At 33.2% G+C, this 66,099-nt stretch overlaps 16 protein-coding genes and 2 long non-coding RNA genes across 20 annotated transcripts; 5 read left to right on the plus strand and 13 right to left on the minus strand.

Moving 5' to 3' along the window:
* Positions 1-743: 743 nt before the first annotated feature.
* Positions 744-2,184, minus strand: LOC17893959 (putative beta-glucosidase 5). The gene is made up of 5 exons (XM_023785616.1): positions 2,042-2,184; positions 1,462-1,492; positions 1,291-1,378; positions 1,122-1,212; positions 744-1,041 (listed from the first exon to the last, which is right to left on the minus strand). Exons 1-5 carry the CDS (start codon positions 2,182-2,184, stop codon positions 816-818), a joined length of 579 nt encoding a protein of 192 aa, XP_023641384.1. The 3' UTR covers positions 744-815.
* A 4,510-nt stretch (positions 2,185-6,694) lies between these two features.
* LOC17893347 (beta-glucosidase 3) lies at positions 6,695-9,388 on the minus strand. Its single transcript, XM_006297417.2, has 12 exons — positions 9,220-9,388; positions 9,014-9,133; positions 8,861-8,936; positions 8,716-8,787; positions 8,540-8,627; positions 8,194-8,452; positions 7,994-8,109; positions 7,684-7,895; positions 7,560-7,585; positions 7,395-7,482; positions 7,216-7,306; positions 6,695-7,135 (listed from the first exon to the last, which is right to left on the minus strand). Exons 1-12 carry the CDS (start codon positions 9,349-9,351, stop codon positions 6,916-6,918), a joined length of 1,500 nt encoding a protein of 499 aa, XP_006297479.1. The 5' UTR covers positions 9,352-9,388; the 3' UTR covers positions 6,695-6,915.
* A 3,182-nt stretch (positions 9,389-12,570) lies between these two features.
* Positions 12,571-14,834, plus strand: LOC17893144 (RPM1-interacting protein 4). The gene is made up of 4 exons (XM_023785991.1): positions 12,571-12,791; positions 13,281-13,688; positions 14,257-14,439; positions 14,542-14,834. The coding sequence occupies exons 1-4, from the start codon at positions 12,786-12,788 to the stop codon at positions 14,569-14,571; spliced, it is 627 nt and encodes a 208-aa protein (XP_023641759.1). The 5' UTR covers positions 12,571-12,785; the 3' UTR covers positions 14,572-14,834.
* Positions 14,835-19,053: 4,219 nt separating this feature from the next.
* On the plus strand, positions 19,054-21,412 carry LOC17893483 (cell division control protein 45 homolog). The gene has a single exon (XM_006296630.2). The coding sequence runs from the start codon at positions 19,433-19,435 to the stop codon at positions 21,239-21,241; it is 1,809 nt and encodes a 602-aa protein (XP_006296692.1). The 5' UTR covers positions 19,054-19,432; the 3' UTR covers positions 21,242-21,412.
* A 167-nt stretch (positions 21,413-21,579) lies between these two features.
* Positions 21,580-23,725, minus strand: LOC17892624 (oleoyl-acyl carrier protein thioesterase 1, chloroplastic). The gene is made up of 7 exons (XM_006297922.2): positions 23,262-23,725; positions 22,984-23,117; positions 22,785-22,898; positions 22,472-22,567; positions 22,297-22,384; positions 22,146-22,214; positions 21,580-22,059 (listed from the first exon to the last, which is right to left on the minus strand). The coding sequence occupies exons 1-7, from the start codon at positions 23,601-23,603 to the stop codon at positions 21,811-21,813; spliced, it is 1,092 nt and encodes a 363-aa protein (XP_006297984.1). The 5' UTR covers positions 23,604-23,725; the 3' UTR covers positions 21,580-21,810.
* Positions 23,726-25,673: 1,948 nt separating this feature from the next.
* On the minus strand, positions 25,674-27,468 carry LOC17892060. The gene is made up of 4 exons (XM_006298565.2): positions 27,310-27,468; positions 26,685-26,792; positions 26,447-26,551; positions 25,674-26,144 (listed from the first exon to the last, which is right to left on the minus strand). Exons 1-4 carry the CDS (start codon positions 27,428-27,430, stop codon positions 25,903-25,905), a joined length of 576 nt encoding a protein of 191 aa, XP_006298627.1. The 5' UTR covers positions 27,431-27,468; the 3' UTR covers positions 25,674-25,902.
* Positions 27,469-29,280: 1,812 nt separating this feature from the next.
* On the plus strand, positions 29,281-30,754 carry LOC17892117. Its single transcript, XM_006297752.2, has one exon. It carries the CDS (start codon positions 29,370-29,372, stop codon positions 30,588-30,590), a length of 1,221 nt encoding a protein of 406 aa, XP_006297814.1. The 5' UTR covers positions 29,281-29,369; the 3' UTR covers positions 30,591-30,754.
* Positions 30,755-31,610: 856 nt separating this feature from the next.
* LOC17890693 (galacturonosyltransferase 8) lies at positions 31,611-33,753 on the plus strand. The gene is made up of 3 exons (XM_006297286.2): positions 31,611-31,843; positions 31,945-33,189; positions 33,274-33,753. The coding sequence occupies exons 1-3, from the start codon at positions 31,679-31,681 to the stop codon at positions 33,547-33,549; spliced, it is 1,686 nt and encodes a 561-aa protein (XP_006297348.1). The 5' UTR covers positions 31,611-31,678; the 3' UTR covers positions 33,550-33,753.
* A 63-nt stretch (positions 33,754-33,816) lies between these two features.
* Positions 33,817-36,833, minus strand: LOC17893743 (putative G3BP-like protein). Of its 3 annotated transcripts, none has more exons than XM_023787050.1 (10): positions 36,648-36,833; positions 36,262-36,334; positions 36,027-36,164; positions 35,575-35,863; positions 35,200-35,456; positions 34,907-35,084; positions 34,693-34,814; positions 34,549-34,608; positions 34,398-34,461; positions 33,817-34,321 (listed from the first exon to the last, which is right to left on the minus strand). In XM_023787050.1, exons 2-10 carry the CDS (start codon positions 36,313-36,315, stop codon positions 34,017-34,019), a joined length of 1,467 nt encoding a protein of 488 aa, XP_023642818.1. In that variant the 5' UTR covers positions 36,316-36,334; positions 36,648-36,833; the 3' UTR covers positions 33,817-34,016. The 3 variants fall into 3 exon arrangements, with proteins under 3 accessions (XP_023642818.1, XP_023642816.1, XP_023642817.1); XM_023787048.1 differs by having other exon boundaries at positions 35,200-35,462; XM_023787049.1 differs by having other exon boundaries at positions 35,200-35,462; positions 36,262-36,332; positions 36,645-36,833.
* A 1,085-nt stretch (positions 36,834-37,918) lies between these two features.
* On the minus strand, positions 37,919-39,787 carry LOC17891104 (ER lumen protein-retaining receptor). The gene is made up of 6 exons (XM_006298190.2): positions 39,400-39,787; positions 39,048-39,247; positions 38,825-38,965; positions 38,390-38,470; positions 38,176-38,303; positions 37,919-38,068 (listed from the first exon to the last, which is right to left on the minus strand). The coding sequence occupies exons 1-6, from the start codon at positions 39,626-39,628 to the stop codon at positions 38,029-38,031; spliced, it is 819 nt and encodes a 272-aa protein (XP_006298252.2). The 5' UTR covers positions 39,629-39,787; the 3' UTR covers positions 37,919-38,028.
* A 957-nt stretch (positions 39,788-40,744) lies between these two features.
* LOC17893643 (protein RALF-like 25) lies at positions 40,745-41,339 on the minus strand. The gene has a single exon (XM_006300015.2). The coding sequence runs from the start codon at positions 41,289-41,291 to the stop codon at positions 41,064-41,066; it is 228 nt and encodes a 75-aa protein (XP_006300077.1). The 5' UTR covers positions 41,292-41,339; the 3' UTR covers positions 40,745-41,063.
* A 1,663-nt stretch (positions 41,340-43,002) lies between these two features.
* LOC17893119 (cytochrome P450 82G1) lies at positions 43,003-44,736 on the minus strand. Its single transcript, XM_006297384.2, has 3 exons — positions 43,813-44,736; positions 43,494-43,713; positions 43,003-43,406 (listed from the first exon to the last, which is right to left on the minus strand). The coding sequence occupies exons 1-3, from the start codon at positions 44,734-44,736 to the stop codon at positions 43,003-43,005; spliced, it is 1,548 nt and encodes a 515-aa protein (XP_006297446.1).
* A 4,283-nt stretch (positions 44,737-49,019) lies between these two features.
* On the minus strand, positions 49,020-49,523 carry LOC111831724. Its single transcript, XR_002834871.1, has 3 exons — positions 49,405-49,523; positions 49,170-49,266; positions 49,020-49,065 (listed from the first exon to the last, which is right to left on the minus strand). It is a non-coding gene; the product is annotated as an uncharacterized LOC111831724 (long non-coding RNA).
* A 1,238-nt stretch (positions 49,524-50,761) lies between these two features.
* On the minus strand, positions 50,762-51,322 carry LOC17892743 (putative defensin-like protein 234). Its single transcript, XM_006300043.2, has 2 exons — positions 51,166-51,322; positions 50,762-51,016 (listed from the first exon to the last, which is right to left on the minus strand). The coding sequence occupies exons 1-2, from the start codon at positions 51,230-51,232 to the stop codon at positions 50,862-50,864; spliced, it is 222 nt and encodes a 73-aa protein (XP_006300105.1). The 5' UTR covers positions 51,233-51,322; the 3' UTR covers positions 50,762-50,861.
* Positions 51,323-51,654: 332 nt separating this feature from the next.
* LOC111828543 (VIN3-like protein 2) lies at positions 51,655-52,828 on the minus strand. Its single transcript, XM_023785617.1, has 2 exons — positions 52,713-52,828; positions 51,655-52,307 (listed from the first exon to the last, which is right to left on the minus strand). The coding sequence occupies exons 1-2, from the start codon at positions 52,826-52,828 to the stop codon at positions 51,833-51,835; spliced, it is 591 nt and encodes a 196-aa protein (XP_023641385.1). The 3' UTR covers positions 51,655-51,832.
* Positions 52,829-52,998: 170 nt separating this feature from the next.
* On the minus strand, positions 52,999-53,849 carry LOC17893356. Its single transcript, XR_002834826.1, has 3 exons — positions 53,779-53,849; positions 53,562-53,681; positions 52,999-53,222 (listed from the first exon to the last, which is right to left on the minus strand). It is a non-coding gene; the product is annotated as an uncharacterized LOC17893356 (long non-coding RNA).
* A 3,907-nt stretch (positions 53,850-57,756) lies between these two features.
* LOC17892476 (B3 domain-containing protein At5g24050) lies at positions 57,757-58,746 on the minus strand. Its single transcript, XM_006300023.1, has one exon. It carries the CDS (start codon positions 58,744-58,746, stop codon positions 57,757-57,759), a length of 990 nt encoding a protein of 329 aa, XP_006300085.1.
* A 2,340-nt stretch (positions 58,747-61,086) lies between these two features.
* Positions 61,087-62,148, plus strand: LOC17893336 (vacuolar iron transporter homolog 2.1). Its single transcript, XM_006298455.2, has 2 exons — positions 61,087-61,484; positions 61,698-62,148. The coding sequence occupies exons 1-2, from the start codon at positions 61,128-61,130 to the stop codon at positions 61,998-62,000; spliced, it is 660 nt and encodes a 219-aa protein (XP_006298517.1). The 5' UTR covers positions 61,087-61,127; the 3' UTR covers positions 62,001-62,148.
* The last annotated feature ends 3,951 nt before the right edge of the window (positions 62,149-66,099 follow it).

The following is a 66,099-nucleotide window of genomic DNA, read 5'->3' on the forward strand; positions in this document are numbered from 1 at the left end:
GGCATCTAACAAACAAACTAAGAATTTACTTAAAAGCTTTGCACTGCGTCAGAAGATGTCCGACAATAGAAGTACCATGGCGCAACGCAGCGGTAATCCTCGACAGGAGATAAAGGTAATCCCCGTGTCTCAGCTGAGTAGGGAGGGACGACACAGGGCTAGAGCACAGTGGAGTATACAAGATTCTGAACTCACCCACCTCGTCCTCTGCATCACACCAAGCTACAACAGGCCTGACCCTGGCCCTGACCACCATCTCAACACGCTATTCACAGCTCGTTACTCTTTCGTTCATTACCAGTACCAAGATGGCTGTTATGACGAGCGAACTGCCATACGTCTCTATAGGGAATTCTTCAGAGATTACGACCCTGCACTCCTTGTCTTGTCCAAGGTTACGCCTGTATATCTTGAGGTGCGTCGGAGGACTGAGGCTCGTCAGAACTACAACGTTCGAAGAAGTGCTAGGGAGTTGTGGAGACAAAACTCATGTTGAGACAAGACATGGTGAAAAATATTAAGAGGACAATGCATTTTTCACTTTCTTAAAACGATTGGTTTAAAGTTTAAACTCATTTGCTTCAGTTGTGTTTATATGAGAATAATGTTTTATGTTTTATGTTTTATGTGTAAATAAGTTCTGTTCAAGTAAAAGAAAATTCAAGAAAAGAAGAATATTGAGGTTTCTATTATTTATTGGAATGCTTTTGTATTTTGCAACAAAAGCAATAACAGTGGAATGATTTAAAGAAGTCGAACAATGCTACTAATTCCCAGGGGTTGAGCAAGAGAACCAAACCGGGTCAATTTCTTAATTACTGAGAAGAGACAGCAAGACAAGAAGATACGGAGAGGTTCTTGTGCACTTTTGTCGTCCCTTTGAGAAAAGCAGAGTACCAAAAAGCAGAGGTTTTGGGAGATCTTTTACGTTCCGGGTCACTAAAATTCACGTAGTATAATCCATACGTGTACTTGAAATTGAGAAACTCGAACAAGTCCATGAATGACCACTGGAAGTAGCCTCTTGTATCTGAGCCATTCCTGCACAACATTGTGTCACCGTTTAGTATTTGTGTTTATGACTTATGAGGCAAATATTGTTGAACAAACATATTACACACCTCACTGATTTAAGCACGGAACCGATATAAGCATGAAGGTATTCAACTCTTCCCATGTCGTTAAGCGATGAATTGTGGTTGGTAGGCCGACCTGATTGTGGTATTTAAAAAAAGAAACTCTCAAGATTCATAATGTTTTGAAGCTAAGTAAAGAAAAAGAGATAAAGACCGTTTTCAAGAATGTAGATGGGAGGATTTCCATAGTTATGCTTTATGTATTCCAACACTCCTTCAAGACCCCAAGGAAGCACATCAAACTGTGGATATATGACAATAATCAAATATTTTTTAGGGTGTAAGAGAACGGGGTTCTTTAACTAGCAGTCTTTCGGAAACATACCGCGACCACTGTAGTGTTCCCAATGGCTGTCCTAGGAAAAAAATAACAAGATTCAAGTCAGGTATGGTAGATTAGATAATACAAAAGATCTCAAGAAGAAGAAAAGCATACGGATTAGTGCTGCATTCATGTCATAATTATAATTCTATACGGTTGCTCACACCGGTGCTGGGAAATGTCTCTCCATACAGCAAATTGTTTGGTCAAACACCAAATTATAACAAGCTTCGGGTATTTGGGTGTACATGCTTTCCGTGGATTCGACCTTACACATCACACAAATTGGAGAGTCGCTCACTGCCATGTGTGTTTCTTGGTTACTCCTTAACACAGAGTGCTTACTTGTGTCTCGATAGAATTACGGGTCGGATATATGTCTCACGACATGTCCAATTTGTGGAGTCGAGCTCAATCTTTGAAATGAATGCTCAATCTTATTCAGTGGTAGGCTTTACAATATATATAGAGGTTACATAAGGATTAGGTATATACTAATTACAATTACATCCTTAATACATTTCTCCCTTACACATATTAACATCACTGAAAATGTCGAAAATGCTATATGAAATGAAGTTACAGCTCCCAAACCTGAAAAGCAGAAAAGGCTGATCCAAAAACGAAACCTTCGGGGAAATCATTCTTGCTGTAATCATTGCTACATCTCACGGAGAAAGCCCAACGCAGTAGTACAATGGTTATCACTAACAAAAACTGTCTCATCTCTTATCCAAGTGTGTTCCAAAGTACGTCACTTGCGAGGGACTGAGACACACGTGTGTGTTTTTGTTTTCTTAATGTCGGCAGAGTTGAAATATTTTCATTTGAAAAAATGTTTTAATTTTTCAATCTTTGATTATAGGTCTTATAAAACGGTTCTTTAGCAAAAAAAAAAAAACAAAAAAAGTTTTAATAAAAATAAATTCTCCAAAATACCACTTTTTTATTTTCTTAAGCATTAACAATTTGAATTTTAAAAATGTGAAATCTATCTTCTTAGGTTTGTGTTAACTTTATAGTATAGTTTTTAAGATTTAAAGTTTAGTGTTTAAGATTTAGGGCATATTTTTCAACGTTGAAATTTTAATTTTTGTTTCGTCATATTTTTGGCAAAAAATATATTTTAGTAATGTATTCGAAAAGATAAAACTAATAATGATCTTTTAGTAATATTTTTGGAAAACATTTATTTAAAAAAAAGTTACGAAAATTCCCGAAATAAAAGCAAAAAATTTGATACAAAGTTGTTCATACATTTTTAATAATGTCTTTGTCATTCAATCCAATAGCGATCCATTAGATAGGAACAGATTTGATAGACTCGATAAGAGCATGTCCAATGGTAGTATGCTATCACAATTTTTTAGTAATTGTTTACTAATAAATTGTATAATTTTTGAGGATAACTAAAATTATCCACCTCCAATGGTAAAACTCTTAATTTGGAGTTCTTAAAAAAAAATTTGAAAACTAAAATTTTATAAAACATAAAAAATATTAATTTGTAACACACATAATATAAATATAACTAAAACATAATAAAACACATAATACAAATCATATTTTAGTTGTTGCCAAAGTTTTGCTAAATATTCTTAACCAGATCAGAAAAGAGATGAAACTGTTTTGTTGCCTGAGAGAACGAGAGAGATGGAGAGTTTTTTTGTTTTGGTCGGAAGAGAACTTTGGTTGGAAAAGAAATATAATTTCAAAAACTAGAGGAGAACCCGTGCTTGCGCACGGTTGAATATTTTTTTTTGTTATAAAAATTAAAATATGTAATGTATAAAATATGTATTGTATAAATATTTGGTGGTTTTTGTATATTTTTATCTCTATAATTAATAGATAAGTGTGTATTAATTTTACTATGTATATTTTTTGGCTTTTATATAAGCACGCATATATTGTAATATAAGTATATATATATATATATTTAACCGTATGTGTAATATCGAAAAATATATAGAGCACTGTAGTGTGGTCAACCTTTGTAAATTGAAAATATTTGTTTAAATATAGTTTGAAGGTTTGTTTAAATGACTAATACTTGTGTCTGTTAAAGTAGAGATTAGATTTTTTCCGAAATTTTTTGTTATTGGGAATAATTTATGATAAACTAATTTTTCAATATTCAAAATGAATGGAAAACGAAAATGTATAGAGTAGACGGTTTTATTGAGTATTTATTTTGCTGATATGTAATTCTGTTGGTGGGTATTCAACTGCAATGAAAGTAAAAAAAAATTATATGAGAAAATGTCATATAAAAAACACCAATTAGTAAAGTTTATACATTAAAAATAAACTATTATAAACTATATGAACGTTATATAAATAAAATAAAAGGAAAATAAAAGACATACTTCTTCATCCGCAAGAATCAATTCTATTGATTCACCGGACTTAGCTGAAAACATTCTCCAACTATGAAGAATTTTGACTTCAATACGCCATGAGTTTTTGTAAGGTTTCAAATCTTTGAGTGGTGTGAATGAGAGGGGAAGAGCCATAGACATTTTTGCCGAGTAGGGTTTTTTAGGTTGGGAGAAAAATATGATTGAAAAGTAATCGTAGAAACAAATTTATAGAGTTGTAAATTATTAGTTTTTTAAATGGAAATTACTTGCATTATGGTAATTTTAATTATTTTGAGAGTATAATTAGCAGAATATACTCTAGAAGCAATATTCATTCGAGGATGATTGTGGTTAGAATATCTAATCATTTTTTTGAAATTAACGATTGTGATTTGTTTTGTAGAAACTAAGGGCTAAGATCAATTCTCCAATATTTTAGGTAATATTTGATGACTATAGTTACCTAACTTGATGGGATGATGATAAATTATAATTTGTAATTTAGGTAAGATGTTATTAGATTTCAAATATAAAAATTTCCGAATAAACAACGCAAATTGAAGTTATTGAACGCAATTTGAGGACATTGAGCTTGCGGATCAAGCTATTTAATTAATGCTAAGAATGAACGAATGAGATTAAAACTTGTGAATTAACGGATGTGATTTCATGTTAATTGTTCATTGTTTTTCTCATTCGTATAAACAATATACGAATGAGATTAAAAGTTGTTAATTAAGGGATGTGATTTCATGTTAATTGTATCTTATTTTTCTGATTCGTATAACAAATGAGATTAAAACTTGTGAATTAACGGATGTGATTTAATGTTAATTGTATCTTATTTTTCTCATTCGTATAAACAATGAACGAATGAGATTAAAACTTGTAAATTAACGGATGGGATTTCATGTTAATTGTATCTTATGCTAATTGTCGTATAAACAATGAACGAATGAGATTAAAGCATAATAATTAACGGATGTGATTAAACATATTAAACCCGAGTAATAGATCCGAATGATTAGTTAGATCCGCGTGTTATTCATTTCTGTGATAAACGGATGTGATTAAAAATTTTAAACCCGATTAACATATCCGATTATTTAGTTAGATCCGCGTGTTTACCCATTTAGAATTGATAAAAATTTCATTTTGAAACTATAGTGTAAATTCATTGTGTACTTCAGCTTTAATAGTATAGATGATTAGTTAGATCCGCGTGTTATTCATTTCTGTGATAAACGGATGTGATTAAAAATTTTAAACCCGATTAACATATCCGATTATTTAGTTAGATCCGCGTGTTTACCCATTTAGAATTGATAAAAATTTCATTTTGAAACTATAGTGTATTTTTATTGTGTACTTCAGCTTTAATAGTATAGATACATATTTTCAGATACCACTTTAAAAATATTCCTTTTTCAAACTTTATCAAAAAAACCATTGAAAATGTTGAAATTTATCCAAATATGTGTGTGACCTTATAAGTATACACAAAAAATTATATATATTTTTTAAATAACGTAAAATTAATTTATAAGAACCTTTTAAAAACTTTAAAAACCCTTTTAAAAACATTTTTAAAACTTGTATAAAAGATTTAAAACACTTTAAAACATTATAAAATAGTTGTATCGAATCACTAGTATTTATTATAGAGAAGTATTTTATAAACCATATAAAACTTTATAATTTTTCATATTTAAATGATTTTTGTTTTTTTTCTTAAACTCTCTTGTACCGACACGTGTCTCTAAGAAACTATCTCAAAACTTCTTAATTAAGAGATGTCTCTTAGCTTAATATTGAATTTTGATTTATTTTTTGCCTTTTTATTTCTAAGATATTGGTTAAAAAACCTGCATTGTACATGGTCGCTCGTAGTGTTTCAGATTCTTAGTATGGAACATGGAACCTCGCGAACGGTGTTGCTTATTGAATTAATGCATAGAATTGAATATTTTAGTTTTATTAATACAGTGTGCACACATACCACGTACGAAGATTCTCTTCTCTTTTGGTGTAAAGAAGCAGCGTTAACTTAAGCTAACATAGAAGTCGTCTTCAAAGGCTTTACAATGATGATCTTCTCGCATGTGCAGGGAGAGTTGAAGAAGCTCTTGACATGATGAATTCGACCCAACTTCACAATGCTTTGCCTATTTTGGTTTGCTTTTCTTTCGGGTTAATTGTGTAGTTCGCTCGAGACGTTTCATCCAAAGGGTAAGTGTACTTTGATGATATAAGTAGTCAAATCAGAAATTTTTTCATATGCACTATTTATATAGTTTTTTAAAACTAATGTTCTACGTCCTTTCTCAACATGTGGATCCATACTTATTTGACAGTCGGTTCGCTATGTTTAAGAGTTTTTAAAGATTTGTTGATCACCCTAGAAATCGCCATGTGATCTTTCCATGTCATTTATCCTTATTCACATGGTTCTCACAATCACTTCTCGAAAGCCACCCATCATGAAATTGTTCTAGCATAAGCACGCTTAACTGTGAAGTTTTCTCAGGACGTCAGACCGAAAAGATAAGTTTACCTTGGTGACATAAGTAGTCAGATCAATTTTTAAACATTTTCGCATATATATTTTCTAAAATTGAGGTATTATGATTTACTCCCTACTAACATATCGTAACGGTCCTCGTTGCGCACCAACACCGTCATCTCTGATGGTGTGACCCCTTTTGACTCCACACTCGTCTGAGTTTGGCTCTGATACGATTTTTAAAATTATGAACATAACTTTTTTTATGGGTCTCACGTCCTCTCTAGACATGTGGGCCATCTTTATCTGACGATTGGTTTGCTATGTCTAGGAGGCTTTAAAGTCTTGTTACCGGTTTGAAAATCAAAAATTGACCCAGAGATAAATGAAAGATATATTAGACTTTTGTAAATTGAAAGTGCGTCCAAACTCTTTTTTCAAACTCATCTAGAATATCCAGTTTTTTTGGATGAGTTTTATTTTACATCCTATTATTGCACCTAGATGCATTTCTTAATTTGAAAAACAAACAAACAAGAGTTGATAACTGCATCTAGGTATTGGATCTAGACCATAAAACAAACAGCCCCCTTACTGAGAAGAAAACTCAAGAGAAGAAGATACCGACTTGGGCACTTTGGTCGTCCCTTTGAGAAAGGCAGAGTACCAAAAAGCAGAGGTTTTGGGAGATCTTTTACGTTCCGGGTCACTAAAATTCACATAGTATAATCCAAACGTGTACTTGAAATTGATAAACTCGAACAAGTCCATGAATGACCATTGGAAGTAGCCTCTTGTATCTGAGCCATTCCTGCACAACATTGTGTCACAGTTTAGTATTTGTGTTTATGACTTATGAGGCAAATATTGTTGAACAAGCATATTACACACCTCACTGATTTGAGCACGGAACCGATATAAGCGTGAAGGAATTCAACTCTTCCTATGTCGTTAATCGATGAATTGTGGCTGGTAGGCCGACCTGATTGTGGTATTTAAAAAAGAAACTCTCAAGATTCATTATGTTGTGAATGTAAGTAAAGAACAAAGAGATTGAAAGAGATAAAGACCGTTTTCAAGAATGTAGACGGGAGGATTTCCATAGTTCTGCTTTATGTATTCCAACACTCCTTCAAGACCCCAAGGAAGCACATCAAACTGTGGATATATATGACAAGAATCAAAGATTAACGAGTGTTTTACGGTGTTCGAATGGCAACTTTTGGGGAACATACCGCGACCATTGTAGAATTCCCAAAGGCTGTCCTAGAAAATAAATAAAGAGTCAAGTCTGCTAAATTCAAAGAAAAGAAAAAAAAAACCCATACAAAAGATCTCAATATAAGAAGAAAAGCATACGGATTAGTGCAGCATTCATGTCTGAATTAAAATCTCCTTGGTAAGAACTAGATAAGTGTTTGATGTACATTGTTGTGTAATGTATGACTCCAAAGAAATCAGATGAGTCTTTAACAAGATCTGATTCGTCTTTCGAAAATCTTGGCAATCTCTTTCCCACGATTTTCCTCATTATATCAGGATAGTCTCCAAACACAAGTGGGTGCAGAACCCTGGAATTCAGAAATGAATAAAGTTCTTGCCCTCTTTAGCAAAGCAGCCAAAGAAGAATTTTAGTAACACAAAATTTTTTTAAAAAAATCCAACAAACCAGCCTAAAAAGAAATCTTTGGCTCTTTGAGTTGCGATCTTGTCTTCTTGAGAGCTAGTAAAAGGAACCATCCAGTACGCATAACAGGTTATACCTACAGATCCATTCTGCTTATACTACAAAAACATCACACAAGAGACAACGAGAGAGAGAGAGGTAAGTCAAGCATTCAAGAAGAGATCATGAATTTTAAGCTTTACCTTATACTTTTGCTTATACAATCTCGCGGTAGATGCATGTGCAAGCAACATGTTATGGAGTACAATATAAGGCTCAGTTGAAGAGTTTCCTCTGGAGCAGTTGCCTGTTCCAAAGGGAGGAGAACAATGCATAGGAGGTATAACTCCCAAGTCATAACCTCCCCATGCTAGCATATTGGGTTCATTAATCGTAGACCAGTGTTTCACTTCATTCCCAAACTCTCTAAAGCAAACCTCTGCAAAAGCCGTGAAGTCATCGCTGCAACAGAAGATGATAATATAAGACAACACACCCTTTGACTTAGAGAGCACACATCGCTGCAAGGAAAATATTGGCTAGCTATACATGATTTTGCGGTCAATCCATCCTCCATATTCATCTTCAAGAGCCTGAGGGAGATCATTGTGAAACAACGTAACATGCGGTTCGATTCCTGTACTCTCCAAACAGAGAACCCTTTACAAACTCAAATTCATGTTCTTCCAAAACAGAGGATTTATATATATACAATCACGTCTCACCATATCTTGTGAGTTCATCTAAGAGGTTTTTGTAAAACCGTAAGCCCTTTGGATTCACAAGACCTCTTCCACCTGAAGAAAAAAAACAAACTCAGAGAAAGGTAACAAAACTTGGCAAGAAACACAAACACACACACACACACACTTGGTATAAGTCGCGGCCACGAAATGGAGAGTCGAAAAGCATCTAAACCCATCTCATACATTAGCCTTACGTCCTCCTGAAACAAAAATATCAAATATTTTGAGTTTTGAGCTACCAAACAAACACACACAAGAACATATCACTGTGACCAACCTTATACTTATGATACCCATCACAGTCTCCATCTTCAATACGTCCATGTCCATTCTCAGAGTGAAGATATGTGTCCCAAATGCTAGGTGACCTTCCATCTTCATCAACAGCTCCTTCCCACTTTTCAAAGATCCAAAAAACAAAACATATTAACATCACTGAAAATGTCGAAAATGCTATATGAAATGAAGTTACAGCTCCCAAACCTGAAAAGCAGAAAAGGCTGATCCAAAAACGAAACCTTCGGGGAAATCATTCTTGCTGTAATCATTGCTACATCTCACGGAGAAAGCCCAACGCAGTAGTACAATGGTTATCACTAACAAAAACTGTCTCATCTCTTCTCCTTAATTCCTCCAAAGGGTGTTTCAAAATCTAAGTAAAGTAAACTACGTGACGGAGTGCACGGTTTATTATATGTATTTTTGCGTTTGTAAATGATAGGCAAAATAATTAATGTGAGAGTTGTTGTGTGATGGACAAGATCATCGTGAAAATCATGTTTCTCTGGTGTAGTGTTGTGTGGGTGTGTTTTTTTTTTTCTTTCAACATCCAAATATTATATTTTAAGTTTTTTTTTTCTTTACAAAGATATTATTTTTAACAGTAAATCAATTATAAAACTCATAATGGTATTCATATTAATGGTGTTTAAAAGAATTTTGATTATTAATCATAAATGTATTACATGCTAGAGAAAACCATTTAACAAAATAAAGAAAATTAATTGAAAATGACCATGCTTTCTAAACGAAAACATTACATGCAACATTTGAACTTTGTTAAGTCCCCTCTTCGTGTAAATATGTATGTATACCAATTGGTAGAAGTTTATGATATAAAAGAAATAAATTCTTTTGACTTATGTGTATCCGTAGAATCAATTTGGAAAACCATTAGAAACTAGATTTTAACCAATTTCATTCTTTAAAACATGTAAAAATGTATCAATTTCTTAAGTATAAATTATTAATTATATATCGATCACGTAATTAACTTAATTGTTAAATGAGTCTAAAAACAGAGCTCGAACTTTCCAAAAATCGAGCTGAACCGACGACTCATTTTGATATCTTTAGGTCCATCGACCAACCATCAGAGTCTATATCTCCCGGTAGGTGCTTACGGCTTACCAGGTTGGTATACTGATATATAGTGTGAGTAAAAACCCTTAAACCCTAGAAAAATATGTTCCATTTCTATCTCTACCTCTCTCATGGGGTCTTGTCAACTTGACGTAGACCCAAAAATTTCATTATAATCAATACCGATATAAAGATCCAAAATTGGAATTGTGTTGCCTAGAGCATTACACGATTACATGCGTGGTCCCAATCTCTTAGAGGAAATCACTGTGGAGGATAGGGAGATGCACGTTAATTTGTCAAATCTGAAAGGGACTTGAGACTTTTTAAAGAGTGCGAGTTTGGTCAAGAACATAGCAATTAAATCTAAGAGCATGGGCATCCGTTATTAGTCCCTCACTCTAGTTTTTTTTTTTTTTTTTTTAATTTTTAGATTTTTTTTTCAAAAAAAAAAGAAACCAATTGCGGGCCGCCACATGTCAGTGGGGCCCGCGAATTGGGAAAGAAGAAGCAAAGGACCGTCGCGTTTTCGTTAACGTCCTTCCTTATTTCTCTTTTTTTGATTTATTTTTAAGTAAAAATAGGAGAGGGACGCTGGTAATATACTCCAATGCAAGTGCCCTAAGGGCCCATCACATTGAACTGAAACTTAAGATCAAATATGGTCTGCTATGTAAAGACCAAAACACACGATCTCTTAGTTGTCTTTTAAGTATCTCTATCCTACAACACTACAAATATGATCACTAGTTCATTACACTTAAACTGAAGCTGACTTAGCTATTTAACATCTCTCCTTTGGTTTTTGATAACTTTCTACTCTTCCTTTATCGAAATTAAAATATTCCCATTAACCATGTGAAACACTTGTGTGGACTTAGAGTCAACGTGTGTGCAACTACAAGTATGGGAAGCATTGAATCATATTATCGTTACGGCAACTACATAGGTATATACTTTTCACTTTTCAAATATTGTGTCTGATAATAGTATAAAACAATCTTTAGGTGATCTAGTGAACAACTTGTATTGATTGGTTAAATAATAGGTGGTTGAAGAAGATGCCACGAGTATTGTACTCACGAGACTAATAAGAAGAAAGAGGTACGTAAATTCTCAAAAGGGCCTTTCGGTGTAATGAGACTTATAAGAAGAAGGCAGCATTGACTTTGCTAAACACAAAAAGTCGCCTCCATTTTTTCTCTTTTTTTTTTTAAATTATCATTTTAATCTGCTTTTCTAATTAATCTTCATATTGTTGTTTACTATCATATAGGTATCATATTGTATATGATAAGAGTTGGTATGATAAAAAAATAATAATAATAAATTGAATGGTGAGTGGTGACCATAATAAAAATAGTTTTTTTTTGGGCAATTCTCATTAATTCTTTTTATTGTAACAGTTATGAAATAATATCTCAAGACTCAAAGTGGATTAAATCAAATTTTCCTATAAATTTCATTAATGAAAAGAGATATATACATTTAAAAAAAAATACAAATACAAAATAGAGTAGTAGTTTAGTCAACCACCCTTCATTAATCACATTTCTCATTTTCTATTTTCACACTGTGAAATTTTTCTTCTTCATGTATCTATTGTAGAACACTTTATGTTTCTCTTATTATTATTATTTTGCTACTCAATTTCAGTTTTTCTTTCTTAAATTTATTAGTGTAAACATACACACACACACACTCACACACATATATATATATATATATATATACACATAAATGGTGATATATATAAAATACCAGTTCTCATAAATATCACTAAAATAAGTTTTTTTTTTTCAAAAATACTATTTTTAATTATTTTCCAAAACTACCACTAAAAATACCATAAAACTAAAACTAAACTCTCAACTTTCAAAGCTAAAACTAAACTCCCAACCTTCAAACAAAACCTTAAATCCTAATCACTAAACCATATAACCTCTTAAAAACTATATCCTCAATCAAAATACTCAAACTCAAAAAAATAAATCTATACTCTTAAAAAATAATTTTTCTATTTGTGGTATTCTTAGAAAGCAAATCCTTTTATAGTATTTTTTATAAAAAAAAAAGTTAAACTAGAAAGATTTTGTTGGAAAATAAGTATTAAAATGTGATTATTTAGGGAATTTCTCTATAAAATAAAAATATTTGTTTTTTTTTATCAACCACACATTTATTAAAATATTTGTTTTGTTTTGTTTTGTTCCCACAAAAATTGCAAGTAGTATGCTTTGGGGTTAACTTATCGAATTGGTAAAATGGTACCACTACAAACCAAAATGGTGCTCCGAGTCCGACCCATATAAACATAACATAACCCAATCTTCGGACACAAACATTAACTACGACTTTAAGAGGACACACTATAACATGGACACCAAAATATAGCCGCCTTTAACGGTAACGGCGTTAAAGTTAATGCAAAAAAAAAAACTAACAGAGTTGGAGTGAGACAAGCGAGAAAGAGAGAGAGAGAGAGAGAGAGAGAGAGAGAGGTGAAGAAGAAAATTAGAGAAGAGAAGGGTCAAAGAATACATAGCATCACACTAGTCAACGCTTTGATAAAACTTCTTCTTCTTCGTCTCTTCTCCTTCTCACATCTCTCTTTCTCACAAACCAAACAAAGCTTTAGACTTCAATTCTCTAGCTACCTCTCTTTTCACAATCTCTCTCTCTCTCCCATGGCAGTAAGTGTTTTTCTTTCTTTCCTTCTTCTTTAGGTTTCTCTGAGATTTTTCTTTTTACTCTTATCATTCTTTGAAATTTAAAGTCTTTTGGAGATATCTAGTCGCATTTATGGTTCCTTCTTCCTATTGATTGTTTCATCTGATCAGAGTATTCTTCAGCTTTATGATTCTCTGATTTCAGGTTACATTAAAGTTGCTATTTTTGTTGAAAAGTTTCTGTTTTTGATTAGCAATGTTTCACCTTTATGCTTTGTGTCTTGAATGAAATCGATAAATTCAAATTTGGTATTTGTTGTCTTTCTTGTTCTGTTTTGGATTCTTATTGAATCTGCAAAGATCCTTATTGTGTTGTTGTTGTTGTTTGTTGGTATCTTGGCTTATGTGATGATTGTTCTCTAGGGTCTTTTATGTTTCTACCTCATCAATGCTAATGAACGGTTTTGTTAGAGACATTGTTTGTTGAACTAATTGTATTGTATGTTGCAACAGCGTTCTAATGTACCCAAATTTGGAAACTGGGAAGCTGAGGAGAATGTTCCTTACACAGCTTATTTTGACAAAGCTCGTAAGACTCGAGCTCCAGGTGGTAAGATCATGAACCCGAATGACCCGGAGTATAACTCTGATTCTCAATCACAAGCTCCTCCTCCTTCCAGAACCAAACCTGAGCAGGTTGACACTGTTAGAAGATCGCGTGACCATACAAGAAGCCGAGAAGAGAGTGAGTTGAAGCAGTTTGGTGATGCTGGTGGCTCATCAAATGAGGCTGCTAACAAAAAACAAGGAAGGTCTTCTCAGAACAATAGTTACGACAACAAGTCACCGTTGCATAAGAACTCATATGATGGCACTGGAAGAACCAGGCCTAAACCTGCTAACCTTAGAGCTGATGAAAGCGTAAGAATCTCACCTTTACCACAATAATTTGAAGGATGAGTGTCAATTCTGTCTTCTTTGAAACTGTCTGTTTGTTTGCATCACTTGTTTCAGAGAATATTAAGAGTCTTAGTTCAACCTTGTCTATTTGTTTGCATCACTTGTTTCAGACAATGTTAGATTCTTGGTTAAACCTTGTCTTTTTGTTTGCATCACTTGTTTCAGACAAATGTTAGATTCTTGGTTAAACCTTGTCTATTTTTTTGCATCACTTGTTTCAGACAAATGTTAGATTCTTGGTTAAACCTTGTCTATTTGTTTGTATCAGTTGTTGCAGAGAATGTTAGATTCTTGTTGAACCTTGTCTATTTGTTGCATCATATGTTTCAGAGAATGTTAGATTCTTGTTGAACCTTGTCTATTTCTTTGCATCATTTGTTTCAGAGAATGTTAGATTCTTGGCTGAATCTTGTCTATATGTTTGCATCACTTGTTTCAGAGAATGTCAGATTCTTGGTTGAACTTATCTGTCTGTTGCTTCTGTGTGTTTATGGTTCTGAATTATCTGAGCTTTTAAACTGTTTTACAGCCTGAAAAAGTCACAGTGGTGCCAAAATTCGGTGACTGGGACGAGAATAACCCGTCATCAGCTGATGGATACACACACATTTTCAATAAAGTCCGCGAAGAGAGAAGTTCTGGACCAAACGCGAGTGGATCTTCAAGAACGCCGACTCATCCAGTCCCCCGTAACCCTAACAACACTTCCTCAGTAAGACATCTCTTAAAGCTCATTTCTTCAAGTAGAATCAGTGAAAACAACATATTCGAATAGTGTTTTGAACATTGGTTTGTCTTTCTGCAATTGACACAGTGTTGCTGCTTTGGCTTTGGAGGAAAATGAAAGGGAAATGTATCCAGAAGATTGTATATAGCTATGGAGAAATCAGTGTTTAATCTTAATGATCAGACATTCGAGCTTTTTTAGATGAAATAAGGCATCAGTACCACTTGCATAAGATTTTATAGTATAGTTTTGTATGTAATATTTTGTAATTTTTCATACTACTTTTGGTGTTTTCATAAGACACATTCAAGTTTTGGACCTGCTTGCAGATTCATTATATCCAAGTTTGATAAGAATCAGAGATATTTAGGTACCTCCAAGTTTGTTTTCTCTAATGTTTAAAGCCTTTTAACTCTGCACCAATCTATATTGAAAATGAGGCAAGTCTACTTTACCCAAGACACATACATAAACATCTTTAAATCCTGTTTTGATCTTTCTACTTTTCTACTTTGATAGTTTGATGCAAGTTTTTCTTTACTATTTTTTTTGTGTGCATATAAGGCTAAAAATCGTTAGAACATCAACAATTTTTCATTGTTTTCAATACAATACATAGACTCATTCTCACACATGTTTTTATTACTTTGATATTTAAACATTTTGGTTGTTCGTGTAAAAAAAAAAACACACACGCATATATCTATATTAACATTTTTGAAGTACCTTTTGTGTTATACCCTTTTATTTTGTGATATTTTCATAATTAACCCCTGACCATTTGACTAAACTGAAAAAGTTTAAAATAAATTTTATAATTAAAAAGTTTAATATAGATATAGTAAAAAGTTTAAGATAAATTTGTAGTTTTTAAATGAGTTTTAGCTTTTGGTTTTTGGTTTTTGGCTTTTGGTTTTTAGTTTTTTAGTTTTTGATTTTTGCGGTAGATTTTAGTTTTTGCAAAATCTTGAATGGTAATTTGTTTAGTTTTTGGTTTTATATGAAAAAAATAAAAGTTAATAATCAATAAGAAAAAGTCACATAATATTGTTAGAAAGTTGGAAAAAATGGTTTTTAGATTCTATGAAGGAATTGCTAAAATCTGATAAAATCTAGTTTCCCTAAATTTAAGGAAATCACTTTTTGTAAAATCGTGAATGGCAATTTTTTTGGTTTTTAAAAATCAAAAACCAAAAACTAATCTAAAAACTGTTGCCATTCAAGGCCTAAATCATAATAAAATTGTAAAATTAGAAATCAATATTTATTACTTTTAATAAATTTCCTAAAATCTCTCCCTAATAAATCAAATATTTCTCCAACATCTTTATATGATTTTATTTGTTTTTAAATTTATATTATTACATAAATATATGTATAATAAAAATATTTTTTTTTGCATATAATGCAATTTGAATTTTTAGAAACGGATGTATATTACCCAAACGATACAAACATGGATGTACTAAAAGATTGTTGATAATTGTGTAGCACGGGTCATGTGATGGAACGAGTAATAATTTACATAATTATGATTATAGATATTTTTAGGGGTGGTCTACTATAGTATAACTCACAAAATATTTTAATATAAAATTCTACTATGTAAACGAATATTATGTCAATATCATTTCATTATTTTAAATATTATACTTATTTAATTAATTTGATCAAATTACGATTATATAAAGAATAAATTATCATATAATATTCTACGGGTTAAATCATAGAATTAACAATCAAAATATAGTTGTACACTCTTATATACCAAACAAAATTAATAAAAAGAATACATTTTAGGAATGTTGTTCCGCGGTGTACCGCGGGTTAAAATCTAGTATACTCTTAATATAAACTTTAAAATCAAATTTTACCATCATTGTGTCTTAATTGATTAACAAAATTTAAACAAATAAAATATAGTAAGAAAATAAATTTTAACAAAATTATCAATTTAGATAAACCCAAAAGGATACATAAAATCTAAAATTTAATTATTCTTTATAAACTCAAACTTTCATATAATCTCGTTTAATAGTAAAATTTAAATCCTAATCATATTTTCTAAACTCAAACAGACATATTATCTAATTTAATTGTATAATCTAAACTAATATATAAATTTTATAAAACCAAACCGGCATATAACCTTATTTAATTGTAAATCAAAACCCAACTTCTTTTTTTATAATCCCAAACAGACATTTAACCTCGTCTAGTTATAAAATCTAAACACTAACCCACACTTAAAATTTCAAGACACACAATTCAAAACCAAAATAGATCACTAACAAAATTTCAAGATATACTCTTATCCCAGAAATGTATCTTAGTGTTATGATCGGAGAAACGACGACATCAAACTATGGTTTTGTTTTCACTTATTCTTCTTATTTATAATTTCCCTCCTCAAAAGGGGAAAAGACTAAGGTTCTCTTTTTGGTTGAATCTCCGAATGGACCTCCCAATCTATATTTGTGAATACATATGATTTTGGTTTGGTTTGGATGATTTTAAATTTGTTAATATCTTCTTAACTAAATGATTTTGATTTCAATTATTTTGATTCCAGAATCACTTGTTCTAATTGCAATCAAATATTTTTTACAAATAAGTTTATTGAAAATTAAAGTAAACAAATGATTGATTTTAAACAATGTTCAAAATTTAGTTATCTTTTAATAAAATTTAAATTTAAATCTTGAAGACATTCAAAAAGTAGTTATTATTTATTCTATGTGATTTTCATGACACTTCATACTGGAGAAAATCTGAATAAAGAAGACCATCTAATACGAATAAAATATTAAAATCTGAATGAATAAAGCAATAGAAAAACATCTTTGATGACTTTTTCAGTTCATTTAATTTTATTTTTATGTTTTCGATATAATAAAATATAATAAAATTAGAAAGATATATTACAATGATATTAATTATCATGACAACTGTAGTTCCTTTTCAAATCTTTATTACAAAAATATAAATTATGACATATCTTCCAAACATTTCTTCAGCCACTTTATTGCAAAAAATCGATATATCCATGTAATTCTTCTTTTGTTAACGGATGAATATTTTCTCCTTTAAAAGCAGAAAACTATTAATTTTACACTTTTTAGATATTAAATCATCCATTTAAAAGCGACTTCGTACATATGATGAACACAACACTTAACATACATAAATTTAAACAAGGGATATTCCCTAGCTTTTTCTGAATTACTCTTTAGTTTAATTCTATATAATATACATGAGCCTATAGTTCCATAAGATTTAGATAAAATTAAAATTTAGTTTTGTGATAGTCTAAATCTAATAAAGAAAAGTTGTTCTTTCTAAGTTCAAGCTATAATTTGATTGCTAGCATTCATCTCTTCAAATATATTTAAAATGTGATGAAACAAATATGAGAGAAGAATTTTAGTAAACTATTTTAATTATCTCTAAACTAACTAAAGGAAATAATGTTGTTGAAAAAAAAACAGAAGATAAGGATTTAGTATTTCCTTCACTAAATGATTTTCATTTTGATTATTTTAATTCCAAAATCACCCATTCTTATTGTCATTAAACATTTCAAAAATATAAGTAATTAATTATCATAGCTTGTTGTGATTCGTTTTCATTTGAGTTAAGACGACGATAAAATACACTAATTTATTATTGACGATTAAATTATTATTTTCTTTAATCCAGCTTAACAAGTGAAAGAATTTGTAAACTTCAAGAATCGCAAAGATTTTCAGAAGGCTTTGCCATAAAACATAAATATTAACATACAAGACTTTATCGTTTATAAAGTAAAACCTTTATAAAATAATCATGTCGGAATCATAAAATTCTATTAATTTATGGAGGTACTAATTTCTCGCTCAATTAATTTATCGATATATTTTTCTAATTTGGTAAGTGTTTTTAAAAAGTATATTTTAAAATAAGATTTAATCATTACAACTAATTTTTTAGAATTTAATTACAAGGAAAATAATAAGTACCATGTTTTAAGAGAGATCATTAATTTTTTTTGATACGGAAAAATATTAGGAATAAGCTTTAACAAAAATCATTGTGTATATATATATATCCATATTGTATATAATTATTAATTTATGGTCTTGTTGAAACCATATGTTTACATAGAATTTTAAATAGTAATTATCTTATTATTTTATCAAATTATATATTTTTTAGGGCGGTCCAACTTGGAACCGGAAGAGTTTATTAATTTACCGAGTAGTAATTATAGAGGTTTTACTCTATAGATAATAAGGACTTTTGATTTTGACTAAACATTATTAATCATCGACCGTCGATTATTTTAATGCAAGCTGAACAAAGACACGGTCCAGATTCACGTTTTATCCTGGGGTGCATTACATAAGATACTTCCTCCTTCTTCCTCATTTTTAGGTTCAGCGCCAACGTCAAAAATTTCTGGCGCTCGATCAAAAAATTTCGAAAATTTTCAAGATTTCGCCGGCGAACTCAAAAATGAAAAAAGATTTCAAATTTTTCATTACCACAAAGAGAGAAATCAAATACACCTTCAGATCTTCACACTTCCTCCTTAGACCCTTTCTCTCTCTATCTCTCTCTCTCTCCTTCGCTCTCTCTCTCTCTCCTTCGCTCTCTCTCTTAGTCTTCTTCTTCTTCTTCTCCCTCTCCCTCTTTTGTTCCATTTGCTTTTCCTGTAATCATCGTCGTCGTCAAGAAGCCGAAGAAGAGAGAAACGAATCCAAAAGTTGGTGACTTTGAAAGCTACCATAGAAGAACTCAAGTCTCAGGTACTTTGGCTGTGGATCTCATCACAAATTCCTCAATCTGGTGAGAAATTAATGGCCTCCGTTAGATAATTTGTAGACACACTGCTTTTGCCATATTCTAGGGTTCTTAATTTAGCTGGGTTTTGGGGATTTGATTATTTTCACATCTGGATCTACGAATTGTGATTTCTGGGTAATCCAATTTCAAGGATATGGTGAGGATTCAGAAAGTAGAATCGTTCTATGCGAAGCTTCGTGAGTCAGCTACTTCATTGTCTTCACAGAATCCGCTTTTGATATTTCCTTCAACATCCGATGTTGATTCACTCTGTGCGCTTAAGGTTATAACTCATATATTGGAATCAGATTCGATTCAGTATTCGTGTTATCCTGTATCGTCTTTTCTGGAGATTCACAAGTACGCTGGTCCTGCTGGGTTGTGTTCTACTTCGTTGGATAGTCCTCCTGTTACTATATTGTTGATTAATTGGGGTTGTCACCGTGATTTGAAGGTTGTGTTGAAGTTAGGTCCTGCTGCTCGTGTCTTTGTTGTGGATAGTCATAGGCCAATTCATTTGAATAATCTGAGTGATCAGAATGAGCAAGTTGTTGTTCTTCATACTGATGATGATGAGAGGCAAGCAGATTTGGCTTATGATTTTGATGTGTTGAAGCTGGCGAATGAGAGCTATCAGTTGTATTTAGAAAGGGTAGAAGCTGGTGATGAGGATGATGATGAAGAAGATGAGGAGGAGGAGGAGGAGGAAGAGGAAGAGTGTAGTGATGATGATGGAGATGGTGATAGGCCAAGTAAGAGGAGGAAAATGGAAGATGGTGTGAAGGTTTTCAAGAAGCTAAAGAGAGATTATTACAAGATGGGGACTTTTCATGGGAAGCCATCTGGGTGTTTGTTGTTTGAGCTATCCCACATGTTGAGGAAGAATACAAATGAGTTGCTGTGGTTGGCTTGCGTTTCTTTGACTGATCAGTTTGTTCATGAGAGGTTGACTGATGAAAGATACCAAGCTGCGGTTATGGAGCTTGAACAACACATCAATAGCTCAGGAAACATTGATAAGATCACTTCTGTTACTCTGAAAGATGGAACCAAGGTTCGAGCACCAGATTGCTCAAGAATCTCTTATGAAGAAGAGCCTAGGCTTATGCTTCTTAGGGAGTGGACGTTGTTTGACTCCATGCTTTGTTCCTCATACATTGCAACAAAGTTGAAGACATGGAGTGATAATGGCATCAAGAAACTTAAGCTGCTTCTTGCCCGTATGGGATTTGCACTTATTGAGTGCCAGCAGAAGTTTCCATACATGAGCCACGAGGTGAAAAAGAATATGAAGCAAGAGTTTGATCGGTTTTTGCCTGAATATGGGCTTAATGATTTCTACTACCGGAGTTTCTTGCGGCTTCATGGTTATAGCTCAAGGGTCTCTGCTGCAGATGTTGTTTATGGTATTACAGCACTTCTTGAATCATTTCTTGGGTCAGGTGGCTCCACTGCTTTACAACAGTTTGGCGAAGCTTACGATGCTCTGTCTTTGAACAATTTGGATATACTCCGATCTGGGATGCAACAAGCAATCAAAGTTCAACGAGCAATTCTTAGACAAGGAAGTGCAGCAATCATGAAAAGTGGATGCATCAGAAGTGGTAGAAAATTCAGATGGGTGAGAATTGAGGATTCCATGGATGCTAAGTATTTGGGATATCCTCAGGCCTTGACCAAGTTCTGTTACTTTCTAATGGATGCTTTGAGAGAGAAAGGAGCTAGGATGAAACCAATGCTATGTGCCTGCGGATCACAACAACCTGGGAAGATACTTGTGGTTGGAGTTTGTGGGAAGCCGAGGCTCGGGGCAGTCAGAGGGAATGCTTTTGGCAATGCTTTCAGAAAAGCAGCTCAGGAAAGTAGAGCTGATTACTTTCACGAGCTATTCGAGTCTTCATGGATTGTCTTGGATACTTCTGCAGTTAACTCTTTCATGATTAGATTAACTGAGATGCTCTGACATAGGAGTAGAACTCATGATATCTTATTGTTCTTCGATTCAGTGTGTTTGGTTTTTCTAGTTTTCATTTTTTATCTCACACCGTTTTACATTACTACGATCCCGTGTAATAGGCAGAATCTGTTATCAATCATGTAACTTGTTTAAATAACCATAGAGTTTTATGTGAAAGGTCCTTGACTCATTTGGTGTTAAGTGTTAACTGGAATAAAGTTTCCAACAACTCTTACATCTTGAGGTCTCTGATGTCAAAGAAACTCAAACTCTGTTGATATAAAACATCTAATGAACAATCTTTTTGTGTTACGAAAGGATAAATTAAAAATACACGCAGGCACAAGACAAAGACCAAAGACGATATGGGTTTGGCTAAATCCCCAAAATTTGTACAAAAAACATGAACAAACATGATTAAGTTCAACAAAGATTACTCCAACAATCCAGTTCTTTCTAGTCTAACCCAAATTTGAAAGAGAAAAAGATGAGACCTGCTCTGACTCGTGAAGCGAAAATACTCATTGAGATGATGGAAACTTGAGAACAAAATGGCCTAAGAGATTGTCTATTTCTTATCTTGACGGCTTCTTTTTCCACAGGGTTGTCCCACGGTTGATCTCCTGACCATCTCCAGACAACCTCAGGAGGTGCAAGAACTGGCTATCGTTGTGGCCCTGTGTGCCAGACGTAGCAGAGCCATTGGTTTCACCAATTTCCGAGGTGGTGAGTGAATCCACCACATCATCTTGTTGACATTCTCTTCTGTAATCCAAAGTTATGACCTGAAGCTCGTGCGTGTCTACAATTTCTTGCGGTATGCTCTGCCATTACCAAGAAACAAGATCATATGGTTACTAAAGTTCTCATTTAAACACATTGAGTTTTTCTCGTAAACCTTTATACTTACCTCAAGAACCCATCCAATATAGGTCACATTATTGACATGCTGGTTCATGTCGAGATCAGCGCGTCTAGGCTGCAAAAACATGATCACAAAGCCTTAAGGAACTCTGAAGCTTAAAGTTCGAAAAAGAGTCCTATATCACTATTGTTTGTACCTTAAGCCCAATCATTGAATACTGAGCCGGATCCTCCAGTTTCGGGATCTTCTTCAAGCTTTTGTTATTCTCTTCCGGAAATGCTAATCTATAAGTTACATACAAAAAAATAGTTAGCATTCATTCATGGGATATTAACCAGCAAGCTTTGCCCTGGTACTAAAGTGTCCTCTACCTGGGCTCTTGAGGACAGAAGACCAAGTACTCGTCCCGAACATCATCAGAAACTTTCTGAAGCCGTCTTGTGTCTTGGTTCATCATCACCCACTTGCTGAGACCATAACACATATGTCACACAACAAATCACATAAAATCCAAGTTAAAGAAATCTATATCAAACATAAAACATGTAACTCCAATATCCATGTCTAGTACATGTCCATGGCAAAAATATTGAACATAGGGTCCCTAACCAATACAGTAAGCAACACTGAACATCTAGACACACGATTCTATACTCTTTCAACAGTCCAAAATTTTTATCCTACCTTGTAGCACGGCCAGTGACTTCACCAGTTGCACAATCCTTAAGAATCCAATCACGCCTTGTGCCAATCCTTCCTTCACTCTGACACCATGTCTCTATCTCAACCACATCACCCCTGTATCAACCAAACAAAAGATTCAAAATCCTGCTCACTAATAGTCAACATGCAACCAGATAGAAAGAGAAACAAAGCAAAATACCAAGCAGGGTACTTGTAGATCTCAATATGCATCCTTGCAGTAACCCAAATGAGATGCAATTTCCTCATAGTAGGCGTTGTAGCAAACCCATCAGTCGAAAAGCCAACACTTTGTGCATGATTACATCCCACCTCCTACAATTTCCCACAACCAACAAAAAGATTCATACTTTATAACAAAAAAAAAAGCAAATTGCTTTAACATGTGCGTGACATTTCAACAAGACAACAATCAAAACCAATCATTGAAGATGATTAACAAAAGACACCAAATCTGACCTGTAAGAGATTAGCGATGGTTTCAATTGTGGCTGTTTTGTTACTACCAACTTCGTAAGATCTAACAACAAACTTCTCCTTATACGATAAACCATCCTCAGTCAAACTACCTAATCGGAGCTGATCCGCGAGAGTACCCAAACCTTGTTCAGCTCGAATCACACTTCCTTGATCAGCAGACACAACCGCTCGCAAAGGATCCAAACCCGTCTTCTTCATCTGAGAACACGATACAATCCCCCGTCGGATGAAATTCACCGGATCAGATCGATGAGAATGCGAGAAAGAGAATAAGCTTCTCTGTAACTTGGAATCAGTCACATTACACGAAAGCTTCATCATTTTTTCTGGTAATTGAAAAAAAAAAATGGAAACAGAGAAGGAGAACGAGAAGGTTCGGTTTTTTCAATTTGGAAACACTGTGAATGTGAATCTCTCCGATGGGTCCGAGGTGAAGGTGAAGAAGAAGAAAGACAAAACAATGAAAAGGCGAGACTTTTAAATTTGCCACTTGGTGGTGTCTGAAATTACGGTTTTGCCATTCGATGCCATTGTTGGACAATTGTCAAAGACAAGCCCTGGCTTCTGTTTGTGAAATAGCCAAAGCACGTGTCTCTCTCTGTTTAATCACGTGACTTGATGAATTTTTGTGAATTTGTTTTGAAGACTTTTTCTTGTCCACATGTGTTGTTTTTGTTGTTGAGATTTGTTTTGATCTATTTGCTCATTCTATTACGCATCACTAAAAATAAGTTTATTCGTAACAAATTCACATTTTAGTATATCTACTTCTAAACCACTATACACCAACTATGTCGGACGATTCAACCAAATATCACACGATTTTTAAAATAATAATTATAGTCTAGAAACCCGTAAATTGCAACTCGCAAGTGTTATTAAAGATTATAATGGAAAAATATGACATCATACTAGATAGAATCTAATCAATGATCACAATCTAAAAGAGTGTATTCAAAGTATAAATTCTAGATTTAAAAAGTCTCATGAAATGCACTGTTATTGAACTAATGATTTCAAAATCTACTGTTATTGAAAATAATTTGTGGATTTGGCTATTAATGCTTTTGAAGGATTTCAGAGGATTTTCTTATGGTCTAACTGGTGACCAATTTATGAAAAGGAATAAGTTATTCCTCCTTGTTCCTCATTTTGTTTACCATTTAGCAGTAATATATATTCCAAATTTTGACACATGTACCCCACACTATTCTTATACGTTCCTTTTTATTGAGGAATCATAGAAGAAAATTGTTTCTCTTCAAATTTGATGTGGAACAAATAGGATAACAAAAAAAAAAAAAAATAACAAAATCATGCAAAAGTTGTTGATAACGTATAAAACCAATGCAACTATTATTCTCATGTGATAACGTCAAACTCTCTTAGGTTCTTTGGATAAGTACAACTAATGTTTGAACAATTCGTTCATATCTTATATAAAATTTAAACTAATCTTTCTATAATTTTTGTTTTAATTATTATCATAATTTTTTTATATTGAGTGTTCATCGAATATGATGCTTGTTTTTTTTTAAATACGTTTTTTTATTTGTTTTATAGTTTGTTCTGTTTTTGGTTACCATTTACCATATCATTTTTTCTATTTTTTCCTGCGTCAATTCCTTTTTTTCGTTCCTTTTTTTTTCTTATGTTCCTTTTTTTTTCTTGTTCATTTTCGTTCTTTTTATTCCTCAATATGTTACCAGTAGGAGCCTTAGTTAAAAATACAGAAATCCAAATCCCATGATTTTTGGTGAGATCTGAAAGGATTTTACAAAAATCATATTAACTTCTCTAAAATCATCAAATCATTTAAAAACTCAATAAAACTCAAATCTCTTAATATTCCATTTTGAATACACTCCTCTCAATGTTTTTAACAAAATATTTATTGACTTATATCTCTCTAAATCGATAGTTTACATCTACAGTATTTTAATTTCAACCAATTTGTGGTAGTGTAAAACTTGATGATAATCTATAATCTCGTATTTCGACTTGCATTTTTTTAACATAATGGATCTCTGTAGCGATAGGTAGATTTATCCATCGAATTAGTCAGATTTAACCCCTATCGTCGATGTAATCAAAGGAAAATTTAATATAGTTGTAAGAAGCATTATAATAGCCAAATATTTGACCATAAATTTGGAGTTAGTAGTTTTATATAGCTGTGTCATAATCAGAGCTAAAAGTCAGAAACTTAGGTTGTATAAGATAAAGAAAACACCTAAATAATTCATATTTCTCAACAGTTTCAAGCTTAAGCATTTCCAATACTTAGCATAAGCATTTCCAATACTTAACTACATTTACATGAATTTGTCAAAGGTATATCAATTCTACAATGGTATGCCAAAGAGTCTTCTAATATACAAATTATTCGAATTTGTAGGTATGCCCATAAGCAACCATGAAATATATCTCTATACGCTTATTGGTAGGTCAGAATACAACTAAGAGGTTTTCTGAGGAAACTCAAAACAAAACAAAAAAAATCTTCCTCAAGTCTCATCTAAAAGGTTTGGAATTACTTTCACGAAACAGCAAACCCACAAACAAAAATCCCAACTTCAGAAATATTATGGGGGCAAAAGAAATAAGTAATCTAAGTTGGTCAAGACTGTTCCTTGTTCAATTTGCCAAGGACTCTTTCCGGGAATATTTTCTCTTCTTGAGCTTTCTTCTTTGCTAAAGCTTCTTCGTCGAGGATTTTAATAGGAGACCATTCAGGTAACTTGAATGACTCCATGTTACGGTAGCTCTCTAACATTGGTTTTGCTTTTAGGGTAGCATAATCAAATGCTGTGCCCACAGCTGCAAAAACTAGTGAGTAGCGAATTGCACCCTGAGGACCTCCTGTAAACATCGGACATAGGGGAATAAGATTAAGGGTTAAGAGAGTCTTTGAGACTAACAATTAGCGAGGAGAGGGGACGATCATAAAAAGCATGTCAGTTCCGGGCTTAACAACCTAAAGGGTAAAGAGTTACTATGTTGTGATCCTTATTGTAACAGCAAATAGCACTCTCATGGTCAGACTAGTTGAGACTATCAACGCAGCCAAATCTTCAGGGATATGGATTTTCATTAAGATTGGAGAAAAAGTGAGGAAGACACAGTTAATTAGCTACTGCCTAAACATATTCATGATCACAAACCTTGAAGTCGTCCAAGCAATGCACCACTGAAAAGTCCTCCAATAGCTGAGTTCATCAAATCATCATGCTCTGTTCTTCGAGTTATTCTCACAAATTCACGAGCTCCTACCAAAACCAAAAAATTGCAACAATCAAGCAATGTTCAGGTCACATGGCATCATGACAGTCCACTTCTTAGAGAAAATAGAAACACATTGAGAACACAAATGGAAAAGAACACAAGAAGAAAATAAGGTACCGCAATAGCAACCGGCGACAATAGCACAATTAGTAGCGTAAACAGTAGGAATATTGGGATGAGCTTTCCGGTGTTTGGACACTAAACCAACTCCTCCTCCAATAACACCTGCACAAGTACACAATGAACATCTTTTCTCAGACAACGCAATAACTAAGCAACCCAAAAGGCTCTGGTCATCAAACCAGTGAACTCTCTATACACCACAAATCTCAGTAACAACTTCTTCTAATGAATAGAACTGTAAAACCCAGGAATCAAACTTCAAGTAACTGATAAAACAACCACAATCTAGTAAGTTCTACTTACACAAAAAAATCAACATACTTGAACATCAACTTAAGCTATGATCTTCATAAGCAATAAAATTGATAGATTCCTCAGTTCACCACAAGCTTGTTCCAAATCTGAGACTGTAATGCCAATAAAGCGAACTTCAAGTAATTTTTTACTTATGGAAACATAAAAAAATTTGGTACTTTTCCCGACGATTCGTGTAACCAAAACCAAAAATTGCGTCTTCTTAAAGGTGTACTCATAAACCCTAGTCTTGGCCTATTCGTTCGAACAAAATGTAACAATGAACCCAGAGAAAGACGAAGAAGCAGTGATTGTAATGCGAAACCTGCTAAAAGGGAAGTGACCAACACACGCTTCGTCGGAGTTCCATTTTTCTGCTCGATCGGCGTCGGTGGTGACAACGGCTGAGTCGTTTTCTCTGGGGATTTCCGATCACCCGACGCCATTTTTGACGTCACGGAACTGAGGAGACTCCAATTTCAATAAGGTGTCTGGGATTCGATTCGGGTTGATCTAAACCCGAGATTGAACCCTAAACCCAAACCCGGTCATAACTCTTACGTAATTAAGGAACGACCCTAAAAGATGCTTTAATTTCATTTTTATCCCAACGATGTTTTATATATAGAATTTGGTCCTTCATATTTTTTCTTTGTTTGGCTCATTAGACCTTTTGATTCTTTGAAAGAAGGATCAAGACTTCAAATTGTGTTTACAAGCTATTAAGATCAACTGTTAGTTAAATCTACAGTTTTGTGTGAGCTTTTTCTATCTATGCACAAAAACTCACACTCTTCATCTTTTTTTTCGTCGCTTATATGTAAGAATCATGTACATTACATACTAAAAATCGTGTTTTGTAATGTGACACTCGGAGACTGAAACAGTCACTAGGCTCTCTCTTCTTTCATGATCCACAAGCTTAAGCACAAATTTTACTACACTATATCGGGGGTTACATCGATGTTGGATTGATTCTGCTTCGTTTAGATTTTTTTCAACTCGATACTTGATTTTTCTTCGAGGCTAATCCGATTTCAAGGAAATGCGTAGAAATAGTTCTTCATGCACCTCTAGGATTTGTCGCAGCCAATATATTTTGTCCTCTGAAATTGTTATATGAATGTAGAATGGTGTAGAACAATTCTAACATATATATGCCTTTTATATATATTAGTGTTAAGTATTTATACAACTTTAGTAATTCTTTTACAGAAATTGCTTAGAACTACGAATAGCAAAAAGACCAAAAGCTAAAGACAACAACAAATACTACAACTATACACAAACAACAAAGGAACTAAGGAAGTATAAGAACAAATTCAATAGACAAAAACTCGGAAAAAATACCAATTCAAAACCGCGAAACTCGGACATTTGCGTGATTTCTATCTAAAGACCATTAAAATGCTAATGATTGCTTGCAATATAATATTTTACATAATACAGGCTATTACATATGTTGGTAGATTCGTTGAAAACTAAAAAACAAGAGTCTTTTCACTATGTAGTACTGTCTCAATGAGACCATGAGAAACTCCAATATTGCTTCAGTTTTACTCACTCACTTACTCTCTCTCTAACCAATTTGCTTTTACTAAATTGTGATCCCAGTGGATAATTGGAGAGAGAACAAGAAAAGTTGGAACCAAGTCTTCTCAAGATACCTCTCGGCTAGTAAAAAGTGAGTTTTTAAGGACAAAAGAGATTGAAAAAGAAGAAATCCATCATGGGTCCATTTAGAAGAAGTAGAAAAGAAAAAGTAAAGAGAGAAAAGAACTAATAATGATCTGCACTTGAGTACCCATTATGTTTTTTTTCCCATATGCAACCACTAAGAGTACTACTACTACTACTCTCTTTGCTTCGAGTTATTAGTATGAACTAACCATCTCCGTGATTGAAGGTGTTTAAGGATAAAGATAATTGAACGTTGTTAGTACACTCATAACATTGAATTAGGACAGTTTTGTTACATTATCAGTTAAACTCAAGATTAGAGATATCAGGAGATAAACATGTTCAAAACTTTGTTCATAGGACTTAATTATCACAATTCAGAATCATTGAAAGTGTTGTAATTGTTCTTGATGAATCCTTTTTTGTCAAGGTCAGGGAACATTATAGACCGAGGCACCGAGCAAAAGAAAAAGGCAATGGTGGTGGTTATTGAAATGGCCAAAGAGGTGAAAAGAAAGGTAACTTTCAAAAGTTGCTTTCTCTTGTCGTTTATATCTCTCTCATATCTCTTTCTTATAGTCACACCACTCTTCACATACCAAAGCAAAAGAAAAAAAAAAACTTGGCTAGTTCTTTCTTAACCTTCTTTGTCGCCATTGACATCATCCCTTCACTAATCACCAAGGTTTTGTTTGCTCTGCAAACATGTGTGAGTTAGCCTTGTCATCATCTTCAGAAGAGACTCCAAATAGGAAGAAGATTGGTTTCTCTTCTCTTCTCCTCTCTGACTTACATCTCTTTTGCTCATTCATCTTCTCACACCCTTTCTATTTCTCTTACTTGCTCTTCTTTTCACCTTACATCTTCAAGATTCTCTCTTTTCTTTCACCACTTTTTGTTACCACCACACTCTTGCTTCTTGCCTTATTGAGTACTTTGCACAGTACTTGTCCTGATTCTGAATCATTAGAAACACAACCAAGCTTCCTTTTCTCCTTTTTTTGTAAGCTTGGAAGTGTCTTGGAACACAAGTTTGAGGTTAACGATGAGGGTTTTAGGTCCTTGGAAGTGTTGGAAGCGTATAAGCTGGTCGTTGAGGCTTGCTCTATGGAACTTGCGTCCGAGAATGAGATATGTCCGGATGAATTGATGTTTGTTGACAAATTCTGTAGCCATGAGAGCAAGGTGTCCGAAGCTTTGACCGATGAGGAGCCAGCTGAGATCAAACCGTTGAAGTTTGAGGATCTGATTGATTTGGAGAAAGAAGTGGAAACCAAGAAATGTGAACAGGAAGAAGAAGAAGAACATAAAGTCAAAACCAAAAGTGAAGCTGTCCTCGATAAGGGAGAAGAGCCGACAAAAGAAGAATCCAAAGTTCAAAAAGTTGACCTTGTCGGAGATAGTAATGATGAAAGCAATGATCTCCCAAAACTAAGCGATTTTCTCGGAGAAGGGAAGAGAGACAAAGTGACTAAGAAGAAGGAAGAAGAAGAAGATGAAGAAGAAGACAATGTTTCTCTCCAAAGCTTTGGATCAATGAGGAAAGAGAAAGAATGGAGAAGAACATTAGCTTGCAAGCTCTTCGAAGAACGACACAATGCTGACGTTGGACAAGGCATGGATCAGCTTTGGGAGACTTACGAGACACAAACAGAGAAGAAGGAAGAAGATAAGAAGAAGAAGCTCAAGAAGAAGACAAAGTCGATGATGATGAAGACAAAGAGTATAGATCATAAGGAAGTAATAGTAGAGGAGGAAGATGATGATGTGGTTGATCATCAGCAACTTTGTTGCTTACAGGCTTTGAAGTTCTCAACAGGGAAGATGCATTTGGGAATTGCGAGACCTAACCTTCTCAAACTATCCAAGGCTTTCAAAGGCATTGGACGTTTCTACAATGCTAATAAGCATTCCAAGAAAGCTTAAAAAGGATATGAATAAAAACTTTGTGTTAAATAATTTCGAATCTATAAATATATATAAGCAACTAGATGTCTAGATTTAGTTATGCTTTTGTAATTTCCATAGTTTTGAGGAACTTTTTCTGTATGCACAAGTTAATTAAGGGTAAATGAAACTAAAATATGTAATAGTTTTTGTCAAACTGTAAAACTTTGTTGTATATTTCATTATCATTCAATAAAGGCAGACTTTGCTTCTTCCCATGGGTTCGGTTCGGTTAGTTTGATTAAGGGTTAACCAAAAATAGCGGGATGCCAAAATTAACCATAATAAATTTCAGTTCGATTCTCGATTAATTTAAATTTTAGATTTTAAATTTCAAAACTGAAATTAACCATTTTTTTAAAAAAATAATTCCCGTTATTTTGGTTTTTGTTGGCTAAAAAGTTAATTTGGTATCGTTCAACTCGTGTATCAGTGAAACAGTCTATTTTTTGTTAATCCGGTTAATTTTGAAAAAAACAGTTACTCGAAAAGCAAATCAGTTCGACCTTAAAAATCGATTAGATTCTCGAGCAACTGAACCGAAATTAAAAATCTTGCGAATCGGTTCGGCCGAGAGAACCGAAACCGACCCAAAAGTCAAAAATTTTGTTTGATTCGGTTCGGTTTTAGGTTAATCCCAACATTCATTTTATTAACATAAAAATATTATAGCATTTTATAAATGATAATCTACAGTTGCATAGTCTGAATTCGGCAATGTTAAAGTCCAAAAGTAGATTATTATACTCACTCATGTTCCCATTTCGTTAAGTACTTAAACACAGATTGAATCTCAGATCTGATATAAAATTTTAATATAACTCAAAATTACTACAAAAATTAAATATAAGTCAAACTATATACTAAAATTAAGTATGATTATTACACTTCAAATAAATATATTTTTAAAAGCTGAAAATAATTGTTTTACTACCGACATTTTATTTTTTTGGGGATGATGAGTTTGGCCGCGTACACGATTAGTGAGAGCCACACTCCATTAATAGCTATTATTGAAAAATTGAATGAAACTGTGAAGAAGAAGATCGCTCTCGTCCCCCTCCCCAATGGCTAATCACCACCGACTCTTACGCGGCGGCGGATCTCCGGCCATTAACGGTGTCAGAATCACACTCACTGCTTTCACCGTCACTGTCGCACTCTTCCTCTTCTTCACTCTCTCCTTCTTCTCCGCTTCGGAATCTCACGATTCACCTGATCTTCTCCTTCCCGTAAGTTAGATCTTTCCCCGAGCAATTCGTATTCAAAGCTGGATTTGAGAATGCTATTGAATTGTGTTTTTGATTTTTTCGGATTTTTTGTGGAGTTTTAGGGTGTCGAGTACTCTAATGGAGTCGGATCTATGAGGAGATCCATATTGGATATCAAATCGGATCCGCTTAGGCCACGATTGATTCAGATCCGGAAACAAGCTGATGATCATCGGTCATTAGCGTTAGCTTATGCGTCTTACGCGAGGAAGCTTAAGCTTGAGAATTCGAAGCTTGTTAGGATCTTTGCTGATCTTTCGAGGAACTATACGGATCTGATTAATAAGCCGACGTATCGAGCTTTGTATGATTCTGATGGAACTTCGATTGAAGAATCTGTGCTTAGGCAGTTTGAGAAAGAAGTTAAGGAACGGATTAAAATGACTCGGCAAGTGATTGCTGAAGCGAAAGAGTCTTTTGATAATCAGTTGAAGATCCAGAAGCTGAAAGATACGATTTTCGCTGTTAATGAACAGTTAACTAATGCTAAGAAGCAAGGTGCGTTTTCGAGTTTGATTGCTGCGAAATCGATACCAAAGGGTTTGCATTGTCTTGCGATGAGGCTGATGGAAGAGAGGATTGCTCATCCTGAGAAGTATACGGATGAAGGGAAACCTAGACCGTCGGAGCTCGAGGATCCGAGTCTTTACCATTATGCTATATTTTCGGATAATGTGATTGCGGCGTCAGTGGTTGTGAACTCTGCTGTGAAGAACGCTAAGGAGCCGTGGAAGCATGTCTTTCATGTCGTGACTGATAAGATGAATCTTGGGGCTATGCAGGTTATGTTTAAACTGAAGGAATATAAAGGAGCCCATGTAGAAGTTAAAGCTGTTGAGGACTATACGTTTTTGAACTCTTCTTATGTGCCTGTGTTGAAGCAATTGGAGTCTGCTAATCTTCAGAAGTTCTATTTCGAGAATAAGCTGGAGAATGCAACAAAGGATACCACGAACATGAAGTTCAGGAATCCCAAGTATTTGTCTATATTGAATCACTTGAGGTTCTATTTACCTGAGATGTACCCGAAGCTACACAGGATACTGTTTTTGGACGATGATGTGGTTGTGCAGAAGGATTTAACGGGGCTGTGGGAGATCGATATGGATGGGAAAGTAAATGGAGCTGTAGAGACGTGTTTTGGGTCGTTTCATCGGTACGCTCAATACATGAATTTCTCACATCCTCTGATCAAAGAGAAGTTTAATCCCAAAGCATGTGCGTGGGCATATGGAATGAACTTCTTTGACCTTGATGCTTGGCGAAGAGAGAAGTGCACAGAAGAATATCACTACTGGCAAAATCTGGTAACCTTTCTGATATGTTTGACAATGTGTTTCTTTGTGTGGTGATGTCTTTTTGACCTTGTTGTGTTTATTTTTGAATTGCAGAACGAGAACAGAGCTCTATGGAAACTGGGAACGTTACCACCAGGACTGATCACGTTTTACTCGACCACAAAGCCGCTGGACAAATCATGGCATGTGCTTGGACTTGGTTACAATCCGAGCATTAGCATGGATGAGATCCGCAACGCCGCAGTGGTACACTTCAATGGTAACATGAAGCCGTGGCTGGACATAGCTATGAACCAGTTTCGACCACTTTGGACCAAACATGTCGACTACGACCTCGAGTTTGTTCAGGCTTGCAATTTCGGCCTCTGATCTCTGAAATTTTTCTCTTACCAACAAAAGGTCTGAAAGCATATGTTGTTACTTCACTTGATGTTTTTAACTTAGTTTCTTTGTGTGTTTATTTATATATTTTTGGGGGTTTAGAAAAACTGTATTTTGTTCATAGCTGTCGTAATTCTATGGCAACCTATATATCAAAGGCTCAAAGCTTAAATATATTATAAAGTTGCATCATTACGCTATTTGAGCTTGTTTGACATCTTATCTTCTGAATCAGTAAACTTAGAATTAGTCAGATGAAGAAAGAGATTTTCATTAGCAGTAAAAAATAATAGAGAAGCAGAAACTCTCTTTGCTCTCAAATTCTGACTCCAATTAACAAAATGGGGGACACAGTTAAAAGAGAATGATAGTGGTTTTTTTTTTTTTTTGGTTGCCATACCTCTAAGCCTAAACTCTCTAAAACCAATAGAGCTTTGTTTGTTTCAAAAGCACATTTACGCAGTAACAGTCACACGATTAGCATCATCCATCACGGGTTTAGTAGCTCTATTAGCATCAACTCCGCCACCACGTCTTACACGTCCGTTATTACCATTGGACCTTGGGAACCCACCATTGTCACCATTTGCTCGGTTTCCATATCCTCCTCTGTTGTTTCCCCTGTTGTTATTACCATATCCGTTATTGAAGTCAGTCCGGCCATATCCCCCTCTTCCACCTCCAAAGCTCCCACGGCCCCTACCTCCTTCGTTTCTGTAGCCTGTGTTTACACCAAACGACGAGCGTCCTCTATAGTTCCCTGTTTCAACAACGAATGATAAAGAAAGGTCTACAGACCCTAAGAGTTCATTTCTCAAAGTTTTAAGCAAACTTGCCTCTTGCAGTAGATCTCTTTTCCTCCACAACTACTTTGTGCCCATTGAGCATGACAGGTGATGCCTGTTTGAGAATCCCATAACAATTAGTTAGCCTAGTATACATTCATATAGCCTTGACAAGTTCATAAGTAATACCGTTGGTTCTTACCTCAATTGCGCTTTGCATGGAACTTGCGGATTCAAACTCAACAAAACCAAAACAGAATCCCTGTGCACAATACTCAAAGAATAAATACTCTGCATTTACTAACTATTAGAGCTATTAAGAAACTATAAAGATCGACTCTTTTACCTTCTGGCTTCTCACTTGAATTCCATTGGTCCTAATAAGTCCAAATTTCTGAAACTCATTTTCAAGCAAGGCTGGTGTTGCGTCAAGAGGCAAGCCCTTAAGATAGATGGATGGCCCTAGAGCTGTTACAGAATCAAGAAATGAGAAAGATTTGAGGCTGAGCAAGCTTACCATTGAGAAGTAAAAAAAACATGAGCCAGATAGAAGCATTTACCTTTTTCATTATCTTGATCGTTCTCATTTACAGCTACATTTGCTCCTGAATCTGATTTCTCAGACAATGGCGTTGGTAGAGGGATGTGGATGGCTTGGTCTTCTTGTTTCTTTGGTTCCACCTTTGTTGGGGTTCTCGAAGCAGACATTGGTGCAGCATTCTCTTTCATAACCTTGACCTACATATCATGATAAAGAACACAAATGACATCAAATCATGAGGGCGGAGAAGCCAAACCTTACATCAGCTTGACCAATAGGGGAAAATATACAACCCAAATGTATGTTTCTTACAATGGATGCATAGGATCTCTTTGGAAGTTCGCCAGTCCTAGGATCAGATTCTCCACCCTTCTGCACTTCATTAGAAGCTTCATGAACTATTTCAGGTGCAGGAGCTTCTTCTGTAGCTGATACTTGTTCATCTTCAGAGGGAGTGAACACTTCAGGCCCATTAATGCTCTTGGAAAACACCTCAATTTGCTTAACAGCATGTTTCTCTTGGGTATATTTCTCCTGAACAAGGTCATTTGGAATGCCTTTCACAGGAGCTGCATCTAAGGCACAAGAATATACAACACTCATAAAAATCATAGTCTCGTAATAAAAAAACAACTTAGAATTTATTGATTTGAAGGGGGCGACACACAAAAACTAGGTTCAACTCACCCTGGTAAGTGTTGACAGGAGTTTGAATGATGTTCACTGGAATCCGATTTGCATGAAGGATTGCGGCTTCATCAATGTACCGTAACATATCATTCAAGACAAAGTATCCTTTCTCTTGTGGAGCAAGGAAGAAGGTCTGACTAAACGTCCTCCTGACACAGTCTTTTCCCGTCAAATACCCAGTCACCAGTACAAGAACACCACCACCATAAGATTCTTGTGTGTCCACAGTTGCTATCTCAGCACTGATAACACCATAACCAAGTGCCATTATCTTCTTGTCAATAGCCTGCTCATCATATATATGCATACGTTGTAATCAGCACAACTTCAATAGAACTTTGGTAAGAATAAGTGTTTCCACAACTATTCCAAAAACACATTTGGTTTTCATCTCATAAGTTAAACAAACTTCAAGAATACAAAAGAAGAACCAAATACAGTATACTCACTTGCAATGTAGAAGTGATACTCATTACACCATTCTCTTCAGGACGGCCTAACTTGCTAATCTCTTGGTAAAACCTGTGAACATGCTCAGGAGATTGATGCAATATGTGATAATACTGATGCACAAATGCATTCCCAACCTATAAAACACACACAAAAAACAACAATGTACACTCAAGTAACTGAAGTATTCATAAAAACAACACAAATGCATCTGCTAAAAAACTGAAATCATACAATATCTGGAGTACAAGCTGCTGCTGGAACTTGCTGTGCACCTAACATCGCCATAGCCTACTTTTTCCCCTCTGCAATCAAAATATCAAATCACCACCTTATATGAATCAGTAGCTACACTTCAATCTCAATCTCACTTAATACAAGATAGATCTCTGATCTAGATACAAAATTTAGTTAAGATCCACAGCATCTTAGTTATCTATCAGTTCGCTACAATTGTGTAAATGCGAAGAAACAAAGCACAAATCTAAGTTACGAAGAACCGATCTAAGCACTAAAACAGTCTAGAAACAAATCGATCAAGTAAAAGAACAGAGTAGAGAAGTACGCCACTGCTCGGAGAAGTTTCCGAAGAAGGCAGAGACAAAAACAGAGTTTACCTTTGAAGAAGAAGAAAAAAACTGACGATTCACCGGAAAGCAAGGAGCGACGATCTTCTTCTTCGCTCTCTCTCTCACCAGAGGAAGCTCGCTTTGGCTATGGCACTAGGGTTTTACAGCTGAATCTAAACGAGAGAGAGAGAGAGAGAGAGAGAGAGACGTGAGAACAAAAAAAAAAAAGCTGTAACAAAAAAAAAAAGTGCCTTTTGTAGAGTTTTATGTGTATTTTTGTACTTTGGCTACTTGTACGTATGTGATAATACTTCTTTCTTCATCCGCATGATTTATTTATGATATTTTCATCTTTATAAATTTTGTCTATTTTTAGTTAAATTAAAAAAAAAAATCTCTTAAATTGAACTCCATAAAAAATACATTTTCAGGTGATAAAAATATAAATTTTTAATCCTAAGACAAATACATATATAGATGAATTAATAATATTTTTAAAAATATATAGAGGTTTTACTGTATTTTAGAAAAATAAATGCATAATTTTTCACTTTTTTCCCCTAAGTTTCTTTTTAAAAATTATTTTGTTGTCAAAGATCTTTAATTTGGTGGTTAAAACGTCGTTGTACAATCTCAACTAATATTCGACTTAACTCTCCAAAAATGTGAGTATAGTTCAAATTCAAATAGCTTTAAAAGAAAAGACCATTTTGGTGTAACTTCTTGATTAACTTCTATTATAGCTTCTACTACTATAATGACTAGATTGTGTATCCGCGCGCTGCGCGGGATTTTAATTTAAAACATTTTCTATCCATATTAATCTTTGATCATAACTATAATCATTCAAATTTTAAAAGATAAAATTTATATAATTAAACACTAAACTAAATTTTTTAAACGATATACAACATATATATTGTTGGTGATAGTGTTTTCTTGACAAATAAATGTTTTAATATTATTACATGGTAATAAAGATTACTTGAAAAGATTTGCGAGAAGAGTAAATGGCATCGACAACCAGCTCATGATCCTAATTGTAGATATCCTTTATGATTATATGTTGATACAAATATAACACATTATGCATGAACATGGGTTATGGAAAAGGCCAAAAGCCCAATTTGAATGTAAAAGTGTTGGGGTTTAAATTACAAATTAACAGGCCAAATGACAATAGAGTGATGAACAAAATATATGAGTTTATATGATTTATAGGGCTTGACACAAAAATTAGAAAAAATGTTGATGTGGACAGCTTTAGAGGGAGAGAGAACTCTCCCATTATATATATAGATTCTTAAATAAATAGCTAGAAATTAAGGGAAGAAAGATTGTTATTTGAGCATCTACTTTGGTTTTAAATGTAGCTTATAACTTTGAAAAATTAAAAACAAGACAAAATGTATCTGTTCATTTGTAAAGCTATTTAAACCGGCATCTTCAGTACAAGCTGACCCTCCATTACACTGCAAACATATTGTAAAGAGTATAAAGATTCATATCAAGAACATTGCCAAGTCTCCTAAATCGTTACAAACGAATTTTAAAGTTTATGCGCGATTTAATCGATTACCTTTTGACATAGTAGTAGCAGAAATCGGCAAGGATGAAGGTTTGAACGAGCTCGGCTATTAGAGCCACCGGGAACCAAAAGTAACCAGCTCCAATCAACCATAGGTAATGTCCACGAGTCTCAAAGACCTACATTTTTTTCAGACCACATTAGTCTCTCTAGTAACTTGATCATTGAAGCTTAATGATTTTAATCAAGGGAGAAAGAACTTTACCTGGATTAGCCAATGAGCACATGCCAAGAATCTTGCGATTCCTAGCGCGAACACGTAATGAGCAGTGAAAGGCTCTATGATCTGAAACGATTGTTCAAGAATGTGTTATAAGCTTGATATTCTTATAATGAAATCAGTTTTGGACCTAAGTCTAGACTAATCCCGAGAGACTTGTAGAAATCCAGAATTTGTTACCACTTAACATGTCTACATTGGCCTAAGCTTTGGATCTAACTCTAGACTAATCTCGAGACTTGCAAGAAACTTTGAAACGTCTACATTGGCCAACATAGAAGTGAAAAAGTGAGTGTGACTCGATCCATTTCACTGACCAAAGTGACAAATACTCAGCAACTAGACCATTATAATTGGATAAAATGCTAACTATACATTGACAAAACACAATCTAAAATATACATGTCAAAAGCATCTAACCTGAGCATTTTGCATCAATCGAAGCTGAGGCAGAACAGAGACAGACTCTGTGTAAACGCAAAAAGCCCACATGATACGATGGATGTAAGAATAACTCGTACTCGGGTTAATAACCAACGCAAGGATAGCCGATGGTACAAGCTGGTTAGCACAAAAAAGAGAGAAACATATTAGCCTCTAATAACAAACAAGACTGTCACATTCTTTTAAATCAGAGCATTACCACATAATAGTTGTGGCAAGTGTCTAGAGTCTTTATATAAGATGCTTTCAGCTTGTACCGAATCATATAAATGACCCATAGCGTCGAAACCAAAGTGGCGAAATCGAGTATTGTATGGATATCACCTTCCATGTATATGCTACATATCAATCTCACAGCAAGAAATATTGCTGTCACTTCTTGAGACTTTAAAGAAAGACCTAATCAACATTATCAGCCAAAACCAATATCATAAGCTTATAAAGATTCAACAACACATAAATGTTAATTCACTAGCCAAACAAGAGCTTATATAAGGTTCCACAACATTTGTCACACTCTTATGGTACGTACGATAGAGATTAGTTATTACCGGAGCAAGTCTTTTGGCGAGTGAGTTTGTAGATGAGGATCAAGATTCCAGCGGCGTGGATGAGCTCAGAGGCGACGAAGAAGTGATTGTGATTCTTAACGGTGAATCTCAAAAACACGACGAGGATCAAATAGATGACAACTCCTAAAGCTATCTTAACCTTGTTAGATTGTTGTCTTAACCACCCGAAAACCACGTTCACGGCGGAGACACCTCTTGTCTTCCCCATGATTATTATTACACAAATCTCTCTCTCTCCGATCTCTCTCTCTGTCTCTCTGTTGTGTTTGTTGTGTGTTGTTTTTGTGTCAGAGCTTTTATGCGACGTCCGTGAAAGCCCAAAGGGTACGTTTTGGTGAGTGAGCGGAGACACGACGAGGGCATGCGGTCGATGACGTGGCGATTGTGTTTGGTTTTTTTATATATGATGATTGATCTGATCAATGAATCTTGATGTGGGTGATGATGGTTTCTTTGGTAACAAATCTACAATGCAAATCTTGGGATTTGAATGCCTTTTTACTAGGAAATAAAGTTATGTCTTTTGACTATATTTTTATTATTTGCCTGTTTTGTAAGATTTTTTCAATCACTTGGGAAGCCAAAATCTGGAACCGTGGACCAGAATAAAAAGGTTTGTTTTATATTTTTAATTGAATTACACAAATCGATTTTACTTAAATGTGTAATTAATTGTTTTAGATACATGTGTAATGTGTAAATTACACATAATTATGTAACTAATTGTGTAATATACATTCTTAAACATGTGTACATGTCTATATGGAAACTGTCCGGTTCACGGTTGAACCAGAAAAATCCGAATACTGGTTTTTGAGTAACTTATTGATTTACGGTTTAGTTTTGATGCGATTTTTTTGGTTTAGTATATATATTTTTATTATTATATAAGAAATCATATAATACTATTTATATTTTGATTTGGTTTGATAAACTCCAGTCTAAAATAATGTATAGTGTAATTCGAAACATAATGTTTAGTTACACATCATTTTAATTTTAAATGAAATTATAGTTCAATGCAAGTAATTAAGTTCTAGACTAAAATTTAATCTCTAAATTAGAAGAAGAAGTAGAAATCCGAAAACAATCATAGCCTATATATAGGTTGCTCTTGTTTCTCTTATTATTATTAGCTTTACCATTCATCTCTAGCACAAACTACTCTTGCAATCCATTTTTAGAGTCGTCTACATGTAAAAGATCTCAACTTATGAATCATCACAGAAGTTTCAATCTCTGGCTATATATACACATAACATTAAGAGCCAGTCTAGGCAAGCTCTTGAGTAATTGGACTAAAATATTCGACTCAATAATAAATAATTTTTTTTTTTTTCATGTATAAAAGAATTTATACATGGTTGAGCCCATTATACATATTTTGGTTGAAAAGAATAGAACCCATCATGTATATTTTCTATACACCAGATTATTATTTGGCTTCGTAAAAAAAATAGTTACTAGATGACATGAATTTATCAAATTCAAACCCCCGTGACCATCACCAATACTGAAGAAGATCAATCATGTGAATTTTTTTGGCAACACATACAACACCATGCATAACATGACTTAAGCTTGGTAGCATATGTTACATGAAAAATATGTCATTAGATCTCTCATGCTTAGGATATCCATTATTATGGGTCTCGGCGACATCGGTTGATCTTGGTGCAACCACGTCTGTATTTGTTAGCCGGGGTACGAGGTATATGTTTATTTTGATGACATTCTGGTGGAGGATTAGGACGTAAGCATCGGTTGATTACACCTGGATTAAGATATTTCTTCTTACGTTCGTTAGCCTCAACTCTTCCTGCAATCAAGATGCTTAAAATCACCAACAAGATTATCATATATGTCTTCATTTTGTTGGTTGTTCTTTCTTTTTGTTATTCCTCTCGTTGGTGATTTCTTTGTTTTAACGTAAGAAAAAAGTGAGATGTGTATATGGGTGTATATAGAGCTTAGAGGAGATGCTAGTTTTAGCTAATCTATATTTGAAAAAAAACAAAATCTGATTCTAAGGTAAGGATAGAGATGATGCTTATTTTTGGGGACTCTATTGTTTTATGAGTCTTTTTCGGTACACTTTTTTCTCTCGCCATGAGGCCTACAGTAAAACCTTTATAAACTAATACTCGATAAATTAATAATCTTTATAAATTTATAAAATTTTCCGGTCCCAAGTTGAGACCAATGTAATTTTACACACATTTTAATAAAATAATAAGATAATATGTTTTTTGAAAATCTTTTGTAAATATATGGTCCCATCAATATTATAGATTAATAATTAGGTAAAATTTTCCAAATATATGTATATATAGACACATTAATTTTTGTTAGAGTTTATTTCTAATATTTTACTATTGTATATCAAAAATTGTTAGCATTCTCTTTCAAGACATAATAATTATTATTTTCTTTGTAACTGATTATATAAAATACTAATTATCATGATTAAATCTTATTTTTAAAGATATTTTTTGAAAAACTTTCCAAATTTGGAAAATCTCTCAAAATTAACAATTTATAGAGGTTTTACTGTATATGTATCTTTACAAGTTCTAAAAAATATGTTATAAAGACTGACTTTCAAAGATAAATGTTATTTTGTAGAAATAAACAATTGTACTACTGAATTCGGCTTTATTTAAGAAGAGCAAGATAAGTAAAAGAGAACAATATGAAACATGTTACCCAAAAGAGAACAGCTAAAACAGATGGGATTTTTTTTTTTTTTTTTTGTGTGTCTTTAAATTAAGCTAAAACCAAGAATGTTCACCAAAACATACTCCCTCCGTTTTAGAATATATTGTTTAATTTTTTTTTGTATAAACTTAAACTTTATCCAACAAAAAAATTCATGTTTATATTTGATGCACATTAGAGACACCTTGTTGCAAACCATTCGCAATGTGTCTTCAAACTTGCCCTTGCCATGTCCTTTCATGTGAGAGATGTGTGATTATGATCAGGGCCGGCTCAAGTAATTTGGCTGCTTAAAGCAAAAAAATGGTTTTTTGATCAACCCATTAAATGAGTTAAAATAAAGATGCTAAAAATAGCAATTTTCAAGATTTTAACCCCGTACCAGAAAAAATTAATGCATAAAACCACCGCACCATAATAACATTTTGTGAGTTGATACCCTAAAATGTTTTATTTTCATTTGCTGCCTAAAACCCTTGCTTCACGGGCTTTAGACTCGGGTCGGGCCTGATACTGGTCAATGCTTTTGATAAGCTTAGTCACAGTTGCAGCCTAATGAAAGTTTTACTTTTGCATCAGAATAATTTTAAGAACAATGATTCTGCAGTTTCAGGGGATACAAGTCTAAACCTCTATCGCTACGTCAAGTTCTTGATCTACACTAAAATATTTGTTTTGGTAAATATTGTTCACATTAAAAAAACAAAAGAATCTAAAACTAATCTAATGGAGAAGTGAAGATGTTTTAATATCTTTAAGAAGATGCTTTCAGTTTATAGGACTTATAGATTTATACTGTTTTGTTATATTATGAAAATAAACGAAAAGCTTCAAATACTTATGGAGTACATATTACATAATGGTTTAGAGTAAACAGTACAACTCAGGGTTAAGTCGAGGCATTACAACCACTTCGACCGGGTTAATCTTTGGCAAGGCTAAACCAGGCCCTTCAGCCATATCCAATGGTTCATTAGAAACTTTTCGTAACTCAAACCCTTGAAGCAACTGAGCCAACACGATGTGAACAACTCTTAGACCAAGATTGATCCCTGGACAAGACCTTCTCCCTGAACTGAAAGGAATGTACTCAAAGTCGCTCTTTCCACATTGTGATTTCTCATCCATGAACCTCTCAGGCTTAAAGGTTTTGGGGTCAGTCCAAATCTTGGGATCCCTATGAAGTTTCCAGATGTTGACTAGCAAACGTGTGCCTTTCTCAACACGGTACCCTCCCACAAAACAATCTTCACTTGCTTCGCGTATTCCTGATCAGTTCATCAATTAATAGGTTTATAAGATTTTACAAGATAAACAAGAATTAGAAAGACATTTGAGAAACTTTGATTTGTAACCTGTAAGAGGAGCTGGTGGGTAAAGCCGGTGAGTTTCCTTCACAATAGCTTGTAGGTACTTAAGGTTTCCTATGTCAGATTCTTCAACCCATCTACCTTTCCCGACACACTTTTCAATCTCTTCTTGTGCTGCTTTTAAAGTAGATGGGTTGTTTAGTAGCAGTGATACGGCCCATGTCAGAGTAATGGATGTGCTGTCTGATCCCGTTAATGTGAGAACCTATAACAAGAAACAGAACAGTTCATTTCAAAACACATTATAATGTTGTGAGTTAAATCTTGTATCCAAGAATAACAAGAGTTGTGAAACTGTACATACCAAAATTGTTGCCTTCACAATGACATCGCGTTCATGTCCACATATCACAATATCTTCTGGTAAGATGTCGAGAAGTAGATCCATGATTGTCTTTTCTCCATCCTTCTCATTTCTTGATCTCTTCTTGAGACGTTCTTGGAGCCATTTGGTGATGACTACGTCAAGCTCCTTAAACGTTCTTTTCATTTGAGAAATTTTCACGAAATCTAACCATCCTAGCCATGGAATTACGTCGCCTATCATAGGAACCACAGCTAAGTACTCGCTGTTCTTCATCGCCTCCTTATAACGCCATTCCTCGCTATTCACTTTGCCGAATCCAACCCTCTTCCCGACCATCTTCCTAAGGATTATATTGAAGGTCAAAAACTCGAATAACATGTCAATCTTCACCGTAGACGTACCACCACACTCTTTGTATAAGTGTTTCATCAACGCGTTTACTTCAAAAGAACGAACATGGCCAAGCATCTCTATACTCTGGTTTGAGAATAGATGAACCGTGGAAATCTTACGCAACTCACGCCAATAGTCTCCATAAGGAGCCAGCGCCAGAATTGCATTGTTATAGCCTACGTACCGACCAAAGGCTATATTAGGCCTGGTTGCTAGAGCCAAGTCGTTGGTGGTGAAACAATCTTTCACCGTTTTAGGGTCGCTGGCTACAACCAGCTTATAAAACCCTAACTTGAGTGAGAAGATAGGACCGAGTTTGTCGGACATGGCAGCTAGTTTCTTGAAAATGAGGTCTTTACCGCGCAGAAGATGGAGGTGTCCGAATAAAGGCCAAGCCCCCGATGGCTCAGGGATGGTTACGCTCTCATCTTCACATTTACTCAATCTTTTTCTAAGAAAAATATAACCGACGGTTGCAAGGGCCAAAGAGAAGAGAGAAAATTGGAGAGTACTAAAGATAAGAATCATGGTGGTTGTTTTGTTTGAGGTATGAGATAATGAGAATGTAGCTTCCTTTAAGGCGTATATATATAGTAAGTAGTAAGGTATGAGCTATGAGGTAATACAATGTAGCTTTCGTTCACTATATGTATGCATTATAAATGTCATAAAAATGTTGCCTAAGTTTCACAACCACTTCGACGATAGAATATTAAACGTAACGACCCTTTTTTTTACTTTATATTTGTATTAAAAAAATACGTCACTCAAATTTAGTCATACTTACGCAATAGAACTACGTACCTCAGAGTTAAAGAAAGGTAAAAAGGTCGTTTGATAGCAAATCAAACACTAAGCTAGCTCCATAGCTAATCAGGGACTAAGCTAGCTCCATAGCTAATCAAGTACTAAGCTAGCTCCATAGATAACTAATCAAAAGGTCCTTTAATACTCCATGTGCTATGTACTACTAGGAATCAAATTAAAGGATAGTTAGCTATATATGGAGCTAGCTTAGTACTGCTTGATAAGATCCAAAGACACCATCAACTTTGTGGGGTTTCGTTAGTGTCCTTATAGTTTTGATTTTTCGTTGAAGTCTCTGTTGATAAAGTCTATACGTAAAATTCACACCATACATGATAAGCAAAACGACATGAGTTGTACGAGTTATTAGTCATCACATGTTTGTATAGTTGAATTTATGTGGCCATCCTTAAAAAAATTCAAGTTTCACATTTTGAATTTGACATTTCCTCCATATATATCACATGCATGTTTAACGCACACGAAAGAAAAATAAATATCCAAAGTGGTTTAAATTCGTCTAATTATTGTGATATCACGTATGAAATATACATATAATCTCCAATGATGTTCACGTATAGAATACATACAAATTCGTTTTCTTATGATAACACGTATATATAGTAGGCCAGAGAAGCCACGTGAAACATGTGTGGTATGTGATACTCTGTGTAAGGACTTAAAGCTTGATTTTCTCATTTAGTGTTTCATAATTAGGAACTGTGATTATCATTTATTTGTCTCATATAGTATAAGTTTATTCATCAATATAATTGCATATTATAGTTTTTTTTTATTTTTCTACGAACTTTAATAGGTTATCACAATTTTTAAATCTAACACTATGTTTGTAATCTTTACATAGAAATTATTAATTTTTGCAATCTATTTCGATTCAATAAAAAATGGTGTCTACACCGATAGATTCATCTTTTTTTTTTGGGGGTTTTTTAAGACTTTGTAGTTATTTCTTTAATGTATAAACTGGCTCCTTTGATGATTTACCCCAATGCTTTGTTGTAGAACTTTCATCATTTTACATATCTAGATTGTTTTTTTTGTGTGGTAATTTAACATTTTGAGAAAGTACGCTTAGCAAATCGTCGTTGTTGGTTGAATTGGAAATTGTTAACATTTTTGAGAAAGTACGCTTAACATTTTTGAGAAAGTACACTTGCGCTTTTGAATATATTGGAAACTAGGATTTACCTAATTTAATATATTTGTTTGATTAATCATTTTCGAAATTGGTTTATATAGTCTAGTTTTATACGTGTTTATATTATTTTAATTTATATAATTTTATGAATTTGTATAATAAGTAGACTCATATATATATGTAGTCAATCCGCCATACACTTCCCACCAAAAAAAACCCGCGGGATGATTTGTTGTAAATAAAAATTTATATTTTAACTTAACCCGTAAACAAATTTTAATATAGACAACTTGTAAGAAAAATATAATCATACCCCTTCAATCATATTTATTTACAATATTTTTATATTTTAAATATTTTTAGATTTTAAATATTTTAAATATTCTATAATACTTTAAAATTAAATATTATAATTTGCAGCTTTTAAAAGTTTTGATATTTATAATAATTTAAACTTTTTAAAAATTAAATTTTATAATATTTTGAAACTTTTTAAAAGTTTTATTTTTCTTATGTAAAGAACCAGATTAAACTGAATAAATTTTTTAATTTGGTTACCTAAGAAATCAAAGTTCATGTTCATTTGTATTTGTGAACATATTAGTACTATATATAATGGTTTTGAACTATTATCTAAAACTTTTTACCTTTTTTTGTCATTAAAAGTATTTTTATCTTATGTAGACGTTGTACATATATTTTTTCCTTTACCGTTTGAGTTATATAAGTCCGTTTTCAAAAATTTAAATTGCATTTGAAATTTTTTTTTATTTTTATTATAAATATATTTTATGTAATAATATAAATTAAAAAAAAATAAGATTATATAAATATATTGAAGAGAGATTCGATTTATTAAAGAAAGAGATTTTAGGAAATCTTTTTGATGTAATAATATTTGTTTCCAACTTTACGATTTGCTTGTGATTTAATTACAAAATTTACTTTTAAGTTTTGTTATTTATTCAATTGGCAAGGGTTTGATTATGCAAATATTATAAAATAAAAATGTTATAAACCTAAATAGATTTTAGTACCAAATGTACTTCAAGAATGTATATATAGATTGTTGGTTGATCGGTTTAATTTGGAATATAATGATTTAAATTGATTAGGATGGTTTAGTTGGTTTGAGTTAATCCGGTTTGCATGTTAAAAAAAAACGGGCTGGATCTTTTCAAGCACCACCGTCTTCATCAGCACCATCTTCAACAACAACGTTCTCCTCTCCTTCTTGAAGATGTTGGGCTGGTACCACGGTTAGGTAATGCACAAGTGCAAGGCCTTGGAGTCTTTCACCATGATGATGTGTGTTTCGAAAGAAGTTCCACCATTAGGAAGGTTGAGTGATGCTTCGGTATACCCAATTTATTCTCCCCCATCCTAGAAAGAATCAAAGAAAGAAGAGGCTACATAAAGAACTAGTGATGGACTCGCACATACGTGCCGGGTTATTTTCCATGATTATTGGTTAGGTATTAGTTTTGATTTTATCTTTTAAAGCTGATTTTTTTTCTTGGAAAATATATTTTGCTGTCATGAATTATGTTTGACAATAAGTATAAGTTTTATGAATTTTTTTAATATTAGGATCTGTTTGGCTACATTTTTTGCAAACCCAATTAATAGTATAGATAAGCAAAATTTGGGTTTTCAACACAAAAAGATAGATCAAAGATCGTACAAGTTTAGCGGAGCCACTCGTATGCATCTCTATATTTGACGCATTGATAAACAAGAACATTCCGTCATAGTCAAAAATAGTTTCCATTTAAGGAAAACATTTTTTTAATTAACCATATATTTGATTATAAATATAGATACTTTCCGATATTTTAGATGAAATAATATAAAATCTAAATATTCCTAAAACAAACCTTGTACGCTTTGCAATTAACAGATATATTTTAAACAATTTTCTCAACCAAAAAAATATATATATAAACAAGAGAATTACCTTTATATACTACTTTTTAAGTTTTTTTATAAAAATATCACAATTGTTTTTTTTTCCAAAAATACCACAAAAAAATATATAGGAAATGAGCTTGTACATGAAATATGTTATCTTAACCTCTCTTAAAAATAGATCATGGATCTGTTTTCGTATGTCGAATTTTGATTTTCTTTTTACTTATCATAAGGCTTTTCCGCATCCTTTTGTAGCGTCATTCAATATATCATCTCGTCTTTGAGTTGTGTATCATCTCTAATTCGAGAATATAAACTCCAGATCTTCCAAGTGCCGAAATTGAGATTAATTCCTCACCATGATCATATCACATATATGTAAAGGTGGATTCAGTGTTTAAAACGTATGACTAGAGTTTTATATTTCCTACAACGTCAAGGTGCATTCAGTGCGGAGATATATTCAAACATCTCTTTCATATTTATTCAATGCGGATATGTGTGGACACAAAAATCTCATCAAGATGCATATATATTCAAACATCTCGCGAGAATACGGAAGAGACAGGTCGACGAACTTGAAAATTGAATCCTAAGATGAACGTATCCACCGTTCCATACCAATGCATGTTATTTCAGATTCTTACACTAGGTCAACTCAAGGATTAGATCATTAGATGTAACATGAACTGTAGATATACTCGATACCATAACAAGAACACAAGTGATTCTTGAGAGTTAGGCTTTTGCACTTAGATAGTTCCATGTACTCTACCAATAGCAGAAGAAAGAAACAACACATGCGTTTAATCTCTAAATCAAGTCTTCTGTTTTATAAATGTCACTAACGCTCAGTTTGATAAAACTAAAATAACATTGCAACAAAGGGAACGAGAAGAAAATGAAAATGCAGAGTTCTTTTAGAACGTTTTTTCAAGACTCTAGGTGTTCATGGGCTCTCCATCTTTTGATGATTCCTTCTGCAAATAAATTCCCACCAATACAGATTTTGGTTATCATCATGTTTTCATCTTCGTGTAACAAGATATGATCAAACCATTGGGTTATCTATAGAGATACTTACAGTTAGTTTTGCAAACATGTTTCCGTAAAACTTGGCATCCTTTTTGTTGAACTCCTTCATTCTCTCCTTCAACTTTCTCTGCTCCAGCTTCACTTCCCTGTCATTCGAAAATCAAATAGCAAATATAACGTCGTTGACTTTAGTGTATGAAGAAGACATTGCAACTCTGGATTAAAAGATATCAAAGCTAAATCTGGTATAGATAAGAGGGTTATAAGAGTAAGAGAGAGGGAACCTGTTGTTGGGATCGATTTCAAGGGCCTTCTTGACATCAAACTCAGCCAAGTCTTGTCTAAATCAGCCAACTCAATAGGGTCACCTCTCTCAAAAACTTGAATCAAAGACAGTTCCGTCAGTTAACTTTCCCTGCAAGAGCCAAGAGAATATGGGACAGTACAACTATTTGACCAAGACCATGTCTAGCTAGTAAGCTAGTATGCAGACAGTGTTACCACAACCTGAAACCATCAATAATTTCACGGTTAGTTAAGGATTAGTCCAAAGATGCCAACCAACATAGGTACTTGTCAAATCACAAATTTATATAGGCAGCAACCTTCAAGTGGCCATTAGAACAGTTATGAAGCGTACTTGTATAAGCAAGATCATTGAGGATGAAAAGTAGTCTATATATATGGTTGTTAAGAAAGAACAAACATCAGCATGTTTTGGGAACTCAGCTAGTTCAAAGATCCAAGTATGCTGCCTAGTGACAAGAAGAGAGATGCAAGATTGTACATAAACGAATAGAAATGCATGATGTCTGATCACACTAGTAATTCAAGTCACTTCATTTCAACTTCCCCTGAAACTAATCCTTTAATACTCTCAGCAAACTATATAGCGTCTTGGTTGGTTTCTCTGCGAAAAATTTGTAAAGTCCGGTGCTTGGACTCCCAAAGGCTGTGAGGTGCCTTGAATTCACAGCTGATTTTACTGTACCTTTTGACTTTGGTAAACCTGGTGCCATTCTTGTCACCAATCTCCTTTCAACTGAGATTTGCTTGTCAGAGATTAAGCTTCTTTCAAAGGTTAGGATTAAGATCACTTAGCTAAGCTAAATCTAGATGGTGTACGTGCAATTGAGGTTCATCATGCAATTGGAGGTTTAATAAAATCAAGATTCGTCGTCAGAAGCAACCTCTCAAAGGAAATTGGCAGAACCGTAGAAGCATATCTCTAGATCGATCGAGGTTGGTGATTTAAGTCAAAATTAGGCCAGCTAAGAAATATTTTCTATTTTAATCTTGATTTTATCTAACTAACGTATTAATAAATTTAGTTGAACTTTTAGAGATCTTCTGAGATAATAGTTTACACGACCTAGGAGATATACACTCAATGACGAATCATGAATGTTTCTTAAACGTATAAATCAAAATTAATGTGTATCTTTAATTATTTTTGTGGAACTTAATCTTTAAATTCATTCTGAAACAAATATTGTAACAATGTTTATATAATTTATGATGTTATAATCTAAGAAGTGACTATGAAATGGATGCAGAGGGTCTTAAGGAAAACAAAACGTAATCTAAGTCTATCTTCTTTATGATTTTTCCAACATTGAAAAAGATTCAGAATTTCATATCATAATAAAAACCAGTTTCCTTATTATGTATTAGATTATTCATAGTAAATTATATTTGTTGGACTACAACAAATTCAAAAGAAAAAAACTAGCAAGGAACATTACATGACACATCGACATAAATGTTCGTCGCCGAAGTCATCACACTCGCAACTACTAGGCTTATTGGCTCCTTTCTTAACAAAGTCGTTTATGCATGTTTTGTTTCCGTCCTTGCCGCATCCTCCCAAGAATATATCCTTCTGAGCTTCCACTTCTGTTAATTTTTTATATATCAACAACAACATAAATCAGATCTTAATTATTGAGGACTAAAACACCATGCGTAGAAACCCTTTGTTTTTGAGAAAAAAAAAAAAAACATACATTGTAGTTGACAAAAGATTAGGGGTTTTTGGATTATACCTTTGACATGTCCCATAATGAAAGACACAAGAATGCAAGAAACCAACAACAAAGTAACAGATTTCATGATTCTTTTGGTGTGGATTTTGTATTTGTCACTCTTATTTGTGCTAATTTTAACTATCTTTTTCACTCTTGTTTTCAATGGATGAATACACATTATGTGTTTCTCAATGTATATATATACACCTGTAGATATATACAAACGTAGTCAACAAAAAGTTTTAGTTAGCATATATAACATAAATTACTTTAATCCTTTCTTGGTCAACATATCATTTAATTTTGGAAGGTAATCTTTATTATTTAATATGGGATATCTTAAATTAGTTTGGAAGGTAATCTTTAATTTAATTCTTTGAAATCTTTTTTTTTGGGTCAAAGTGTAATTAAATGATTCAAATCTTTTATGATGGGTTAGTTATACTATACAAAATTTGTTTGTAAATTGTAATAGTTTCAAAATCTAAAAGGTTTTGGAAATCTATAGATTTGTAATTAACTTTTTATATTTAATGAAAGAAATAGAATACTGTTCTTGCATGGAAATGTTCCAATAATGCAAATTTCCCAATAATTAGAATAAAGTTTTGAAAATGACAAGAAAGAAGCTCTAAAATAAAAGAACGATTTTTAAACCCATATATGAGAGAGAGGCCCCGTTCCTCTAATGCCACAGCTTCATACAGAATCCAGATGGAACAACCGCAGACGCACCGCCGCTACCACCGTTCCCTGAGCGCTTGATCGAAACACGATCCTCGAATGTATCAGTGAGCTGCTCAGCTAAAGCCATGGGATCATCAATGAACGTGTCGATGAATATCTTCACAACTCTAATCTCTTGTGACGTCGCTCTTAGACTGTACCAAGTCAAAAACTTCTGCCTGAAATTCTTGTCAATGTGTCCTGAACACTCGAGTTGTCTTATGACCTTCACACAATGCTCTAGTCCGCTCTCTGATCCTCTGTTCGCTGAATGATCCCCGTTGTTAAAGTTGACAGCTTTTTCGTTTCTAGCTTGACGGTTCTTGATTTCGTCTGACCTGAAGGGAGTGATTGGCAAACTCGCATCTGAATTGTTTCTGTTACTAACAAGATTCGTCGTGGTAGCCAGGTAACGAATATGTTTAAACCTCAATTGAGATTATGGTTCATCCTCAAAGATATGCTTCTGCGGTTCTGCCAATCTCCTTTAGCTTAGCTAAGTGATCCTAAACATATTAATGATCACCAATCTCCTTTCAACTGAGATTTGCTTGTCAGAAATTTGACAATCCGGATACAACGGTAGATCATGATATATGATTGCTTCAGAAATCATCTCTCTATCAATTTTGTGATCATATTCAGGCCTATCAACAGATGGAGGTTTATTTGGACATAAATCTAAATGGCGGTTCAATGTTGATGTTCCATATGACTTAGTATCTATTACTAACTTAATACCACAGTGGTGACATTTAGCCCTTTCTTTACCATCTTCCTCTATTCCTACAGAAGTAAACTCTTTCCAACATATTAGCTTTTAGACGTTTTGGACGTACCGGTTGAATACGTGGAGTTCTTCTGCGAGATCGTCGGGCTGGTTGTACTCGAGCTGGTTGTGTTGGTTGAGTGATACTTTGTGCTTGTGCTTGTCCATGAGTTTCTGTTTCTTCATTCATGTCCATCTCCATCTCCATGTGTTCATTTTCAGCATTTAGAATAGCAACTCTTTCTAGTGACAAAAAATCCATACTGAAACATCATAACTGATATTTAGCATATTGAAAGCGAAATGGTTGAAACTGAAGCAGACACAAGACAAGATCACGCCAAGACAAGCCAATGTAGAGCTAACTTAAGGACTGACTTTCATATATAATTAAAAGCAGTCTTATTCCAAGACAAGATCCATATAACTACAAGTTTATATTGACAGCCAAATCCCATACTTTGACATCAATCTACTACACTAAATATACTAGTGGACTCCACTGTCTCTGCAAAGTTTCTGAACTGCTTCAAGTATGTTTAGTGTCTTACTGCCATTCGGGTCGTTCTTGGCATATTCTCTGCAATGTTTGATCAGAACAGAGCTGAGATTTGAAAACATAACTTGGCTTAGATCAAACAGAAGCTGAAACACACAATAAAACTTGATAAACGAAATGCATCTCTTTGAAGTCAAACCCAAAACTAAATAAATAAAAAAGTCTGAAGCAAACCCAAACTTTAGACCCAAAATCGAGAAAAGCTTAAGCCTTTTGCATATTTCCCTCTCTTTGAAGGCGTTAAAACGAAATGGAAACCAAAATCGAAAAAAGTTGATGACTTGGTTCAAATTTTCACCTATTTCAAACCACAACCTTACACCCAAATCGGAAAACGAGGTTAAAAATCAAAGCTGAAACCTTTTTCCTGGGATCTGAGCGAAGAGAAACGCAGATACGGAGGCGTTCAAGGTCTGCTCTAGTCTCTACCGTCAGAAACTATGCAGCCTTGTAAACCAAAACTGCTTCTCTCTCTTTCTCCTGCTCAAAAGATGGGATTTTTAACGAAATCAGATTCATGGAGATAACTCGAAATGGAAATTTTCAAAAACCCAATTATCTTATATGAGATTTATACCTGGGAGATGAAGCTTTAGCCTTGGCACGATTGAGATGAAGCTCAAAAATTTTGTGAGATGAAGCTTTAGCCTTCGTCGATTGAGAAGAAGAGAAAACTGAGATTGAGTTTCTAAAAACGTTGACGTTTTAAAATATTTTGGGCCAGCTCGTTTTAAGCCCACTAATTTGGACTTTAAAAGCCCAATAACCAATCCAATGTTGGACGAGAGACCCAGAGGCACAGTTCGAATCTATTATTAACATTTTGAAAAAAGTGTTGGATTTTGAACTTATTTACAACAAAAATGTGTCATTAGCATATCTCTTATTATATAAAGTTTGGTTTCAAATTCAAAAGTTAATAACTCACAAGATTGTGGCATGTATCAAATAAACTAAGATGTTGTCACGTGTTCGTACCTAATTTTGTTATTATTTAGATAAAAATATAAACATACTTAAACCTCTCGTAAAAAGAAATATAAAAAATAAGTATTAAAAAGATTTTCTACTTTAGAAAATTTTGATAAATTAAAAATATTAACCTATTTTTAGCTATGTCTTTCTTAAGAAGCTTAGATTTATTTACAATTAAACGAGTCCTATATGTCGGTTTTTTCTATAAAGGAGAATCAAAGTTTAGAGTTTACAATTAAAACGAGTTATAATGTCGATCTGGGTTTATAAATGAGAATTATGGTTTAGCTTTAAAAATATAGAATTTTTTTAATACTTATTTTTTATATTTCCTTTTACGATAGGTTTAAGTATGTTTCTATTTTTATCTAAATATTAACAAAATTAGATATGAACACGAACGTGACTATATGCCTGTTTTTCTATAAAGGAAAATCAAGTTTTAGATTATACAATTAGTACGGGTTATAATATTGGTTTGGGTTTATAAATGAGAATTATGGTTTAGCTTTAAAAATGAGAATTATTGTTTAGATTTTGCAATTAAACTATATTCTATGTCGAAGCTTAGGGGTGTTATTAGATTGTGGTTTTTTTTTATCGTCTTTAGATTTATTAATTATTGCAAATTATTATAACTGTTACAAAGCAAATTCTACTATGGGCAATTACTTCTGATTCGATTAGATTCACTATTGACAACACTCCATGTTAATCCTGGTCACCTTCCTTCTCCAAGTTGATCTTGAACACTTTCTTCCCTTCAATAGTTAGAATCACGGCGAACGACTATAATTGCGCATCGCATGGGATCTCCTATAAATTTGCCTTGTTTAATGTGCATAATTATTAATAAATCGCATTATCTGGGACTCGAACCCCAGACCTCTTGGTGTATAAGTCCATACATCTTCTCATGTCCGAGATCAGAGCATGTTATATGGTTTCGTTTCAAGCGCTACTCAAACTGGCGAACTCTAAACTTTTGACAAAAATCTTTACCAATTGAGGTAGTACCACTCGGTAAATTCCACATTTTGAATTGACATTCCATAATACATCCATGTTTAACACACAAGGGAAGAAAAGAAATATCTAAAGTGGTTTAAATTCGTCTTATTGTGATATCACGTAAGGAATATAAATATAATCTCCAATGATGTTCATGTATAGAATACATACAAATTCGTTTTCTTATGATGACAAGTATACATATATAGTAGGCCAGAGAAGCCACGTGAAACATGTGTGGTCTGAGATTCTGTGAAGCTCTGTGTTGTGTGGAAGGAGTTTTTTTTTTTTTTTTTTTTTAAAACCTTGTGGAAGGAGTTTAAGCTTTGATTTTTCATATACAATAGTATCTATATATATCACATTATGAACTGTGAGTAAAAATGATTTTGTCTCATATAGTATAAGTAGATGGTTGCATGTATTTAGTTGTTTTTATATTTTTTATTTATTAATTTGTGATTATGGTATATCATATATGTGTTTGATTGTTTGATATATTGAGTACAGTTTACATTGAATTATATAAAATATAAATTGTAGGTGTGATTGTTCATAAAGTTTACAAAGTATTTGATGTACATATAGAGTATAATTTACATTGCATATTATAAACTACATATAAAAGTAATTCAGAGCTAATAATTTTTTAGATGTTTTGTGAACCTATAAAAATAATTGTAAACTAAAACCAATATGAAAAAAAGATAGAAATGCTTCAAAACATTACATAGTGTATAGAATGCTGCCAATTGTTGTATATCTTCGTTATATATTTTTGTTTAATTTAATTATATCAGATTATATACTGAACTTCTTAAGCAATAAACAAAATATTGAAACTCTTTCAAAATAAAATAATGGGAACACAGTTATAAAAAACAAAAACGATAATAATTTAAGTTTAGGGAAAATATGACTCGTTGAGTAAAACAATTAGTAGCTTCTAGCCAAACAATTAGTAAAACAATTATGTATCTAAAGTCTAAACACATACTTACCATTGCGTATCGTCGTGACTGTAAAAACTGAAACTGGTGGTATCATCAGTTCTGTTTTGTATATGAAATATCCTATGAGTAAAATACATATTTTAAAATTGTTCAGATATGAGAGCCACTTAAAGTACAAGACAACGCTTACACATTTCGTTAACTAATATTTTTCTAATTCTAATAAATAATTTTTTTTATAACTTTTTTATTAAAAAAAAAACTAAATACAATAATTTTTAAATTTATTATAAAAAATATTTTCTATATAAAATCTAGAAACTAATTCAACACGCATATTATAATTCTAATAGCAATGATGTGATTTTGTTTAACAGTGTAATGCATACATAGCTGGGTGCTAAAGAAGAAATCGGAACTATGACAATATTGTCACTCGTTTGTATAAAACCTGTCCGAGCTAAGTATACATTATCTAAGAGGGTAATGCAATATTAACAGGGTATTGCACACAGCTAAGTATGCATTACTCTGTTAAACAAAATCACATTATTGTTATTAGAAACATTAAAAACTAATTCATACATTTTCATAGAAAAAATACCCAATTTCATACTAATATAGAGAATATTCCTACTGAAAAATAAAAATAAAATAAAATAAACAGAGAGTATTGTTAAGTATACAAATTATTAGGTGATGTATTCAAACTACAATAAGTCACTTTCAAAATTGTAATCTTTTGATCCCTAATTAACCAAAAAAAAATTTAGCATAATTTATGTAAAATATAAGCAAAATATAAGTACAATATTTTACATATGTGTGTTTTATAACATATAAAATAGACTTCCAAGTGTCATCTGCTTTTTATTGTCACCTTAGCATTTTATTAGTTCATTTAAAAGGTGTTTTCGTATAAAATTTAAATTCTAATACAAGTTCTTTTCATATGTTTTTTTTCATCATCTTTTCAGAGATTTAATACACTATATAATACTCAATTAATGTAAAAATATATATATTAATAAACGTGAAAATGGATCATATTTAATAATGTGTATAATTATTATTTTGGACAAAGTATATATTTGTTACAAAATATTAACTATAAAACTCTTTTAGCTCCAGAGTTTGGGGTTCTGAAATGTTCTAATTATAAAAGTTGCGATAAAAAAAAAAAAAACAAAACCTAAGTTGGTTAAATGATTTCTTGGTTCAATGAATCCTTTTAAGTTCTATAAGTTAGATTACAAGGCACATCTGCACACAAAATTAGAATGTGTTGGGAATAATTTAGAAACGAGAAACAAAGTCAAAACACCTTTACTAAAAAACCAAACAAAAACAAAAGACTTTGAGAATTCAGAAAGGTAACAACGCAGTAACTGAAGTAAGACCAAACAACAAACTAGATTCATGTAATGAAAATGCTAAGTTCATAATCTGAAACAATAGAAAGAACAAGTTACTAATAGTTCACAACCGTAGTAATGCCCTAGTTTTGTTAACTAAAGTTCCAAGAAGTTACTATATATACCTAAAAACCTCCATAGTAGATCTCTGTGCGTGTTGATCAATCAGGTTATAGTCTCTCTCAACAGACACAAAGACACTTAGCAGAGACAGAGAGCAAGGGAAGAGCAACTCTGTTCCATGGCAAAACAGAGGATTCCACAGCACCTGAAAGACCAAAGAGTGATCTTGTCGCCGTCTTTTAATCCATTAGCCTCAACGATGTCGTTCCAACCACAAATCAAATTGTAATTCCAGCTTCCTCTACCTGAATCTTTCTTCATCTCCCATCTTTTCAACATCACACCCCACTTTTTAGACCATTGATCCACGAGGATAGCTCCAACTCCAATCTTCTTGTTGTTGTTGATGTCTTCGTCTATGATTCTTGACTCCACAGGGGTTAAGAAGTCGTTTCGGAGTAAGTTGTTGAAAGGCATTGAGAGACGGTTCTGTGTTGGGTTTACATCAGTCACGAAGAGAGTCTTCTCAAAGATTAGTTTAGCGTCTTTGGCTCCGTTCATATCTCTCATCACCTCGACAAGCCACTCAGGTACCTCTCTCTTCGTCGTCTGTGATAAAGGTGAAACCTTTGCTTTCTTGTATCCACCACTACGCTTTCTCTCTTGCACGGCACGTCTCTTGCGGCTTTTGTTATCCGGTAAGCACAAAGACAGAGAACATGGGGAATTAGGGTTTAGTGTCTCTTTCGTCTCCGTCTTCTCGAACTCAGAAGTCTTGTAGTCTAAGAGTAAGAGTGAAGAACAAGGTTCAGAACTAGGGTTTAGTAAGGGTTTTGTCTCGAAATCAGAGGCGATGAAACATTGTTCTGTCTCAGAATCAGTAGGGAACTCGTTAAGATCGATAAGTGCTTTACTAAGATTTTGTTGTTTGTATCGTCTCTTCAACAAAGAAGACCTTGTTTTTCTCGGGACAAGACAAAAGATTCTCTTAAAGCTTTCTTCTTCTTCGTGAGACACAATCTTGCGACAACGTTGTTCGTCTTCAGATACCATAACAGCCGCATCCACCAGTATACAAAAGTTCGACCACATATCTTTCTCTGAAGCTGTGAGATTCATACTACTCATCGTGATCGAACCAGAGACTCAAGTTTCTTCTGAGAGCAAATTGAAACGTGAGGCGCAAGGAAATTGTAGAGAGAGAGATAGAGATATGAAACTGAGTGAAAATGAGAATGAGGAGAGGCTCTCTTGCCTTATATAATATTTGAGTTGTTTGGTTACATTAAAGTTAGGGTTTTTGTAATTTCGTTTGACGGTTTGAGTTTAGTGAGGTTAATTACTGTGATTAGTAACTAATTATAGCCGTTGTGAAAATTTTCCTTTTTGTTAATGGAATATTATAGATAGGTAAGTTTACAATTATGATTTAGTCCTTATATCGTTATTTCCTTTTTTCCGAGACTGATGAGAGAAGAAAAGTAAAAAACTGATAATTAGGAAACTTTTTTCCTTTTTTGTTTAGGTTCGTTTAGTTAAGTATAGTTTTGATCGCTTAACAAATTAACATTTCTTTTCCTTGAAAAGTAAAAAAATATAGAAAAAATCTTATGCATGCTTATTTTTAAATATTTTCTATGAGACTTTCTATTTTTTTTTTAAATCTCTAAGTTTTCATAAATTGTTAAGTTTGTAATTAAAACAAAAATAATGTTTGCCCAAATATTTTTAATTTCGATTGATAAAATCAGCAGCTAACAGAAATAAATCTTAGTTTTGAAAATTTTACGTATTAACTTCAATTACTATTTTTATCCACATTAGTTTATATTTTGTAGAATTAATTTAGAAAATTTCAACAAAAAAAAAAGTTGTTTTTGCTTCTGTTGTCTCTGAGTTTGCAACTACAATGATCTCACCATCTAATTGACACAATTCAGATTATACTTTTCCCTGTTACTTGATTATATTTACTAAGTTTTCTTCTTCAAAGTCGAAATGCGAAACTTATTAATCAATAAAAAGTGTTATCTAAAAAATGGTAATTAAATACAGAGAAATGAATCAAACTTGAGTAAAAAAAAAAAAAGAAACTAGCTGTAGTAGTTAGGGGATCTTCCGTCTAATGGTCTTGAGACGATCTTTCTCAGAAGGCCAAAACCATTAGACTGAAGAGCTCTCTCCATACTTGATTAGATTATGGGACAGGAGAGATGATACTCATTTTCGTTTGTCTTGTTAATGATGCGAATGAGATGATTAAGTTGATGATGATGCCTTCCATTTCTCTCCTGCTATGAATAGTCAAAACTGTGAAACGTAAGTGTAACTTACTAACTAAAGAGCCTTTGAGATTGTCAGAAGCGTAGTCAAGGGATATCCCAATCTTATGTTGTTAAACAAAATAAAACCAAAGTAGCTTAAGGCTCGTCTACTTCATGCAGGAGCAACAACATACGTACGGTGGTATTGTGATGTTTGGTTTGGGTTCAATAACCATAATTTTCTTCTGATAAAGATGGAAAAGGAAAGTTTTGATAATATAATCGATAATGACTATTCTGTAGTATATCATTCTTCAGTGTAACTTTGCTGCGATTAAACCGTAAATGCGTTTTTGGTTAACGATTGGTTAATAATTAAATCTGTTGCCAACATAAAGCAAAAACAAAAAACTTAATATTTCTTTAAGATCTTAAGTAAGAAAAAAAAAGATTAAATAGATTATGAGATGATGTTAGCAATGACATAACACTCATGAATGATGTTAGCAATGACATAGCACCAAAACACAATTGTCTAAAAAACAGCTTTCAATATAAAAGTTAAAACAAACATAACGTTGTTGTTTTTTTTTACTATCATAAAAGGTAAATAAACAAAAATGTCTTCACTGTTAAGTTATTATAGTAATGGAGGTTTACAATTTTTGCCCATTATTGTGATAAGTCATATATATTGGCTAATCACATTGAATTATGATATATCATATATATAGGTTTACAATTTTATAATTCAATGTGAAATTTTACTAACGTAAAGTAATTTAATTTGTGATGGAAGTAAAAAATAAATTATGAAAGAATTATTATTGTCTATGTCAATATGTGTGTCAAATATATCAAATATGCCACATTCAAAAGTAATCAACCTATACATGAAGTTAATCATCAAAGTCCCTAATAATAATTAGTCGTATAACTTATCTTAAACTATATATCCCAATAATAATTTTTTTTTATCATGATAGCACTTTTGGGTGGCTATGTAGATCCATCCGATTATAATTCCACTCTAAATATTAATAGTGTCCAACGTTACCGTCTCCACCACACCACTACCACAATTCTATCTTTTTCTCTTATATATATTATTAGGTAACACAACTATTATTAAACAAATCTATATTACTCTATTTTTCTATATAAGGCGTGAGTTCTCCACAAGCCTTTCTCATCAATCAAAATCTAAGTAAGCATCACTACTGATCAGTATACTAATCCCACACAATGACTTCCAACGTTCAGCTTTCAGAAACAAGCAGCCCAAGGAATCAGAAAAGCCGTCCGAGAGCTGAGAAGGAGGAAGTTGACTACATGCAGAGAGCTCAGTGGCTTAGAGCTGCCTTGCTTGGAGCCAACGATGGTCTTGTCACAGTTGCGTCCCTCATGATGGGTGTTGGTTCTATCAAAGAAGATGTCAAAGCAATGCTGCTCGTTGGTTTTGCCGGCCTTGTAGCTGGTGCTTGTAGTATGGCCATTGGAGAGTTTGTGTCTGTGTGTACTCAAAGAGATATTGAAACTGCGCAGATGAAGAGAAATATTGAGAACAAGACATCATTATCAGCAATAGACGAGCAAGAGGAGGTAATGTCTAACCAGTAAAAACTAAAACTTACTATCTCACATTCAAAACTTTTCCACATAGATATTTGCTACACAACTCTAACACTTTTTTTTTTGTAATCATAGTAATAATTTAGTATGAATTAGACTAAGATGAGAGATGTATGAATTAGAATGTTAGTGACATGAAAATTTTATAATGATATATAGTAAAAAGTGTAAGTTTAATGGCAGGAAGAGAAGAATGAACGGTTGCCAAATCCGGGACAAGCAGCAATTGCATCAGCTTTAGCGTTTTCAGTTGGGGCAGCAATGCCGCTTTTGTCTGCTGTGATCATAGAGAATCATAAGGTAAGAATGGTGGTGGTAGCGGTCGTGGCCACCATAGCATTGATTGTGTTTGGAGTAACCGGTGCGGTCTTGGGAAAGACAAGTGTGGTTAAGTCAAGTGTTAGGGTGGTGATTGGTGGTTGGATGGCTATGGCTCTTACCTTTGCTCTCACTAAGTTCATTGGCTCCGCAGCCATGCAAATCTAAAGGCTCTTTTCAGTAGTCTTATGCATCACAAAGTAGTAGTGTCTTGCGTTATGTTTGTGTTACAATCATTAAGGGAGATATACATGTGATGTAGACTATGTAATGCACAACAAAAACCGAAGAAGTCAATAAATGGTTTGTTTATCTATCTTCATTACCCAAAAACGTGTGACTAGAACAAATGTTTAGAAAATAAAGTTTTTTCGTAATATGTCTAAATTCGAGATTTTGTAGGACTTAAAGAATGCTTTTATCACAATATTAGCAAAGCTAAAGATTTCCCAAAGATATATTATTAATCATGTAAAGTCAAAATCAAAGTATTCAAAAGTAATTTTCACGTAACACCAATTCATGTTTTTTTTTTTTTTTTTTTACAATTTCACAAAGTCAAAATAAGTTTCTATATAACAGTGATTATGTGATATTTAACTTTATTTAATTAAAAAAAAATCTTTTGAATACCATTATTTTAGTTTTTCTTTCAAATATACCATAGTTTGTTTTTCTCCAGAAATACCATAAACATAAAAAGTTGATTTTTGAAGATGTAGAATTTTTTTAATGTTTGGGTTGAATATTTATAATTAGGGTACAAATTTTAGGGGTAGGGTTTAGTGTTTAGAATTTAGAAACTAGTTTTGAATTTTAAAAGAAAAATTTTTAGTTTGGTGGTATTTTTGGAATAAAATGTATTTTAGTTGTATTTTTGGAAAAGAAAACTTATAATGGAATGATACTTTTGGAAAATAGTCATTTTCATGGTATTTAAGACAATCCCCTTTTCACTAAAATAAAAGTATATTTTTTTTTCTTATTTAATTCTGATTTTTTTAAAATATAGTATTACGTAGCATATTACTCCATTTTTATTGCTTAAACTAATAGGGAATGAATAAGGAGGTTAACCCACAAAGAAATGGATTATATACTTGGTCAAAAGCCTTAATCTCTTGATTTTGCTCTCCATAGTCCATACTAATGAAGTGGTGTAATTAGCGTTTTGAGTGGGGCAGCAATGCCGCTTTTGGTTGCTTTTTTCATAGAGAACCCATAAGATAAGAATGGCGGTGGTAAGCTGGTAGCCGTCGTGGCCACCATAGCATTGATTGTGTTTGGAGTGACCCCAGGGGCGGACCCAGAAAAAATATTAAATGGGTGCAAAAAGGTAGCACATGAGACTTGAACACACAACCTTAAACACTACATGGGGGCATTTTAACTATTTTGACACTTACAACTTTAATTTTAATGTAAAATTTTTAGTTTTTAATAGGTTGGTGGGTGCAACTGCCCCCACTTTCTCCTATGTGGGTCCGCCCCTGAGTGACCCGTGCTGTCCTGGGAAAGACAAGTGTTGTTAAGTCGAGTGTTACACAATTTCCAATGTGTTTTGCTATTTTTTCCTCTAAAATAAAGTAACTCTATAATAGATGTGACTTTTACTCCAACGCATTTCTCTATTTAGTCCTCTATAATAGAATATTTAGAATAGATTCTTTTAAAATTTTAATATTAACACCACCTATTTATAAAAGTTACAAATTAGCCCATTAACTTTAACTTTTATAAAACTTATTTAAATTTAAGTTAAGCATTTATTTAAAAACATCATATCATATAACATTTTGTATAAAAAATATTATTATGGAATAAAAAACATCTTTTTCTCTTTTATAAAAAATAAAATCTATTATTAAATATATTTATAAAATTATATAAAATTATATATAATTTATCTTTTTCAAATGGTAGTCTCAAATTTTAGAATATATATTTATATAAAAACCTTTAAAATATTTCATATTATTAGTTACTAAAATATTTATTTTATTTATTTTGTTTATAAATAAAAGAAATTTAAGATTTAAAAGGACTACTTTGCAAATAAATAGTCCAGCTCTATTTATAGAGGAAAAAATAGAGTTACTATATATATATAGAGATAAAAATAGCAATCTCTATAATAGATGTGGATATAGAGGTGGGTTGGAGCAAACAAAAAAGTCGACTGTATAAGAAAACAATCCATCAAAATATAAGTTAACAGTTTTATAACAAGTCGATAGAAAATAAAATAATTCGACGACGATTTAATTTAAGTCAACAGTTCAATTATTGACACAATTAATAAGTCAACGCATGGTGTAATAAATCAATCATAAATAAACAAAGTAATCTTATATTGGGACATTTTAAAAAATGTACTAAATTTAAACAAAAATGTTCCAACAAATTTTACCGCCTTACACCTTTCTATACACTTTAAACAACACATGTTGGTTATTATATCTCAGATATGAGAAGCATTGTGTTGCAAATAAGATCTATATGGCTGAGATTTGATGAGCATTGAAAACATCCAAAAATTTCCACAAAAGGGGTTGATTATGAGCCATTACGAGAGATGAAATCCATTTAAATCAGTCATAAACACACACACACATAGTTGAATTGTAGATTACACAAAACCTGAAGAAAAGTTGACTAAGCACAATGAAGGAACTAGAGAAAATGGTAAAATCAAACAAACAAAAAAAGTTGTACTTTCGTTTCGTTAATCATGTTACTTTTTTGACGCTAACCCAAAAGATTCACATGATCAAAGTTTATCACAGTCTGATAAAGCTCTGATAAACCTATTTCACCAATCCCACAAACAAAATAGATACCCGTTAAAGCATTACACTAAGAAATTGAGCAACTCGCAAGTTCTGCAATTTTCTACTTTTGCTAGCAAAGTAGCAAAAATGTCAAAAGCAGCAACCAAAGGCATATCTAAGGCAGTAAAATTTTGTTCTGCTCCGACCTTACTTCTCCAACACAGTATGAAGAAGCTCTTTTAGTTCCTCTTTGATCAGCTTACTAAGATCGGACGTCACCATATGTAGATAGTGTAGAAATCAAATAAAATTATTAATTATATAATTTCGAATTATGATTCTTTTAAATAATTAAAATTATATTTAAAAAATTGAAATTTTAATATGATTGTTAATTTAAAAACAAATACATATTTTTTAATAATTTAGTTATTTAATTATATTAAATACTTTACTTAGTTACATTTTTAAATTTTAATTATTTTTAAATTTTGTTTTTAGTTTTTCAAATAAATTTATTCAAATAATGCTTAATAAATAAAAAGGTATTTTTTTTAACTCTTGATTTATTATTATTGCAAATAATGAGAATTGTTACAATGACGATTATACTACAGACAATTCTCTCCAACCCTATTAGATTCACCACACATTACATCATTTTCTGACGACACCTCCTTCTCCATGCGTGTAGAATCACGGCGAGCGGCTCTAGTTGTGCATTGTTGTAGATCTCATGTAAGCTTGTCTCTTTAATCTGCAAATTAATAAATCGTATTATCTGACGTCGTACCCCGATCTCTTGGTGTTGAAGTTTTAAACAACATTTGGTCAACCACTGGACCAAGGGAGATTCCACAAATAAAATGGTATCCAATTTTAGTTTAAAAAGTATAATTATCAAATAAAATTTAATACATTTTTAAAATGTCCCAAACATCAACTCTCGAATATTGTTTGGAATACTTATATAAGTTTACAACAAATTTAGTTACTCAAGTAACTTTCGATATACATAATATAAAGCGTCCTTGTAGTTACACCACAAACCACTAGCCACGGTCGATAACATATCGATGAAACCTTCAAAAACTTTTGGCCATTCCTTAAGGAATGGGTCAAACCATGGCATTGCATTCTCCCTCATATCATCAATCGTCAACGAGATCGAATCTGATAACCTCGTGACTCGTTCTTTCGCCAAATCAAACAAGATCTTGAAAACTTCACTGATTACATCAACAACTATGTTACACAATTTGGGAACACAAGAGTCAGCTGTATCTCTTACCGCTTTGATCAAGGCATTGATGACTTCTCCTGGAATCTTGAAAGTTTGAACAAAGAGAACAAAACAACAAGCTGCTACGTGGAAGATCACATAAGAAATCGAATTAGACAATAAACTTACTATGGAGAATATCAAATTTGCTAAAGCAGCTATCATCTTCTCTCGATCCTTTTTTGTTATTTTGTGTGTCTTAAGACTTTGAAAG

The sequence above is a fragment of the Capsella rubella genome, unplaced genomic scaffold (assembly GCF_000375325.1).
Source record: "Capsella rubella cultivar Monte Gargano unplaced genomic scaffold, Caprub1_0 scaffold_3, whole genome shotgun sequence".
NCBI lineage: Eukaryota > Viridiplantae > Streptophyta > Magnoliopsida > Brassicales > Brassicaceae > Capsella > Capsella rubella.

Bases quoted from the DNA above. Each gene is read 5' to 3' on its own strand.
- LOC17892743 (XM_006300043.2), bottom strand. From the start codon at position 51,232: ATGAAATCTGTTACTTTGTTGTTGGTTTCTTGCATTCTTGTGTCTTTC. The intron at 51,017-51,165 runs GTATAATCCAAA...AAAAATTAACAG, and splicing joins CATTATGGGACATGTCAAAG to AAGTGGAAGCTCAGAAGGAT.
- LOC17893643 (XM_006300015.2), bottom strand. From the start codon at position 41,291: ATGAAGACATATATGATAATCTTGTTGGTGATTTTAAGCATCTTGATT.
- LOC17893336 (XM_006298455.2), top strand. From the start codon at position 61,128: ATGACTTCCAACGTTCAGCTTTCAGAAACAAGCAGCCCAAGGAATCAG. The intron at 61,485-61,697 runs GTAATGTCTAAC...GTTTAATGGCAG, and splicing joins CAATAGACGAGCAAGAGGAG to GAAGAGAAGAATGAACGGTT.
- LOC17890693 (XM_006297286.2), top strand. From the start codon at position 31,679: ATGGCTAATCACCACCGACTCTTACGCGGCGGCGGATCTCCGGCCATT. The intron at 31,844-31,944 runs GTAAGTTAGATC...GTGGAGTTTTAG, and splicing joins CACCTGATCTTCTCCTTCCC to GGTGTCGAGTACTCTAATGG. The intron at 33,190-33,273 runs GTAACCTTTCTG...TTTGAATTGCAG, and splicing joins ATCACTACTGGCAAAATCTG to AACGAGAACAGAGCTCTATG.
- LOC111828543 (XM_023785617.1), bottom strand. From the start codon at position 52,828: ATGAAGAAACAGAAACTCATGGACAAGCACAAGCACAAAGTATCACTC. The intron at 52,308-52,712 runs GTACGTCCAAAA...ACCATAATCTCA, and splicing joins GAACTCCACGTATTCAACCG to ATTGAGGTTTAAACATATTC.
- LOC17893743 (XM_023787048.1), bottom strand. From the start codon at position 36,315: ATGGCGATGTTAGGTGCACAGCAAGTTCCAGCAGCAGCTTGTACTCCA. The intron at 36,165-36,261 runs GTATGATTTCAG...TGTGTTTTATAG, and splicing joins CAGCTTGTACTCCAGATATT to GTTGGGAATGCATTTGTGCA. The intron at 34,815-34,906 runs GTAAATGCTTCT...ATTCTGTAACAG, and splicing joins CGATCAAGATAATGAAAAAG to CTCTAGGGCCATCCATCTAT.
- LOC17892476 (XM_006300023.1), bottom strand. From the start codon at position 58,746: ATGAGTAGTATGAATCTCACAGCTTCAGAGAAAGATATGTGGTCGAAC.
- LOC17893959 (XM_023785616.1), bottom strand. From the start codon at position 2,184: ATGAGACAGTTTTTGTTAGTGATAACCATTGTACTACTGCGTTGGGCT. The intron at 1,493-2,041 runs GTAACTTCATTT...TTTTTTTCCTAG, and splicing joins GCTTTTCAGGTTTGGGAGCT to GACAGCCATTGGGAACACTA. The intron at 1,379-1,461 runs GTATGTTTCCGA...ATATATCCACAG, and splicing joins GGAACACTACAGTGGTCGCG to TTTGATGTGCTTCCTTGGGG.
- LOC17892624 (XM_006297922.2), bottom strand. From the start codon at position 23,603: ATGATGAAGCTTTCGTGTAATGTGACTGATTCCAAGTTACAGAGAAGC. The intron at 23,118-23,261 runs GTCAGATTTGGT...GGGAAATTGTAG, and splicing joins CCATCGCTAATCTCTTACAG to GAGGTGGGATGTAATCATGC. The intron at 22,060-22,145 runs GTAAGTATAAAG...TGGTAATGGCAG, and splicing joins ATATTGGATGGGTTCTTGAG to AGCATACCGCAAGAAATTGT.
- LOC17893119 (XM_006297384.2), bottom strand. From the start codon at position 44,736: ATGATTCTTATCTTTAGTACTCTCCAATTTTCTCTCTTCTCTTTGGCC. The intron at 43,714-43,812 runs GTATGTACAGTT...TTCTTGTTATAG, and splicing joins TTGTGAAGGCAACAATTTTG to GTTCTCACATTAACGGGATC. The intron at 43,407-43,493 runs GTTACAAATCAA...TGAACTGATCAG, and splicing joins CCCACCAGCTCCTCTTACAG to GAATACGCGAAGCAAGTGAA.
- LOC17892060 (XM_006298565.2), bottom strand. From the start codon at position 27,430: ATGGCGTCGGGTGATCGGAAATCCCCAGAGAAAACGACTCAGCCGTTG. The intron at 26,552-26,684 runs GTACCTTATTTT...TGGTTTTGGTAG, and splicing joins TGTCGCCGGTTGCTATTGCG to GAGCTCGTGAATTTGTGAGA. The intron at 26,145-26,446 runs GTTTGTGATCAT...CGATGTTTACAG, and splicing joins ATTGCTTGGACGACTTCAAG to GAGGTCCTCAGGGTGCAATT.
- LOC17893144 (XM_023785991.1), top strand. The intron at 13,689-14,256 runs GTAAGAATCTCA...ACTGTTTTACAG, and splicing joins ACCTTAGAGCTGATGAAAGC to CCTGAAAAAGTCACAGTGGT. The intron at 14,440-14,541 runs GTAAGACATCTC...CAATTGACACAG, and splicing joins ACCCTAACAACACTTCCTCA to TGTTGCTGCTTTGGCTTTGG.
- LOC17893483 (XM_006296630.2), top strand. From the start codon at position 19,433: ATGGTGAGGATTCAGAAAGTAGAATCGTTCTATGCGAAGCTTCGTGAG.
- LOC17893347 (XM_006297417.2), bottom strand. From the start codon at position 9,351: ATGAGACAGTTTTTGTTAGTGATAACCATTGTACTACTGCGTTGGGCT. The intron at 9,134-9,219 runs GTTTGGGAGCTG...ATCTTTGAAAAG, and splicing joins CAGCCTTTTCTGCTTTTCAG to TGGGAAGGAGCTGTTGATGA. The intron at 8,110-8,193 runs GTAAAGCTTAAA...ATGTTTTTGTAG, and splicing joins TGTATAAGCAAAAGTATAAG to TATAAGCAGAATGGATCTGT.
- LOC17892117 (XM_006297752.2), top strand. From the start codon at position 29,370: ATGTGTGAGTTAGCCTTGTCATCATCTTCAGAAGAGACTCCAAATAGG.
- LOC17891104 (XM_006298190.2), bottom strand. From the start codon at position 39,628: ATGGGGAAGACAAGAGGTGTCTCCGCCGTGAACGTGGTTTTCGGGTGG. The intron at 38,471-38,824 runs GTTAGATGCTTT...CAATCGTTTCAG, and splicing joins GATTGATGCAAAATGCTCAG to ATCATAGAGCCTTTCACTGC. The intron at 38,069-38,175 runs GTAATCGATTAA...ATATGTTTGCAG, and splicing joins TGCTACTACTATGTCAAAAG to TGTAATGGAGGGTCAGCTTG.